Source organism: Apodemus sylvaticus, chromosome 1 (genome assembly GCF_947179515.1).
Source record: "Apodemus sylvaticus chromosome 1, mApoSyl1.1, whole genome shotgun sequence".
Taxonomy (NCBI): Eukaryota; Metazoa; Chordata; class Mammalia; order Rodentia; family Muridae; genus Apodemus; species Apodemus sylvaticus.
The window spans coordinates 201,442,751-201,511,765 of record NC_067472.1 but is presented as its reverse complement, the minus strand read 5'-3'; the positions used below and the strand labels follow the sequence as shown (position 1 = coordinate 201,511,765).

Genomic DNA, 69,015 nt, shown 5'->3' with positions numbered 1-69,015 from the left:
AAATGAGGTGACGTCATCAGGCTTGGCTGCACTGCCTATAGTCAGTACTCCTGTTATTGCCCAGCCCTTTACAGTATAGTCAATAAAGCTATTTCCTTATTAAAAACGTGTGGGCGTGGCTCAGTGGTAGAGCCCCTGCCTAGAATCCCCCAGTGAGGGGCTGGGGGCGTGGCTCAGTGGTAGAGCCCCCCCACCAAGAATCCCCCAGGGAGGGGTTGGGGGCGTGGCTCAGAGGTAGAGCCCCGCCTAGAATCTCCCAGTGAGGGGCTGGGGGTGTGGCTCAGTGGTAGAGCCCCGCCTAGAATCTCCCAGTGAGGGGCTGGGGGCGTGGCTCAGTGGTAGAGCCCCGCCTAGAATCCCCAGTGAGGGGCTGGGGGTGTGGCTCAGTGGTAGAGCTCCGCCTAGAATCTCCCAGTGAGGGGCTGGGGGTGTGGCTCAGTGGTAGAGCCCCGCCTAGAATCTCCCAGTGAGGGGCTGGGAGCATGGCTCAGTGGTAGAGCCCCGCCTAGAATCCCCCAGTGAGGGGCTGGGGGCGTGGCTCAGTGGTAGAGCCCCCCCACCAAGAATCCCCCAGGGAGGGGTTGGGGGCGTTGCTCAGTGGTAGAGCCCCGCTTAGAATCTCCCAGTGAGGGGCTGGGGGTGTGGCTCAGTGGTAGAGCCCCGCCTAGAATCTCCCAGTGAGGGGGCTGGGGGCGTGGCTCAGTGGTAGAGCCCCTCCTAGAATCCCCAGTGAGGGGCTGGGGGTGTGGCTCAGTGGTAGAGCTCCGCCTAGAATCCCCCAGGGAGGGGCTGGGGGAGTGGCTCAGTGGTAGAGCCTCCCCCCCCACCTAGAATCCCCCAGTGAGGGGCTGGGGGCGTGGCTCAGTGGTAGAGCCCCGCCTAGAATCCCCCAGTGAGGGGCTGGGGGCGTGGCTCAGTGTAGGAAGCAGAACTTTCTGGGTTCCATCCTAAAACAAAAAGAAAACTATCTTGGCTCCTCTGGTGCTGGGTATCTGCTCAGACTCAGGGCTGATAAACGCTCAAATGCGTCAGCTGTTTTGATGATCCCAGAAGCGCTTTTCTTTATTCCACATCCAAGAAAACACCCTGGAGAGGAGGCTGCAGAGCTGCAGCTCCCAGCGAGGCACTCACAGACAGCCCCAGAGAGGCGAGGCTTGGCTCATATTTACAGGGCTGCACGCCAGCACCACACCCCCAGATCTCTGAGCTGAGTAGCTGGGCGGCGGACAAAGCGAGTGTGGAACTCACCTCTGACACCTGGATGCGCTGGTAAGGCTCTGCCCGGCAGAGCTCAGTCAGGTCTGGGTTGTGGTTCTTTCCATCAGGGAAGAGGAAGCTGAGGGAAGAACAGAGTTGGGCTCTGAGGGGCTGGGCTCACAAGGACTCCTCGCTGGACCCACCTACCTCATCTACCTGGTGTGTGCGCATGCGTGCACAGGTGTATGCATGCATGTGTAGGTGCGTGTGTGAGTGCGTGCATGCGTGTGTTTGTGTGCGTATTAGGACCTGCCACGTGCCCACATTGGGACATCCCAGAGCAAGTGTACTCTCCAATCCCTGTGACAGAACTGTCCACTTGATCATTGTCTTAGTCAGGGTTTCTATTCCTGCACAAGCATCACAACCAAGAAGCAAGCTGGGGAGGAAAGGGTTTATTGAGCTTACACTTCCATGTTGCAGTTCATCAATAAATGAAGTCAGGACTGGAACTCAAGCAGGTCAGGAAGCAGGAGCTGATGCAGAGGCCATGGAGGGATGTTCCTTACTGGCTTGCTTCCCCTGGCTTGCTCAGCCTGCTCTCTTATAGAACCCAAGAGCACCAGCCCAGGGCTGGCACCACCCACAAGGGGCCCTCCCTGCTGATCACTAATTGAGAAAATGCCCACAAAACCTCCTCTGTCCTTCCAGGATTCCATGTTCTATTTTGTAGTGTTGATCTAGCCTGAGCATTCTAGACAAGTGCTCTACGACTGAGCCACGCCCCCAGTATGATCTGTACATTTTTTCTTTTCTTTTTCTTGCTGAACAAGAATCTCACAGTGTGGGCAGTGGTGGCGCACGCCTTTAATCCCAGCACTTGGGAGGCAGAGGCAGGTGGATTTCTGAGTTCAAGGCCAGGCTGGTCTACAGGGTGAGTTCCAGGACAGCCAGGGCTACACACAGAGAAACCCTGTCTTGAAAAACCAAACAACAACAACAACAACAAAACCCAAAAACAACAAAACAAAAAAACCAAACCAAAACAACGACAACAAAATCTCACAGTGTAGCTTAGAATGCAGATGTCAGGATCCTCCTGTACTCTGAATACTTACATACACACAGCACACATCTCACTCCTGCTCAAGACCAGTACATGTTCAAAACAAAGAACAAAAGACCAAACACATTCTAATAAAATAAATAGCATATGAAAAGGCACCTGGAGGTCAAGAAGGTGACAGGAGCTTGCCTGTTCTTTGAGAGTAACAGTTTTGTCTGTAATGACTTAAGGCTTTTGCTGTTTTGTAGAACAGAAGCCTTGTGAACAACAAGAAGCAACAGGTCTGTCCATCTGTCCCTCTCTGTCTCTATCTCACACCAGTCCTGCAGCTCATCGGTAGCATCTGCCTTAGCTGGGAAGTATCCGCAGCAGGGCAAACCACAAAAGACTTGGGCGAGCGAGAACCCTGGAGAGCGGCCGGCCCCTCCCCTCCCCACCGCGGGCAACTTCCCTCAGGAAACCGCCGGAGGCAGCTGAGGTTACAGGTGGAAAACCACCGGCTTGGCTGTTTCCCCGCCCCTGACCTGCCAATCGAGACCCTAGAGCGGACTCGGGCTCCAGCAGCACGGGCTGCGGAAGGAAGGGACCCAGCACCTCGCAGCCCTCCCTCCGCGCCGCTGCAGGCGTCCCCCGCCTGGAGAAGCCGGCCGCCCCCTGCTGGGAGGTCGTGGCGTTGCAGCTTGGTGTGCTGGCTGTGTCCTTCAAGCCCAACGCAAGATGCGTGCTCAATCTCCCCAAGGGGATCTCGCTGACTCCCTTTTCCTACCAGGCTGGGGACTCACGTGCCGTCCTTCTGTCCTTTGAGGAGCACCTGCAGCAGAGGTTTGTTGAGAGGAATGGTCTGTAGGATGCTTCCGTCGGAGCTCACGTACCCGATGGCCCACTGCCCTAGGCGGGTACAGCTGGGCCGGAAGATGTAGCTGTGGAAAGATGGGGTGGTCGCTGCTGTCCCTTCTTGGGGGCACCCAGCTGCCTGCCCTGTCGGGGATCCAGGGGATCCTTCCTCATCCTTTATGGAAGAGGGACTGCAGTGACAGACTGATAGGGCGTAAGGCTATAGCTAGAGGCCATTGCCCACCCACCATAGCAATGGGTCACATCTGAGAATGAGCCTAATGCAGGAAAAAAGTGTAAGCAAGTTACACCCAGGCATGGCCTCCGATGAAGGGGCTTGAAAGCCTGGGTCTGCCTGTGCCTGGATCCCACGCTCTGCCTCTCCCTTCCCCCTATACAGCTGACTGAGGGCTAGCCTAGGCTACGCGATACCTCATATACCTACAGTGACCCATCTAGACAAGGACGCTGCCCACTGAGCAGCACGGCTGGTATGAGACAGAGACACGGACAGAGACAGACAGACTGAGAGAGGCCCTCCCCTTTCTCTCCCTTCCCCTCCCTCCCCCAGCCTGAAGAAAATGGGTCCTCTGAGAGTAGCTGCTAGGCTGTCCCTGCCTTCCAGAGGCTGCCACACTGCAGCCCTGCAGAGACGGAGAAACCAGATTTCTTCCCTCAGCCTGTGTACTCTCAGTCTATTAAGGAGAGCCAACAGCCGGGCTGTGGTGGCTCATACCTGTAATTCCAGCACTTGGGAGGCAGAGGAAGGAGGATTTCTTAGTTCAAGGCCAGCCTGGTCTACAGAGTGAGTTCCAGGACAGCCAGGGCTACACAGAGAAACTCCAAATAAAACAAAAGCAAAGAAATAAACCTCGGCAAACCCCTTAGTGGAGTGGTGATATCTGTAGCCCCCAGCACTCAGGAATGTAAAGGGAGGATTATCAGGATTTCAAGGGTCATCCTTAGCTACATGGCAAGTTTGAGGCTAGCCTGGGCTAAATGAAGCAAGCCCTGTCTCAAAACAAAACCATTTAACAGGTTTACAGTGTAGCCTGTAACTTGTCAAGACGGGGCCGTATCTTGGGTAGGGCCTTCAGAACTCCTTTGTGGAGCAGACATTGCTTTATCTGCTGGGCTGTGGGATGACCAGGAGGCTCCAGGAGAGGAGGCAGGGGGACTGAGCATCTTCACTCAGAACGTTGTTTTGTTTTTTGTTTTTGTTTTCTGTTTTGTTTTTGAGACCGTGTCTCAGGTAGCCCAGGCTGGCCTTGACCGGTTCATCCTCCAGCCTTCACCTCCCGAGTGCTGGAATTACAGGAAAACACCACCGGCCTCCAGCTGCAGAGCTCCCGACGTCTGGGTTCCCAGGAACCTCCGATCTTGGCCTCTCAGAAGTTGACGGATGCCTCCCCCCCATTAGCCAGGGCTAGACCGCCTGTCCCGTGGAACCCGGCTTTGCTCACCTGCCCGGTTTGTCCCTGTAGGCCTGCAAGCGCGTTTGGACCTCATCGTAGGTGAGGAAGGCCATGTACCCAGGGTGGTTGACAGCCAGGAGTTGCCAGTTCCTCAGTAGGGTGGGCCATGGCTGGGAGGGACAGAGATGGTCACTAAGGGACCAAGGAAGCAGCCTCTGCCCTGGGACCTTCAGGGTTCACGAGTCCACCACCCTACCCACATCCGTGGTGGCCCTGAACGCTGTCTACACACACAGGAAACCACACACCCTTTCTTCCCCAAGACTCAGTGGCCCAGGCCCAGCCTCCTTCTTCGGATCCAGTGTACTCGGCCCCTCTCTCCTCCCTCAGACCCAGGGGTCCGGGCCCGAGCACCTTCCTCAGGTCCAGGGCCCAGCCTTGACCGCCCCTGACCTGGAAGAGTCTGGTGAAGATGTCAAACTCGAAGACCGATATGTGGCCGCTACAGGTGAGGTCCAAGGTGGACCGCAAGGCCTGCATGGTGGGACCTGGCTCCACGGGGTGGCAGGCGCACAGGAGGGACTGGAATTCAGCCCAGGGAAGCACGCACCTGGATGGGAAGGCGGTGTGGTTATAGCTACGCTGGAACGAGGCTCCAGAACAGGAAGCAGCTGCTCTCGTCCCCACTTCCGGTCCTTGGACAGGGCAGTTAAGGGACTTGGAGGCCACTTTCCCTTGGCGAAGGTCCACTCACCGAACGCCACAGTGCTCCCTCCAGAAGGTGTGCGCAGAGCCCTTGGTGAGCTGGTACAGGTGTCCGCAGTACTTCCCCGCAGGGAAGAGAGCGCTCAGCTCCGCGTGCATGTGACTGAAGATGAGGGCCAGCTTGGCCAGTTGTCGCCTGCGGGAGAAAGCTATGAGCACCACGCACGCACAGGGTACGGAGAGTCCCTGCAGGTGCCTCCAGATCGCCCTCTAACGAGTCAATGCACCAAGAGCCGCCCCGGCCCTGAGGCCTCTCTTCTCTGCACTTCCGTTGTTTCCTCATCTGTGAAGGAACTGTGGATGCTAAGGTCCAATCTGGCCTCCAGCCAGCATGGCACAGGCCCACAGCCTGCGGCTGGGGACGGCTCTCCTGCTGAGATGGCGGGGAGTAACCATCGAACGCCTACAACTGCCCTCCACACCAGTGGGTGTGTTCGCTGCCCTGAGTTTGTTGAGATCAGGATGTTGAAAGCAATAATGGAGCCGGGCAGTGGTGGTGCACGCCTGTAATCCCAGCACTTGGGAGGCAGAGGCAGGTGGATTTCTGAGTTCGAGGCCAGCCTGGTCTACACAGTGAGTTCCAGGACAGCCAGAGCTAAAAAAAAAAAAAAGCAATAATGGGGTTTCAGACACTTAACAACTATGAAAGTATTGGAAAATCACTAACAAATGTTTTTCCCAAGTTTCCTCAGTTCCTCACCCGTGAGGTGGAAATAAACATGTGAGTTCAGCTCCTGAATCACTGGAGAACAATGGCTATGAGTATAGAGAGGACACAGCTCAGGGAGTGGTTCAGCAGTAGAAGCCTTGCCTACAATCCCTCCCCGCCTCAGTGAGGGGGCTGGGGGCGTGGCTCAGTGGTAGAGCCCCGCCTAGAATCCCCCAGTGAGGGGCTGGGGGCGTGGCTCAGTGGTAGAGCCCCGCCTAGAATCCCCCAGTGAAGGACTGGGGGCGTGGCTCAGTGGTAGAGCACCTGCCTAGAATCCCCCAGTGAGGGGCTGGGGGCGTGGCTCAGTGGTAGAGCCCCGCCTAGAATCCCCCAGTGGGGGGCTGGGGGCGTGGCTCAATGGTAGAGCCCCATCTAGAATCCCCCAGTGAGGGGCTGGGGGCGTGGCTCAGTGGTAGAGCCCTGCCTAGAATCCCCCAGTGAGGGGCTGGGGGCGTGGCTCAGTGGTAGAGCCCTGCCTAGAATCCCCCAGTGAGGGGCTGGGGGCGTGGCTCAGTGGTAGAGCCCCGCCTAGAATCCCCCAGTGGGGGGCTGGGGGCGTGGCTCAATGGTAGAGCCCCACCTAGAATCCCCCAGTGAGGGGCTGGGGGCGTGGCTCAGTGGTAGAGCCCCACCTAGAATCCCCCAGTGAGGGGATGGGGGCGTGACTCAGTGGTAGAGCCCCGCCTAGAATCCCCCAGTGAGGGGCTGGGGGCGTGGCTCAATGGTAGAGCACCTGCCTACCATGCGTAGGGTCCTGGGTTCTATCCCCTTATTTTCAAAATCAAACAAAACCTGATTATTATAATGGGTTAGCACTCAGTGCATGCTGATTTTATTATATTTCTCATTTATACTAATAGCTTCTATGGCCAGGTCTGTAGGGCTCCTGACAGTTTCTTAGCAACCTCGCTTCCCAGAATGCAGAGCTGTGTAGCCCAATGAGTTTGCCATCTGCAAAGACTGGAAGGGACTTTCTTTCTTTCTCCTTCTTTTTTTTTGAGATGGTATCTCATTATGTAGTTTGAGTTGGCTTTTAAATTCTTTTTGTAGACCAGGCTGGCCTCAAACTAACAGAAATCGGTCTGCCTCTTCCTCCTAAGTACTGAGGTCAAAGGGCTCTGGCACTATAATCAGCCTAGAGTAGCAAACTGGTTCTTTTTTTTTTTTTTTTTTTTTTAAGACAGCTACAATTTTCCTCAATTAAGGTACCTGCTGCTATTTTTCTTGTAGCCCTGGCTGTCCTGGAATTCAGTCTGTAGACCAGGCTGTCTTTGAACTCAGAGATCCACCTGCCTGTAACCCCCCCCCCCCAATTGCTGGGACTAAAGGCATGCACTCAGCCTTCTCCTCCTCCTCCTCCTCCTCCTCCTCCTCCTCCTCCTCCTCCTCCTCCTCCTCCTCCTCCTCCTCCTCCAGATTTACTTTTGGGGCTGGAGAAATGTCTCAGTGGTTGCATAAAATAAAAATAAATATTTTAAAAATATTTACTTTTATTTTTAATTGTGTGTGCATGTGTATGCATGCGTGTGCCTGTGTGTGTCTGTGTGTATAGATATGTGCACATGTGTGGATTCCTTAGGAGGCCCGAAGAGGCGTCAGATCCCTCAGAGTTGGAGTTTTTGTGACTGTGAGCTAAGCCTTCCATCCTGAGGGCTGGGACCCTGGGTCCCCTGCTAGAGCAGTGAGCTCTCTGTACCGATAAGTCAGTGCCGAGACCCTTCAATACAGCTCCGGTGACCCCCAACCATAAAAATACTTCCTGTGCTACTTCATAACTGTTTGCTGCAGCCATGAGTCATAGTATAAATGCCTGTGAGCCTGGACAGGGTGGTCGGACGGCCAGGCTGAGAACCACTGCTCAGAGCCATGTTCCCAGCAGGGCTTTAGTTGTGGAACATGTGCCAGACTGTAATGAGGCAGGCTGAAAGAAAGCAACAGAAACTGTAACAGTTGTGGCTAGGGTTGGTTTGGCTGTTAAAAACACTGGCAACCGGTCTTCTGACTCTGGCCAGTGTACTTACTCACACACGGAGTGAGAGCTAATTCCGTGTAATAAAAAAGACACCTGTAGCAGAGCAGTGATGGTGCACGCCTTTAATCCCAGCACTCGAGAGGAAAGGGAAGGGGGATTCTGTAAGTTCTGGTCCAGCCTGGTCTACAGAAGGAATTCCAGGACAGCTAGAGCGACACAGAGAAATCCTATTTAAAAACAACCAACCAATCAACCAACCAAAGAAGTGAACCAGTTTATTACTCTGGGCTAATTGTGGCAGCAGAGGCCTTTGACCCCAGTACTCAGGAGGCAGAGGGAGGTGGAGCTCTGTGAGTTTGAGGCCAGCCTGGTCTACACAGTGAGTTTGAAGGCAGCTGGAACTACGTAAGAAAGAAAGGAAAGAAGAAAGAAGAGATATGCATTTTCATTACACACACACACATTCATATACATATGTACATATATATGTATATACATATATGCTTGTTCTGGGGTCCGGCTGCAGTTCTCCGGTGCAGCTGTCCCTCAGGCCAGAGGGCAGACAAGTCCAAGGTCCTTGGAACAGCCGTCCTTGATGGAACCCAGGCAGGTGGAGGGGATGGGAGTGGGGGCTGGCCTGTTTCTCAGGCTGGACAGGTGGGTCCACTCAGCCTGCCCCCCCAACAGGAAGTCTGCGCTCCCTACATTCCCAAGGTTATGTGTATCTAAGGCCTCTAGGAAAGACACATGCCCAGGTGCAAGCTGATCCACGAAAGGAAGAAAGGGGGTCTGGCAGCAAGGGTCCTTAAAGGAGGGAATAACTGGGAGCAGGGTTGGACCTGAACCGCTAGGTCTGATGGAGAAAAGGTCTTGATTCTTGGGTCTGATGGAAGAGGGTTGGAGCTTGGACCTCTGGGTCTGAGGGAGGAGGGCTGGGACCTGGACCCCTGGGTCTGAGGGAGGAGGGCTGGGGCTTGGACCCCTGGGTCTGAGAGAGGAGGGCTGGGACCTGGACCCCTCCCTGGGTCTGAGGGAGGAGGGCTGGGACCTGAACCCCTGGGTCTGAGGGAGGAGGGCTGGGACCTGGACCCCTGGGTCTGAGGGAGGAGGGCTGGGACCTGGACCCCTGGGTCTGAGGGAGGAGGGCTGGTGCCTGGATCCCTGGGTCTGAGGGAACAGGTGACTGGAGGCACAATCCGGAAATCACTAGTTGGTGACTTGTCTCTGAGGTAGGTTAGCGCTCACCTGAATCTGGAGCCCTCCCGGAAAACATCCTGGTTCGCGTCCTTTTTGCCCCGGGGTGGCAGGAGCTCGGCCACCTGCCTGCCTTTGGCCTCCAGATTGGTCAGGTAGATGATCAGAAAATCACCGGCGCCACCGGGACCCTCGGGGTCTCCGCTGGCCTCGCGCCGGGCCTTTGCCACCTCTCCCAGCAGCTGTGCGGTGCGGGGCAGGAGGTCCCGCAGCGACGGGGGCCCCATGGCCAGCCTGGGGTCCCTGCATTGCTCTTCCAGGCGCTGCAGCAACTTCACCGCCCGGTCAAGCGCGCGAGGCTCTCCCCACTGGCATCCTCGCGGGGCTGCCGCCGCAGCCATGGGTCCCTCGGGTGGCCTGGGACTGGGACGGAGGGGTGTGGCGGGGAAAGGTTCCAGGTTGGGGCGGGGACCAAGAGCAGGCAGGCAGGTCCCGGAGGACCTATAGCTGCAGCCTAAAGGAGCCGCCCGGAGAGTCTGACGGGGGAGGGAGGGAGGGCTGAAGCTCGACCGCGGAGTCCGAGGGAGGAGGGCTGGGACTGGACCCCTGGGTCTGAGGGAGGAGGGCTAGAGTCAGGATTTATTGGTGTTGAGAAAAGAGGTGGCTCCGGAGGGAGGGGCTTTGGGACAAGCCACCCTTTCCTGAACTGTGGCTGACCATGTCTGTCTGTCTTCATAGCGTGCTCAGAGAGCTGATCCTCTGAGAACAGGAAGTCAAGTCCCCGAGGGAAGGTACTAGAACCGCCGGAGTTCTGGCTCCCGTGCCAGGTCAGGGAAATTAAGTTGCAGTTTACGTACCCAGATTTTCAAGCGAGGCGAAAGGGGTGTGGCGGAAAGTGAACTTCAGGAATGCAGAGGGCTGCGGGAAGTGGCTGCCGGGCAGGTTTGCACCTCAACCTGCCAGACCTGTAGGTCCGCCCTGACCGTGCTGCAGGCAGCCACCAGAGGGCGCCGTGGACACGGGTCTCTCTGGCCCAGGGCCCCCAGCGAGCCAGCCGGGGCCCCAGCTGGCCGGTGCGACTCCTCCTCCGCCTGCCCGCCCGCCCTCCGTCCTTCCCTCCCTCCCTTCTCTCTCCCTCCCTCTCTCTCCCTGTTTGGCAAAAACTCCAGATCCAGAAGATCTGAAGCCTCTGTCCTCTGAAGGCACACACACACACACACACACACTCACACACACACACTCACACACACACAGGCACACACACACACACACACACACACACACACACACAGGCACACACACAAAACCTAACCAAAGGTTCATCTTTGGGGCTGGGTGGGGTGTGGCTCAGCTGGTGAATGTTTGTTCAGAGCATACAAAGCCCTGGGTTCCATCTCCAGCGCCGCAGAAATGAAACAGTGACCTGTGCTGTGCCCATCACGCGGGGTGTGGAGGCCCTGCAAAGTCTACTTCATCTTCCTATCAAGTTCGAAGGTTTGGTTTGGGCTGTGTGAGAACCTGCCTCATTCCCTCCCCAATAAAATGATGAAAATTAAAATACTATGTCTGGTATGATTCTATTCCTTTGAGATATACAGAATAGGTGACTTTAAAAACTAAAATATACGGGCTGGAGAGATGGCTCAGTGGTTAAGAGCACCGACTGCTCACATATAATCTTTAAAAAAATTAAAATATAGCCGGGCAGTGGTGACGCACTCCTTTAATCCCAGCACTCTGGGAGGCAGAGGCAGGCGGATTTCTGAGTTCTAGGCCAGCCTGGTCTACAGAGTGAGTTACAGGACAGCCAGGGCTACACAGAGAAACCCTGTCTCGAAAAAACCAAAAACAAACAAAAAATTAAAATATAATATGTATTATGTTTTAATTTGTTTTTTAAAAGATTTATTTATTTATTTATTATGTGTGAGTACACTGTTGCTGTCTTCAGACACACCAGAAGAAGGCATCGGATCCCATTACAGATGGTTGTGAGCCACCGTGTGGTTGCTGGGATTTGAACTCAGGACCTCTGGAAGTGCAGTCAGTGCTTTTAACTGCTGAGCCATCTCTCCAGCCCGAAGTTACATTTATTAAAACAAACAAAAACAAACAAAAACCCAGAAAACCTGGCAGTGGTGGTGCATACCTTTAGTCCCAGGCAAATCTCTGAGTTCAAGGCCAGCCTGGTCTACAGAGCAAGTTTCAGGATGGCCATGGCTACCCAGAGAAACCCTGTCTGACTTGAAGAAAAAACAAACAAACAAACAACTAAATCTGTTTAACTGATAACACAAAAACTGAACGTGAGTGGGATGTCCACAGGGAGTGTCTGTAAGGCCTAAGTCGGGTTTAGATTTCGCTCTCCTCAAAGTCACATCATTTCTTAGGGCCTTTCCTGTCAAGGTGTTGTTATTTTAAATTATTTTTGTATGCCTGTGTGTCTGCGTGGGGTTGTGTACTCCTGTGTTCAGGTGTCCGAGGGAGCTAGCAGAGTCCCAGCCGCCCCCACCCTCACCGGAGCTGGAGTTAGAGGCAGTTTTGAGCTCCTGATGTGAGTCCTGGGAATCGAACCCCAGTCCTCTGCAAACGCCCGGAGCATTCTCAACCGCAGGGCCTTCGCTGCAGCTCTCGCCTGCTTTCTTTTTGTTTGTTTGTTTGCCTGTTTGTTTTCAAGACAGGGTTTCTCTGTATAGCCCTGGCTGTCCTGGAACTCACTCTGTAGTTCCTTGAGGTTGGCCTCAAACTCAGAAATCTGCCTGCCTTTGCCTCCCAGAGTGCTGGGATTACAGGCGTGCGCCACCACCACCCAGGTTTTTCTTTTTTTTTCTTTTTAAATAATTTCTTTTGTATGTTGTGTGTTTTGAATGTATGTTTGTGTGCCACCTGCATGCAGTACCTGCGGATCTCCTGGGCCCGGAAGCGGTTGTGGACCACCGTGTGGGTGCTGAGAATTGAACCCGCGTCCTCCTGAGAGAAGCCAATGCTCTTAAGCACTGAGATCTCTCCCAAGCCTTTAATTTGTATGTAGTCCAGGACGGTCGGGGCCACATATGTCACTGTATGTAGCTCGGGCTGGCCTCACGCCTTCAGTGATGTCTTTCAGCCGTGAGGTGCTGAGGTGACAGGGGTGCGTCTCCCCGGGGCCCAGGTGACTGACAGAAGCTCTGAGAGGCTAAAGCACCAGCCCTGGATGCCCTGCAGGTTTACACCGCACAGGAGTTCATTGAACTCCTCCGGCCACTAGAGGGCGCACCGAGAACAACCTCCTGCCTCCGTCTTTGGGCTCCCAGGCCACACTGCCGTGGGTCTGACTGCTGTCCCCGAACTCCAACCTCAACAGAGTCGGAACCCAAACTCTTGCTGGCACCAACCCCCCCCAGTTCAGTTTTTCTTCCTATGCTTGTCCCAACCCCCCCACTGTTTTATGTTTTATTAATATGCTTTATGTTATTAATTACTTAATTATTCATTTCGACATAGGTTTTTTCCCTGTGTAGTCCTGGTTGTCCTGGAATCGCCTTGAAGACCAGGCTGGCCTTAAATTCCCAGACAGCCGCTTGCCTCTGCCTTCAGAGTGCTGGGATTAAAGGTGTGTGCCCCCCCCCCCCCCGACGTGATCTCCTCCCCACCCTGTTATGTAGTTCAGGTTACCCTCGCACTTTCCTTATAGCCAAGACTGGCCTTGATTTCCTTTCCTTTTTCTTTTGTTCCTTTTAAAAGGAAGATTTGTTTATTTTATTATAAGAGTACACATTGCAGCTGTCTTCAGACACCAGAAGAGGGCATCAGATCTCATTACAGATGGTTGTGAGCCACCATGTTGTTGCTGGGATTTGAACTCAGGACCTTTGGAAGAGCAGTCAGTGCTCTTAACCGCTGAGCCATCTCTCCAGCCACCTGGCCTTGATTTCTTTTCTTTTTTCTTTCTTTCTTTTTTTTTGGGGGGGGGGGTGTTTTTTTCAAGACAGGGTTTCTCTGTGTAGCCCTGGCTGTCCTGGAACTCACTCTGTAGACCAGGCTGGCCTCGAACTCAGAAATCCTCCTGCCTCTGCCTCCCAGAGTGATAGAATTACAACCGTGTGCCACTACCACCTGGCTCTGGCCTTGATTCCTTCATCCTCCTGCCTCCACCTTCACAGCGCTGGCATGCCGTGTCCACCTCCATGCTCCTGCCTCTCCTCCGTCTCTTGCCCTCTGTCATTCTGGAGCAGTAAGTCACACACTCACACCGGCTCTCCAGACTCGACTTAGATGAGTGCAGACTTTTTTAAAATCCTTGTTAAAAAAATACTAAGTTGCGTCCCTGTTATGGATGGGGCTGTGTGGACGATGTGGTGCAGGGGACTGGCGATTGCTGCCACGTCTGGCTTTTCCATGGCTTCTGGGTTCTGAACTCAGTTGACCTTACGACAAGTATCATTTCCCACGGAGCCATCGCCCTGGCCCTGATGTAGAAATTCTATAAACGGAACCTTCTTCTTTATTTTTTTTCCAATTTTTTGAATTTGGTTTTTTCGAGACAGGGTTTCTCTGTGTAGCCCTGGCTGTCCTGGAACTCACTCTGTAGACCAGACTGGCCTCGAACTCAGAAATCCACCTGCCTCTGCCTCCCAGAGTGCTGGGATTACAGGCGAGCGCCAACACAGCCCGGCTCCTTCTTCTTTATTTTATTGCAAAGAAAACACTACACCAGCTAGTGGTGGCGCACGCCTGTAATCCCAGCACTTGGGAGGCAGAGGCAGGCGGATCTCTGTGAGTTTGAGACCAGCCTGGTCTACAGAGAGAGTTTCAGGGCTCGCAGAGTCGGGGCTGTGCAGAGAAATCTCGTCTCAGAAACTCACAAACACCAACCAAGGACAACCAAACAAAGTAAAAGAGAACACACAAAAATAATGAAGACTCAACAATCTGTGCCTCAGATTCCTCCTTTCATTTTTTCTCTCCTTTTTGTCTGTCTGTCTGTCTAACGAGTGTGTGTGTGTGTGTGTGTGTGTGTGTGTGTGTGGTGTTGTGTGTGGAGGGGTGTATTGTTAGTGTGCGTACACCCCAGTGAGGAAGTCAGAGGACGTTTTCCGGAATGATTCTCCCTTTCGTGAGTCTTGGAGGAGTCGCCTGCCTCTGCTGCTGTTCCGAGTGCGGCCGCTAGGTGGTGCCGTCGAGCTTCCAGGAGATTCTTCTGACTTGGCCTCCCGCCCTGCATTAGTAACGTTTGGGATACTGATGCGCACGCCAGCGTCCAGTTAGATATTCCCCCCGCTCCATCCATGCATCCGTGCCACGGTGCACGTGCGGAGTCTTCGTTCTCAGTTCCCTCAGGCTCGGTGGCAGCACCTTTACTACCGCGCTCGCTGGCCCAGGATTCGGCTCTTTGTGGGTTGTCTAGGATTGGAGCTCCATGGTGAGGCTTGCGAGGCCGGGCCTTCAGCCCGCTGTCCTCTCCTCTTCTATGCACTCTTGCCCTGTAGCCCAGGCTAAGCTTGAGCACAAAATCCTCCTGTCTCAGCCTTCGGAGTGCTGGGGTTAGAGGTGTATGTTGACACACGTCTCTCTCTCTCTCTCTCTCTCTCTCTCTCTCTCTCTCTCTCTCTCTCTCTCTCTCTCACACACACACACACACACGTATGCAAAAATAAAATCTTTTTTTTTTTTCGAGACAGGGTTTCTCTGTGTAGCCCTGGCTGTCCTGGAACTCACTCTGTAGACCAGGCTGGCCTTGAACTCAGAAATCCACCTGCCTCTGCCTCCCAGAGTGCTGGGATTACAGGTGTGCACCACCACCACCCGGCAAAAATAAAATCTTTAAAATCCCATTAAATACATAGGAATACAAATACACAGGCAGTTAAACAAATGACATTTTAAAAAAGAGATTTATTATTTATTTATTTATTTATTTATTTATTTATTTATGTGTTTGTTTATTTAATATGAATACCCTGTCACTGTCAGAGAGGGTATTGGATCCTGTTACAGATGGTTGTGAGCCACCATGTGATTGCTGGCAATTGAACTCAGAAGTTCTAGAAGAGCAGTCAGCGCTCTTAACCGCTGAGCCATCTCTCCAGTCCCCACTGACATTTTTTTTTTTAATTTGTTTTTTTTTGAGACAGGGTTTCTCTGTGTAGCCCTGGCTGTCCTGGAACTCACTCTGTAGACCAGGCTAGCCTCGAACTCAGAAATCCACCTGCCTCTGCCTCCCAAGTGCTGGGATTACAGGTGTGTGCCACCATCGCCTGGCGACATTTTTTTTAACAACGCCCGGTGGCCCCGAGGAAGGGCTGAACCCATGACTTCGGATGCGGTCACAGCCTGCTGAGACCATCACCAATACTCAGTGCTAGAGACCCCCACGTAGGCCCTGCCCCCTTCCTCCCTCTGGCTTTGCCTGTCTCCGGGGACGTGGAGGGACACATGCCCAGCCTCAAGGTCAGAGGCCAGGGAGGGGATTTCCACTCGTGGAGAAGCCAGATCCTTTGTTTTAGGGAACTAGCTTGCTAAGGTCAGCCATTGAACCCCAGTTTCTCATCACCCACAGTCTGTAGAGGCTTCCAGTTTGCAGGGCCACGCCTGTGCTGACTCTGAGTCTCGGGGCACAGATAGTAAAGTCCAGGTCCGGGTGTTTGAAGTCCCCTAGGCCATGTTGGAAGAGTCATGGACAGAGCTCTGGTCAGGTGTGACAGGCCTGCTGTCTTCACTCTTGTGAAATTAGGAGGGGGGTTCTCATGTAGCCCAGCCTGGTCTTGAGCTCAAAGTATAGGCAACAAGTCACTGTGATCCTCCTGCCTCCGCCTCCAGGGTGCCGGGATGCGGTGGTGTGTGATACCATGATGGTCTTTTGTGGTGCTGGGGACCAAACTCAAGTCACGAGCCTCTGCCCTCATGTTTTCCTTTAGAAACAGAAGTTGAGAGTTTTACCTGGGTGTGTCCTTCCAAGATAAAACTAAGTTTCTTTTGTAAAGAAAAAGGCACTTGTCCCCAAGCCCGGTGCCCTAACTTTAATCCCAGGACCACGCAGTGGGAGGAGACAGCCGTCAGCTGCATGCGCGGCCCGCTGACCCTCGCGTGTCAGCAAGCCCGAGCTCTACATTTCCCTGCATGCTTAGGTGTTTGTTAGGTGTGGCTGTGAGAGTAAATTCAGGCCGAGGTACACTGTGCATGGGTTGTAGCTTTGAAGAACCAGAACTTAGACTTCGGGGCGTCCTGGTTTTTGTTGTTTGTGTTTACACTTATTTATTTTTAAGTTTTTGTGTCTATTGGTTCAGTGTGTGTGTGTGTGTGTGTGTGTGTGAGGTCCTGAGGAGTGAACCTGGGCTTCAGGCTTGGGAGTGAGTGTCTTTATCCTCCAAGCCATCGGCCAGCCTAGCGCTGCTTTAGTTTTGATTGAGTTGATTTTCCTGCCTCTGCCTCCTAGAACCTGGGCAAATGGGGATACACCATCATACCGGCATTGCCTCCCTCCCTCCCTCCCTCCCTCCCTCCCTCCCTCCCTCCCTCCCATCCTTCCCTTTTCCGTGTGTGTGTGTGTGTGTGTGTGTGTGTGTGGCTTGCGGGGCAGGGGTTGGAGTTCTGTCACAGGGCTGTCTCTGTGTAGCCCTAGCTAACCTGCAACTTGCTCTGTTAGACCAGGCTGGCCTCAAACTCAGAGATTCTCCTGCCTCTGCCTCCTGAGTGCTGGGATAAAAGGCGTGTGCCATCACATCGGGCCTTCTGTCTGTCCTCTTAAGTTTTACTTCATGTTTATCTTGTCTTCATGAATTTCTGTGCATCGCATGCAGTGCCCATGGAGACCAGAAGAGGGCATCGGGTCCTCAGGACCTGGACTTAGACAGTTGAGCACCGCTACGTGGGCGCTGGGAACTGGGAACGGAAGCAGGACCCGAGTCTTCTTGGAGGGCGGCAAGGGCTCTCAAACCCTTGAATCACGTCTGCAGCTCCAGTCTCTCCGCGCAGGGTCTCCCCAATGCAGCCCAGGCTGGCTTCCGCTCGCCGTCCTCCTCCCGCCGTTCTCAGAGCAATGAGATTATGGGCGTGAGCCAGCAAACCCGGCTAAACCTACTGTTTGGGGCTCAGTTGTTGTGCTGTCACAACCCTGGGATTAAAGCTGCAGTGGCCACGGCAGCACACTCTTGTGATCGTAGGGCTTGCCAGGTGGGAAAGAGACCCCGTCTCAGCTCCTGCCCCCAGCCCCATAAATCTCAGCTATGACCTTATGTGAGACTCCAGCTTCTCATTCCCCCTTAGTTCAAAGACTAGATGGAACAGGAGACCCCATCAAAGCCAGCCCTCAGCCAGTACCGCGGCCCCGCCTGTAATCCCGACACTCAGCAGGACTGTGAGTTCAAAGCCACTCTGGGTTACATTGAGAGTCTCAAGAAAAGGGAGGAGGAGGTGGAGGAGGAGGGAGAGAGGGAGAGAGAGACAGACAGACACACACACACACACACACACACACACACACAGAGAGAGAGAGAGAGAGAGAGAGAGAGAGAGAGAGAGAGAGAGAGAGGTCTACATGATTCTAGGGTGGGCAGGCACACAGCATTACAAAGACAGAGGTTGGAGGACCACCCCTCTTCTTTTCAGGATGAATCCTCCCTAGAGCTTTGGAGGGAGCACCACCCTGTGACAGACTTCAGAACTTTTTGCCCTCCAGGGCAGAGAACAAATTTTTGTTTGTCTTCTTTTCATTTCTCTCTCTCTTCCCCTTTTTAACATTTTTTGATTGTTTTGGTCTTTCTGACAAGGTCTTATTATGCAGGGCTAGGGTGCCTTGGAGTTCCCCGTGTAGCTGAGGCTCGCCTCCAACTTGTGTTTCTCCTGCTTCAGCACCTGGGGTGCAGAGAGCAGGCTCTCCTTTTTTTCCAATTTCAGGGCACCTCGTCTGTCTTACGTGCTCCCAGTCAGACGGCTGCTGGGACATTGCAGGGCCAGAGACGTTGGCACACGGACTAAGTCCTCGCCACACACACCCTGTCACCAGGCTAGGGCCTGGGCACTGCATCCTATCACCCTGAGCCACCCACAAGCCCACGCGTCTCTCAGATTACGTGTCTCTCAAATATCCAAAGCTTTGGTCAAGCATGGCGTCTCATCCTGTGATATCAGCATTCAGGAGGCAGAGGCAGGAGGATGGACGGCAGTTCAGGGCAGCCTGGGCTACATAGCGAGATGCCTCCCTATTCTGCAACAACACCAAGAACTTCAGAATGCTGGCTCATGCCTTTAATTTCAGCACTTGTGAGGCAGAGATAGGAGCATCTCTGTGAGTTCAAGGCCAGCCTGGGCTACATGTGAATTCCAGCCTGGGCTACATTGTTAGGCCTTGTCTTATCCACCCAAAACAACAGTGGAGCTGGAGACAGGTCAGTGGTTGAGAACTCTTAGTGCTTTTGTTAGGATCCATACAGGTTTGGTTCCCAGCACCCACAGCAAGCATCCCACAGCCAGCTGTAACCCCAGTTTTAGAGGATCTCACGGCCTCTGGCCTCACATGGCTCATATAAACTCACACTCACACACATAAAAATAGTGTGGGGCTGGAGAGATGGCTCACCGACTGCTCTTCCAAAGGTTCTGAGTTCAAATCCCAGCAGCCACACGGTGGCTCATAACTATCTGTAATGAGATCTGATGCCCTCTTCTGGTGTCGCTGAAGACACCTACAGTGTACTTACATGTAATAAATCTTCTTTAAAAAAATAGTGTGTGGCCATATGTCTGCAAGTCTATAGTCCTGGGACTTTGGAGTTGGAGGGTCAAGAGTTCATCCTCATCCTTGGTCACATAGTGAGTTTGAGGCTAGCCTGTGCTACATGAGACTCTGTATGACATATAATTATATATAAAATTATAAGTATATATTAGATATACTTATATAAGTATATTATAATTGTATATTATTATATTACAAAATATATTATATAATATACATAGTCCCTCAGAAACATCCACAGCCAGAACATTCTGGATCCTACAGCATCCCTGAGGAAGATGTCACCATGTCCCACCAACTCACATCACCACCAGAGCCATTACCAGACCTAGACTCCCCCCCCCAGCAGAATGTGGTCCAGTCACTCAGTGGCAGGCGGCCGGCAAGCACAGGTGTGGGTGTGGGTGGGTGTGGGTGGTTGTGGGTGGGTGGGTGTGGGTGTGTGGGTGGGTGGGTCGGGGAGCCACATCTGGTTACAACAGATCCAAAGCAGGGATATGATACAAAAATAGTTTATTATAAAAGAAATCTGACCCAAACCTAATAATTTACATCGTGATCAATGCCCTCCCAGACCCCTCTGTCCCTCCGGGTCCCTCGGGGTGGAGGCTGGCAGAGAAGGGGCTGTTCTTTGGTTCCGCCGCTCAAAGAATCTAGTATCTAGTGGATTCCGGACAGGGAACCTGGGTGCCTGAGATTAAGTGGGGCTGAGAGCCCTGGGCGAGGGGCGCGAGGGGCGCGAGGGGCGCGGTTGGGAGGGTCTGTGCTCAGTAGTATGTGCATGTGTCTTCGTGCAAAACCTGGTCCCGAGGATTGGGCAGGGGAAGCAGAGCAAGGGCCTCACAGTTTCCGGAAGAGTGGTCCCCACAGGGCAGAGAGCCCTCCTCATGAGTCCGGGTCTGCCCCCCTCCATCTCAGCTGCTTCCCGGAGCTGGGGAAGGGGGTACGGGCCGGCCAGGGCCTCGCAGGACTCCTGGGAAGGGCAGGAAGGCAGGTGTAGTTGTTGTGGGAAGGAAAAGGCTTTGGGGAGTCACTGGGAAGCCAGGAACATCCTTGGAGGGAGACAGCGAGGGTGAGGAGCTTGGTGAGGACTGGAGACCTGTGGAGGGAGACCAGGGTCAGCTCCGGGAGAAGCCGGCTCAGCCGCTCCAGGGTCCCGCATGCTCCCAGTTGAAGACCTCACCGTTGGAGCTGAGGCGACTGCTGCTCTCGGGAGAGTTGGTGGCACTTTGGTCTGGGGATGGCTCAGGCTGTGACCCTGAAGCGGCCCGAGAGGCCTTCCCCCTTAAGATATCAATGACCTGTGGGAAAATGGAGGTCATCCCAAGGCCACTGCAACCTTTATTCTTTCTTTCTTTCCCTCTCTCCCCTCTCTTGACCAAAGCGTCCAGGTGAGGATGTGCGGGCACTTCCTTTGCTCTGTGACTCAGTTTCCCCTCACAGCCTCCCTTCCGGGCACTTTTGTTACCTTGCCGGCCTAAGCTCACGACCCTCCCCAGGCCTGCGCACCTCCGGGGCCAGGCCCTGCGCTCTCACCCTGCGGCTGCGCGCCACCATGAGGGGTGTGTCATTGTGACAGTTCTTGAGGCCGCTGTCCGCACCGCTGCGCACCAGCGTGCGCACCAGAGGCAAAAGCCCGCGGCCGGACGCAGAATGCAGAGCCGAGCTGCCAGAGTACATCTGCGCGTTCACGTTGGCGCCATGCTGTGGGACAGGAAATCCGCGTCAAGAACCACGTGGGCCAGGGGCCTCCCTTGGCCTGGGGTCAGCTCGGTGAAGGGGACCCCGGCAGGTGATCACAACTGGGGCTCACTCAGGCAGCCAGAACCTGAACCGATTCTGGACATGGGGCGGTGTCAAAAATGGCACAGGTCAGTAATCTTAGCACTTGGAGAGTGGATGCACGAAGACCAGGAGTTCTTCAAGGTTAACCTGAGCTAAAAAGTGTGTTCAAATCCAGCCTTGGCTACATGGGACTCCAAGGAGAGAAGCTAGGAGTATGCGCCTCTCTCCACGCCTCCGTCTCCAGGAGAGACTGTGGCCCAGTTATGCAAGGGAGGAAAGGGCTGGTGGCACCGATGGCAGACGGAATTAGTGCAGAAGGACAGAGGACGGGGTGAAAGGCAGAGGCAGGGTGGTATGCATCCCAGGGCAAAGCCTAGGCTGGCATGGCAACGGGGGAGGAATGGGCAAACTGGCAGCCCAGGAAGTGAATAAAAGATTAAAAACCAGCCACGTGTGCTGATAAATGACTCATTGGGTAAAGGGCCCCACTGTCAAGACTGACCTCGGCTCCACCCCCAGGGCGCACATGCTGGAAGGAGGGGACTTCTGATCCCCACACACTGTCCTCTGACCGCCACAATATAGCCAACCAAATCTGATTGGTTATAAAATGGGCCAGGTATGGAGACACACCCCTTTAATCCCAGCACTCGGGAAGCAGAGTTAGGAAGATCCCTGGTCTATATAATGAGTTATGGGACAGCCAGGGCTATGTAGTGGGACTCTATCTCAAAAAGAAAACAAAACACCCCTCCCCAAATTAAAAAATAGTCTTGAGGGATAAAGAAATGACTCATTAGTTAAGAGCGCTGGCTGCTCTTCCAGAGGAACAGCTTTAAATCCCAGCACTAGCATGGCAGCCTACAAGTAAGGACACTGGAGGGGCCCGGTGCAGACTTACGTGCAGACAAAACACGTACAATCAAAAAAGAAAGCTGGGCGGTGGTGGCGCACGCCTTTAATCCCAGCACTTGGGAGGCAGAGGCAGGCGGATGTCTGAATTAAAGACCAGCCTGGTCTACAGAGTGAGTTGAACTGCACGCTAGCCAGCTCTGTACAGTAGGACCCTTCCTCAGTAAACAAACTTGACTTTGCAAATGAGATGCTGAAGAGAAGAATCGGAGTCAGGGGCAGAACAGCAACCAGGGTCTGAACTGGAAAATGGCGTCCATGCCCGGGATGGAAGCGACAGCTGGACTGGCGCCAGACCTGGACGAAGCCAAAGACGGTACTAACCAGCAGCAGGAGCTGTACCATGTTCAGGCTGTTGTTCTCCACAGCGTGGATGAGTGGGGAGCGGCCGCTCTTGATATCCTGCGAGAGGACAGGTGTCTCAGCCTCTCCCGAAGGCTCTGAGCATCCCTCCCTTTGGTCTAGCCTCCAAAGGGCCTTAAATAGGTGAACTTTTCTGCCACCCTGGCGCCCTCCTGAGCCACACCTCCGCGCGCCAGACCACGCCCCTCGCCGCCTGCCTCGCTGGCTCACCACTGCATCGATGTCTGCGCCACGCTCCAGGAGCAGCAGAACGGCCTCCTGGCACCCGGTGTTCACGGCCACGTGCAGGGCAGTGAGCCCTGGAAGGAGAGGAAGCCACAGTCAGTCAAGGCCCGGCTTGGGCTTGGGTGGTGTCAACCTCATCTTGTTCCCTCTGGGGACTCACCTTCGTAATTACGAGCCTCCAGGTCCACAGAGCCCGGGGTTGCGTTGTCCAGCAGGGCCTGCAGGCAGCTGGGGCTGCGGTGCTCGCACGCCAGGTGGACCGCAGTCTGGCCGTGGCGATCCAGGGCCATGGGGCTGGCTCCGGCTGTCACCAAGAGCTGGACTATGTCTGGCAATGTGGTGATCACAGCCAGGTGGAGCGGGGTCTGGGAGGCAGGGATGTGAGGGGTCACAGTGAGGCTGTGCTCTCACCTCAGGCTTAGAGTCAGAGACCCTTGCGTCTTCCTCAGAATCCAAAAGTCTAACTTCAATAAAGCTTTTTTTGGGGTGTGTGTGTTGGGAGATAGAATGTCAGGTAACCCACGGTGACGTCAGGCTTGCTATGTAGATAAGGATGGATGACCCCGAATTCCTGAGACCACGGGAGTGAGCTGCCACGCTAGGTTTTGTTTTTGTTTTTTGGATTTTTTTTTTTTTTCGAGACAGGGTTTCTCTGTGTAGCCCTGGCTGTCCTGGAACTCACTCTGTAGACCAGGCTGGCCTCGAATTCAGAAATCCTCCTGCCTCTGCCTCCCAAGTGCTGGGATTACAGGCGTGCGCCACCACCGCCCGGCTTTTTGTTTTGTTTTTAAGCATTTATTGACATTATATGCGTGTGTGAGTATGTGTGCGCCATAGCGCACTTGTGGAGGTCAGGGGAGAGTTTGTAGTGAGTTTCACACTCAGGTCACCAAGCTTGGCCGCAAGCACCTTTGCCTGTTGAGCCATCTTGCTGCCCCCACAGCTGTTTTTTGGACACTGCTTTGCTGTAGTACAGCTCAGGCAAACTCTCCACCGCTCACACCCAGCTCACGTGCAGTCTCCCAAAGGCTGGCTGACAGCCATGTGCCACCATGCCCAGCTCCATGCCCTCTGGGCCCAGCATGGGGACGCTGGCTGCCCCTGCGTCTGTCCTCGGAGGGACCCCTCCTTCCCAGGCACGGGAGCCCTGAAGCCGCAGCTCCCGGCTGCAGCCCCTCACCTGCCGGAGGTTGTTGTGGACGTCCAGTTCCCGGCTCCCGAGCTTGAAAAGGCTGAGGATTCGGTAGACGGCCGCCATGTTATTCTGGACCACAGCGATGTGGAGAGGCCTGAGGGGACGAGGGGACAGTCGCTGGGGTGAGGGGCTGGGCAGTGGACCGTTGAAAGTGCTGGCTGGGATGCTTTCATTCATTTTAAATGGGGACAGCCCAAGTTGGCTTTCTTGGACATTAATTACAGCCCCCACTCCTGCCTCCCTGCCCTTTAGCTTCTGTCTGCCCTGTTAGACTGTCACGTCAAAGCCGGAGGAACATTTTCAGACACACCTTCCCCTGCAAACTGCTCACTTGATCACAGGCCCCGGGTGAATTAGTCAAAAATTCGGATAGTGTTTGGTTTCAGTGGTGCTAGGAACAAAACCCTTTTATTATTGGTTAAGCAGGCTCTCCTGAGCCACGCCCCAGCCCCTCCCTGGGGGATTCTAGGCAGGGGCTCCACCACTGAGCCACGCCCCCAGCCCCTCACTGGGGGATTCTAGGCAAGGGCTCTACCACTGAGCCACGCCCCCAGCCCCCTTACTGGGGGATTCTAGGCGGGGCTCTACCACTGAGCCACGCCCCCAGCCCCTCCCTGGGGGATTCTAGGCAGGGGCTCTACCACTGAGCCACACCCCCAGCCCCTCACTGGGGGATTCTAGGCAGGGGCTCTACCACTGAGCAACGCCCCCAGCCCCCTCACTGGGGGGACTCTAGGGAGGGGCTCTACCACTGAGCCACGCCCCAGTTTTCACAGGATTTTTTTTTTTCTGACAGGATTTTACTATATAATGCAGGCTGTCCTTGATCTCACTAAATATCCCAGGTTGTCCTCAACTTCATGGTAATCCCGTTTCCTGAATGCTAGGGTTACAGGCTTGAGATATCACACATGTGAGTAGATGTGAATCTACCTATGTAGATCAGAGAGGCCTCAAATTGACAATCCTCCTGCCTCAGCCTCCGAAGGCTAAGTCATCTTGTCCTCCACACTCTCTCTTCCTTCTGCTCTGGACACACTGGCCTCCATGGTCTAAGACACACCAGCCACACTTGCTTCCTGGGGTCCTTGCGCAGGCTCTTCAGTGCCTGGACCAGGTTCCCCAGGTATCTACAGGGCTTACCACCCTCACCCTGCCTCTGCCGAGTACTACGGCAGACCCACGCGCCTTTTCCTCTCCTCTACCATAGTTGCTTCCAAGTTGCTCTGTGCCTCGTTGTGGAGTTTTCAATCATTTTCTGCCTGAATCTCTCCATCAAAATAATGTTGCCCTACTGGGCAGGATGCATTCCCTGTTCAGAGCCTCGGAGGCGCTGACAGAGAACAGATGTACTGTGACTGTGTCCTGACTAAAGGCATCTGTCCCGTTGGCCACTCTGGGTGCGTCGTGACTATCCTGGGGCCATAGCTTTCTTCTCTGTGAAGCGAGGCGTGTGAACTCACCGTGAGGTCTCTGCCTCATCAGGCTCAGCCTCCTAGGGCTGTCGGTGGACTACAACGGAGGAAAGGCCAGGTATGGCGGGTCGCATGTTTGTTTGTTTTTCAAAACAGGATTTCTCTGGGTAGACCTGGCTGGCCTTGAACTCACAGACATCCACCTGCCTCTGCCTGGGTTTAAAAGCATGTGCCACCATGCCCAGTTCTCAGGAGGCAGAGGCAGGAGGATCTCTGTGTTTGAGACTGCCCTGGCCTACCGAGTGAGCTCCAACCTAGCCTGGGCTGCAGAGAGAGACCTACCTCAGGAGGGTAGGCTGTGGGTCCTGGCTCTGGAGCTGGGTGCAGCACTATACCACGTCCTTAGAGTGAAGGACCCACCGGCCCCCAGCTCCTCCAGGCTCCCTTTCACACAGTCTGACAGTGATCTCCACTGGAGGGAGCTACTCACCCAAATTCACGCCCTGTGGGGATGGGAGCATCCGCCACAAGGGTGCCCAGAGAGAGCCATTACTCCAGCCTCCCAACCCCCTATCTAGGAAGGCCAGCTTAGCGCAACCATTTTCTGTGGGACCCCCGAGGCCATCTTCAGACACCTCAGCACCCTCTCCACTGAAGCCCTGCTCATTTCCCAAGCACCCCAGACTAGAATGACCATTCCCAGTTGAGAGCAAACAGAAGGATTGCATCTGTACGTGGAGCCGGGGGAGACAGACAAGGAGCACACCCTTGCTTTACGCATATGCACGTGCTGATGAGCGCTGTGTCCTGTGTGTGTGTGCGCGCGCGCACGCATCCACTGTCCTCCCTCACGCCCCCCCCCCCACCTCAGTTCTAAATTTGTATTTATTTTTCCGCTAAAACCAGATCTCAGTACGACCGAAAGCATGGAGCTCACTCCATAGCCCAGGCTGGCCTCGAACTCAGAGATCCACCTGCCTCTGCCACCCGAGGGCTGGGATTAAAGGCGTGCGCCACTATACCTAGCTTTGTTTCTTTGCTAGTCAGGCTTGCGCACAGACCAACCCCTCCGTAGTGTTCTCACTATTTTCTCTCTTCTCTTTTTCCACGGTGTGCGGCATGCGTGTGTCTTTGTGAGTCTGTGTGCACACGTCTTTACGCTTGTGTGAGCCCACACTTGAGCTCACAGATGTGTTGACGTCAGAAACTATCCTCCGTCACTTCCACCTTCTTTTCTGAGGCGGGGCTCTCATTTCACGGAGCCCACTGATTGGCTAGTGCGTGTCCCGGCTCTGGCCTTTCCCTTCCAGCAGCGGAGAGATTTTATCTGCAGCCTTTCACTGCCGGCGCTCTGGCTGCCAGAGCTCCCACACCCCGGAGCGACTTGGCGAAGGCTGCCCAAGCCTCTGCATTTACTCTTGTAGTTAGCATCTCTCGACGATGCGTAACGACCCGCCAAACACCCACCCATTAAACCATCAACCCCATCCCTGCATGATCTTCATTTACAAATCCAATCACAGTGGCTGTCCATCCGAAAGGAGGATGTGGAGTTTGGGGCTAGCTTGGGCTACATAGTGAAATTCCATCAACAAAATAGTGCTTCTGCAGCAGGGTGCTGATAACATCTTTAATCCCAGAATTTGGGAGGCAGAGGCAGGTGGATCTCCGAGTCCAAGGCCAGCCTGGTCCCAGGACAGCCAGAGAAACCTAGTCTCAAAAAATACAACAGTCTTTAGATTCAGTACAATGATGGAGCACCTGTCATTCTAGGCGTGGCTCAGCGGTAGAGCCCCTGCCTAGAATCCCCCAGTGAGGGGCTGGGGGCGGGGCTCAGTGGTAGAGCCCCTGCCTAGAATCCCCCAGTGAGGGGCTGGGGGCAGGGCTCAGTGGTAGAGCCCCTGCCTAGAATCCCCCAGTGAGGGGCTGGGGGCGTGGCTCAGTGGTAGAGCCCCGCCTAGAGTCCCCCAATGAGGGGCTGGGGGCGGGGCTCAGTGGTAGAGCCCCGCCTAGAATCCCCCAGTGAGGGTATGGGGGCGTGGCTCAGTGGTAGAGCCCCGCCTAGAATCCCCCCAATGAGGGGCTGGGGGCGGGGCTCAGTGGTAGTGCCCCTGTGCAAATCTAGGCTAGAAAATGCAAGGCTCTAGGTTTCATACTAATCAACACACACACACACACACACACACACACATATACACACGTGCGCGTGCGTACATTAATGGAGCACCTACTTTCTCACCTATTAGCTGCCTCTTACTAAACAGATCCTTGACGAGGCAGACAGGTACAGTGAGCATTCAGAATCCACAGATCACCTCCCCACACTATTCTGAGGAAGGGCGGAAATGTCGCGGTCCAATAAGCTTGGGTGAGGGGGTGGGTGGGTCATACCGCCAGAAATGCAAACGGTGCTCCCTAGCGAAGGCCCGGGGCAAAGTACCTCCTGCTGGAGTTTGGTTTCCCTTCCTACAATAGCGCCAAAGGCCGGGAAGGAATACAGTGGGCGAATCCCTAAGTCTAGATCCCGAGAGCAGATTGAAATAGAAAATGCTGGGGGAGGGGCGGGCCCGAGTCCCTCCCGCTTTGGCTTCGCTGCAGAGGGATGCCGCATCTCCGGAGAAGCGCCGCCCGCTTGGCTCCCTCCCGGCGCGGGCGGGGTTAAGCGAGGGCAGAGGGAGCGAATGATTTCAGAGAAACCGTCCAGGCTTCAGTTCCCATAAACGCGCGGGCCGCAGGGGGTGGGGCGGGGCTGGAGGAAGTGGGGACGGGAGGGGCGGCCCAGCCCTCGGACTTCCAGTAACAGGTCTGCGGGGCGGGGCTGGGCTTCCTGCTCCCAGGGGAGGGAAGCCTGGCCAGTCGGGGATCTACCCGGTCACCCCCAGGCATCCAAACTTCCATTCTTCCAATGAGGGAGAAGGGAGGCAGAAGCCCAAGTCCTCAGGCCTGGGGCGGCTTCACTGGGTCCAGAATTCAACTGGTTTCTGGTCCCCCTACCCTGGCATCCACACCAAGGGCTTTTGAAATCTCATTAAGACCTTGTCAACAAGGACCCCAAGTGGCCCCCTCTCCCATATCCCTTGGAGGACGCAGGAATACAACGCTCCAATATTTATTCCAGGCTTTGGCGGCTTCACATCGTTACAGAGCGTCAGGGCTGTGTGTAAAGTTTGCTTGCTCTCTGGAGCATGGAGGCTGTTAAGTGAGGGCGGAGACCCCTGAGCCACCAACCCAGCCCCGGTTTGACCTGCTATTCTGTTTTGAAGTTCTGTACTTTTCTTTAAAATGCATGGAACCGCTCCTGTCTTGATTTAAGACAGGGTCTCCACCTTCCAGCCTCAGTTTCCTAGTGCTGCGATTACAGGTACACGCACCCCAGCTCTTTCCCAAATCCCCTTGAAGATGGATGGATCCCATTCTCCGGCCCGGAGACCTTAAGGCATATACTCCGCCCCCTTTGCAGAAAGATTTGCAGTTAACTATTCCTGACCTCTTGGGGGTTCCAGATGGCCTTAACTCTTGAGCTCAGGATAGCCTTCCTCCTGAACTCGCTTGGAGTATTACAAGCGGGAGCCACACCATGCCGACTCTTTGAGTCTTGCTGCCCTCCAAGAAGTCAAGGATCGACCAGCATCTCTGGGATCTAGACTTGAGGTCCCCTGCCCAGTCCCCCTCCCCTCCCCTCCCCTCCCCTCCCCTCCCCTCCTCCAGCCTGTGTGAAGTTGGGGCCAGGCCAGTCGCCCATTCCGGTAAGCCCCAGCGGAAGGGGTTAAGGTTGGAAGGAGCACCGGGAGGGAGGGGCAGGCTGCAGGGAGAGGAGGATGCTGACGTGGGGGGAGGCTGAGCAGCTGGGCTGCGGTCGCGTTGTGCGGGAAGGGATTTCCCCGAGGAGGCAGCTGAGGCAGAAGTGTTTGCGTTGGGGGGGAGGGAGGAGGGGCTGGGACTGGAGGCTGCACTCTGCTTACCAGACCACAGACAGCTCAGCCCTGAGGACAGAGACAAATTAAACCATCTCAGCTTGTAGCCCCCGGGGTGGGAGGCAGCCCGGGTGGATTGAGTTCTTAAAGGACACTTTCCCTGCTTGAAATCCCGCGGTAGCCTACAGCCTCTCCAGGGCAGCTCTGTTCAAACAGTACCCACTCAAGTATTGAGCGCTTACTGTTTGCCCAGCCCTGTTCTGTGTACCTTGTGTATACAGGGTTGTGAAAGGCCTGTGACCAGGCCAGGTTTCCAAACAGAAACCAAGGCTCCACAACAGTCAAGCTGGCCATTGAGCCTTTTTCTACACAAATGGCCCTACTGATTCTGGCTAGGGTTTCCAGACCCCCAAAGCAATTCTCACACGAGGGGTTCTTTAGAAATCATTTCAGCCAAATGCTAATTCCAGCATGCAGGAGACTGAGGCAGGAGGATTGCTATGAGTTGTAAGTTGGCCTGGGCTACAGAGTGAGAGCCTGTCTCAATTTAAATGAAGAAGCTGGTCGTGGTGGTCCAGGTTTGTGATCTGTAGATCACTGGGAGACAGAAGCTGGATCAAGGCTGTCCTAGGCTAGGAAGTGTGTGCCAGGCCAGCCTGGACTACATGTGTCCTTTACGCAACAAAACAAAGCATTTAAAAAAAAAATCTCTTCCTAAAAGGTGCATACTTATGATTCCTGTTTTTACCAGAGAGGGAAACTGAGGCACAGTGGAGGGAGAAACAGGCAGCTGGGCTTCACACCCTCATTGACTGAGCTGCAGCCTCCACTGCACGGAATGAATGGTCCTCCTATGCCCCTCCCAGATCGTAACCCTCCCCTGGCTTAGCAGACACCCAAGCCATAAATCAGAGAATTGGGAAATCCACCATGACTGTGGAGGGATGACGTGGACCAGAGCAGAAATTATCCAAGATTGGAGGGGGGGCGAAGTCACGGAGAGTGGAGCGACCCTGTGTGCGGGTCTGGCCTGTTTGTGAATGTGTGTTCTGACCCTGAGAGCCCGCCCACCAAACAGAACAGCGATGCTAAACAACACCACTCTGCAGGTGGTTTCTGCAGGGCTGGGGTGGACTCTGGGCCTCCAGCCTGCGTGCTAGTCAATCAAGCACTCTCAACTATGCTGCGTGCCCAGACCCCCCTTCTGTCCTCTCTAGTCCAGGCTGGCTCTGAGCTCCCGAATTCTCCAGCCACTACCAGTAGGCAATGCTCACCTTTGATTCCAGGGCTCAGGAGGTGGATTAAGGCACTTCTATGTGAGTTTGAGGCTAGCCTGGGCTAGCCTCACTGAGTCCCAAACAAGTTGGGGCCACATAGTGAGATCTTGACTTAAAAATGGGATAGGGGCTAGAAAGCTGGCTCAGCAGGTAAAAGCTCCGGCGGCTCGTCCGGAGGGCACACAGAAGCCTGTAGCCACCTCTAGCTCCATTTCCGGGGGGTCCCATGGCTTCTTCTGGCTTAGCCAGGCACCAGGTGTACACACAGTGCACAGAAGTTCACAGGGACAAAACACCCGTATAAATACACAACAGTAAAAGAAGTGAAAACAAAGATGTATAGTTCTCATATTTGGATTATGATAAAAATTCTGACAGGGTGGGGGTGTGGCTTCCTGTGAGAGCAAGCGTGGAGTGCGCACAAGCTTCAGTCTCCCACCCCCCACAACCAAAAAGGAAAAAGTCACTGTTCCCCAACCCAACGCAGTTTTAGCCCATTGTCTGTACAAGGGTCAGAGACAGAGAACTGCCCAGATAGAGACAGAGACAGCGTCAGAGACAGAGGACTGTCCGCTGCTCAGCGCTGGCGCTGTGGCGGCTGCAGAGGAGGCGGCGGCGGCGGTGGCAGAGCCTGTATCTCCCCCCACCCCGTGGGCACCCACGCCCTGTCACTTACGTGTCTCCATCCTCATCCACCCGGGTGGCCACGGCAATGTCAGCTGAAAGGGGGTGCTCCACGGGGCACATCATGGAGTAGGGGTGAGCAGGCAGGTTCAACAGCGGAAAGTGGGGGGCCGTAGTCGGGGCAGCGTAAAGGGGCATCAGAGGTCCTGGCAGAGCGAGGCAGAGGACCCGGGTGAAGCCAAGCCCGCCGGCCTATGCAGGGCTCTCTCCAGGATCCTCCCAGATCCCCATGCCCACCCCTATGTAGCCCAGGCTGACCTTGAACGTCAAATGCAGCTGAGGATAACCTCAAACCCCTGACTCCTGCGCCTGCACCCCCCCAGCGCCAGGCTTATAAGACCTGGATCGCTCCACCTACTCTTAGATTTTTTTTCTTTAAATAAAAAAGATTTATTTTCAAAGTGTCTGTATGTGTGTGTGTCTGTGTGTGTTTCTGTGTACCACATTTGTGCATGTGCCCACGGAGGCCACTAGAGGGTGACAGATCCTCTTAAACTGGGGTTAACAGGAGTGGTAAGTCCTCACAGCACAGGCGCTGGGAGCTGATCAAGCCCGCAGTAAGAAGGGTGACGTTCAGTGGCTGAGCCATCTCACCTGGCCTCAGAGCCCTTTTCTTTTAAAGATCTGTTTTCAGCCATTACTTTTAAAGGCTGTGTTCTTTTTTGTTTTTAATGCATATGAATGTTTTGCCTGAGTGTGTCCCGCATGCCCGCCTGACCCCCTCAGAGGCCAGAAGAGGGCGTCCGATCCCCAGACCGGTGGGCTGTCAGCTGTGGATGCTGGGGACGGTCTCGGGCCCTCTGCTCTGCAAGAGCCCCAAGTGCCCTTAACCACTGAACCATCTCTTCTGCCCCACCCCTCCTTTGAAACACTGTGTCACTATGGAGCCTAGACTCAAGGAGATCCTCCTGCCTCAGCTTCCCAAGTGCTGGGATTACAGGCATGCAGCACCAGTTTGACTATCCAGGTTCTGTTAGCTCCTCAAACCTGGCCCTCAAGTCTCAAGACAATGTTCTTGTTCGTGTCCCTCCTTCCTCCTCCTGCACCCTCCATCCCTACCCCGTCCTCATCCCTACCCCGTCCTCATCCCTACGCCATCCTCATCCCTACCCCGTCCTCATCCCTACCCCGTCCTCATCCCTACCCCGTCCTCATCCCTACCCCGTCCTCATCCCTACCCCGTCCTCATCCCTACCCCGTCCTCATCCCTACCCCGTCCTCATCCCTACGCCGTCCTCATCCCTACCCCGTCCTCATCCCTACCCCGTCCTCATCCCTACCCCGTCCTCATCCCTACCCCGTCCTCATCCCTACCCCCATCCTCATCCCTTACCCCGTCCTCATCCCTTACCCCGTCCTCATCCCTTACCCCGTCCTCATCCCTAACCCCCATCCTCACCCCTAACCCCCATCCTCACCCCTAACCCCCATCCTCACCCCTAACCCCCATCCTCATCCCTACCCCCATCCTCACCCCTAACCCCCATCCTCACCCCTAACCCCCATCCTCACCCCTAACCCCCATCCTCACCCCTAACCCCCATCCTCACCCCTAACCCCCATCCTCACCCCTATTCCTTCCTAAATCACGTCTCTTCTCTCACAAATGTCTGCCCTCCATCTATAGAAAGGATCCTTAAGGGCAGAGAGAGCCCTTGATGGGCTCTGGGGAGTTGGGACAGTCAGAAAACTTGTCCCTAGAACCGTTTTGAATGACACTGTTGGGAAGGACCATTGCACAGATGGGAAAGTGAAGCCCTTCTGTTACTCTGCCTGAAGCATGATGGGTAGAAGTCAGAGCACCTGTGGGGCCTAGAGAAGCTCAGCAGCTCTGGGGTATTTAGCAGATAGAAATGTAGCTACTGCAGGGGGATGGCCCTTCCTGGATATAAAGTTGAGGAGAAGGGTATCTGGTTTCCTGCTGTCTGACTAGCTTCAAGGTTCCCTTTCCGAAGTCCCACCTTTCCCGGTCCCTGAATTCCTCTCCTTGGACCTAAATCCCTTGTCCCTCAAGGACCCTCAGTCCCCAAGCCTGCCCCCGGGGCCACCTGGCCCAGGGACACTGTGAGTGCGCACCACTGGCCTGCAGAAGGCTGGCTGTTTGCTGACTCCTCCGCCTCTGCAATATCGGGGTTCTTGGGGTTCTTCATGCCATCATTTAGAGTTGTGGCCCGAACTCGGGAGTGTGCAGATCCTCCACCCGCTGGAACCTGGGCCCCAGGTGTCACCGACCACATCGACCTCCTCGGACCCAGGGCCGTTTCCACTCATGTCCCACATCTGCTGACCAGAACCCCAGTTTCCGAGGCCCGAGTGACAATTATTCATAGTCCTGAACATCTCCCAGCCTGGTGTTCTGCATCTCTGGAGCGTCTTGGGGCCCCATATCTGCGACCCTGGACACTGTCTTCTGACCCCCACCCCCAAGGTGCCCCTTGGGCACCCGCCTGGGTGAGCCCCTGGGCACCATCGTGCCTGAGCTCCAGGGCTGCTCGACCTCTTTGCTGTCTCTGGGACACCAGCTTCCACCCTGGAGTCCCGGCCACCAGGAACCCCATCTTTTTGTGTCCTGTGTCCTGTGTGTTCTGCCGACCTTAGGTGGCCCCCGCCCTGCCCTGACTCTCATGGGGGGCCACTCACCCTGGTAGTAAAGGGCCTCCGGCCTGGCCACGCAGTGTGGGGGCCCAGGGACAGCCGGGATGTCGCAGCTGCTGCGCAGGGCGTCCAGGGGTCCAGCGGGGGCTGCGCGTGGCTGCGGGCTCTGGGGACGCGGGGCGCAGCGGGCGCTTGCGGAGAGGCAGCGCGGCGCCAGGGGTGCCCTTGGGCCGGGTGCGCAGGTCCACGGGCCCCTCGTCCATGGCCCCCGCGGGGCATCGGGGCATCGGGCCGCCCGGAGACGCCGGGGCGTGCGGCGAGCTCGGCACGGGAAGGCGGTCTCGCCGGGCTGCGGGACTTCCCCTGCCGCCGACTGAACTGAAGGGACTTTTGTCAGTCGGGGCGGCGCCCGCCTCCCGCCTCCCCGCCCCCGGGCCCCCGGGGCCACCCGTCCGCCCCAGGGGTTTCCTGGACCCGCGACTCGGAGGCGGAGCTCCTGGTCCCCACCCGCCTCTCTGTTCATTGTGCCTCTGGCTCGGTCTGGGTCTGAGTCCTTGAGATTCCCACACCTTCTGTCTCTCGTTTTGTTAGACTAGAGTGTATGTTGCCCAGGCTAGTCTTGAACTCATTATGTAGCAGAGGGTGGTCTTGTGATTCTCCTGTTTCGACCTCCTGAGTGCTGAAATGACACTGTACTACTGTGCCTTGATCTATCTATCTATCTATCTATCTATCTATCTATCTATCTATCTATTCAACCTTCCTTCCTTCCTTCCTTCCTTCCTTCCTTCCTTCCTTCCTTCCTTCCTTCCTTCCTTCCTTCCTTCCTTCCTTCCTTCCTCCACAAGGGGTCGTGTAGCCCAGGCTAGCCTTAAACTTGTTGTGTAGCAGAGGGTGACCTTGAACTCCCAATCCTCCCTCTTCTACCTTCTCTCCTGGAACACCATCACCAGCAAACGCTTCTGTAGGCTGGGGGGTGGGGGGCTCCGGCGTGCTGGGGATCCAGGCTTCTCAGCCCCCGCCCAAGCCCCCCATCTCCGAATCTCTTGGCTGTGCCTGGCTATGAGAGTCTACACTCGCGAGCACCTTCCCCTGCCACCGGGTCTATCTTTCCTTTAGTGCTTCTGAGTCTCTCAGCCGTCTTCCTTGGTCCCAAGCCTGAAGTTCTTAGAGGCCACAGGGTTGCTGGGGCATGGGTCTGAATCTTGAGTCCCACTTCCTCCTGGGTGACCTTGGCCTGCACTTCTCCCTCAGAGCGAGCGAGCGTTTCCTTCGGCCGCGCTGGAGCCCAGGAGCGCGTGCACTCTCAAGTGCTCCCAGCCCTCTCGGCTTTCCACTGTAAGACTAAGTTCCCCGGGCTGGCCTTGTCTGTCTGTAGCCCTGGATGGCTTTGAACTTGCAATCTTCCTGCCTGTCTCTTGAGGCGAGATGTCAGGCCAGCACCATCAGGGTGAGCTCAGACTCATCCTTTGTGCGGGAGAAAAGCCCAGCCCAGGGCAGGTACTAGTTCTTGGCTGAAGCCCAGAAAGTAGCCACCCTCTGCCTTCCTCATGCCTCCTGATTCGCAGGGCGCAGGGTAGCTGGGGGGCAGGAGAGCTTCGGATGTGTGTCCCTGCCAGGTCCCTGCACCCAGCCAGAGGCCTCAGAGAACGAAGCGCCAATGAATCCCAGATGCAGAGAGAGGGAAGAGACTTGGAGACAGATTCTGAGCGATCCAAGGGTAGATAGGGAGAGCTAAGAGGTGGGACCAGCAGGCCTGACTTAGGACTCAAGGCCAGACACTTGTGGGGGGCTGGGGGTGCAGGTTGACTCCTTCAGCGTTCCCCACTTCCCCTCCCACCCCATGGAGGAGCTGGCTGGTGGGGAACAGGCCGGGCTGGTTGGGGCCCTGACTCAAACGCGCTGGAGCTGGGGAGGCGGGGCTGAGGCTCCTCCTCCTCCGGGTCCGCCCCGGGGCGGGGCAGCAGCTCGGGGCTTTCCCGGACATCCCGGGAGGTGGAGCGCACACTGGGGTTGAGTCCAGGTCACTGAGTCACAGGGAGGCGGAGGGGGGCCGGGGCGGCTTTGTAGACTTAGAGAGGCAGGGGAGGAGACGCCCCACCGCAAACCTGCCCAGAGGATTCTTGGGGTCCTCTGGTTCTTTCTCTGGGTGTTCATGTGTCTCTACAAACTTGGCCCCTGGCTCATTGTTTTTCCAGACAAGGAGAGTCTCTTTAGCCCAGGCTGGCCACGAACTAGGTAGGGGCAGTCTTCCTGCCTTGGCCTCGGGGCTGGGATTACAGGTGTAAGCCACCACCTCCATTTTTCTGACCCCTTTTGTCCCTGTGCCCTCCGCGGTGTTTCTCTGGGACCACGTATGTGGGTGTGGAGTCTGTGAAGGGACTTTGGTCGACTGGGGCCGCACCCAGGTGTATGGTTAACCTGGTTTGTGGGATTCGAATTGCCAGGCGACCTTACCACTTCCGATTGCCTTCTGTCTCTCTCTCTGGTGGCCCCATCCCCACCCCGCCCCTGGGTGTGCCATTTGAAGAGATCTGTGTTCAAATCTCACCTCCAAGTCACCTGGGGAGCTGCGTTTGCCTGTAGCTCGAGGCACTCAGGAGCCGAGGAAAGAGTGTATAGAAAGGTTGCGGCCAGCCTGGGCTACAGAGTGAGTTGAAGGCTAACTGGGGAACTTTCGGAGACTCTATTTCAATGTAAAAGTCAAAAACAGAAATGCAGCCAGGGTGTGGTGGTGCATGCTTAGTATTCCAGCACTATGGAGGTAAAGGCTAGGACAAAGTCTAGCCTTGGCTACTTACAGAGAAAGTTTGAGGCCAGCCTGGGCTACATGATCCCAAAAATGAAGACATGGTCAGTGAGGTGCCTTATCAGAGAAATGTGCTAGTCACCAAGCGAGATGACGCGGGCTCAGTACTGGGCTAGAGGGGACAACTGACTCCCACAAGGTGTCCTTTGTCCTCCACATGTCCTGCCTCGGACGCACACACAAACATACACTAAGTAGAAGTCCTATACACCTGACACGCTAGTGCTGGGGTACAGCTCAGTGTGCTCTCCTGTCACACCAGACCCCTGGTTCCTGTCCCTAGTGTCCCCAGTGACCTTCTCCATGAGCTCAGAGTAGTCAACCTTCTCTCCCGAGACTCAGTTTGTTCTGGAGAGCAGGCAATGCCACCTCTGCCTGCCAGCACGGGACGGGTGCAGCCAGGGCAGGGAAGAAGGAGTCAGCATCCGGTGGCCCTCAAAGCCAAAGGAAAGGTGGAGAGGTCTGACCACAGTTCAGAGAGGAAAGCTGAGGCCGGGGCAGGGCTCAGGGGTGACTCTCACACTGCCTGCCACCTTGGGACAGGCAGGGCAGTGGCTTGGCCCTTCCGAGACTAGAGCAGGTGGTACAAAGGTTTGTATGCCAGACTCAGAAGTGTGAGAGGTGCTGGGAGAGGTGTAGAGGGTCGCCCATGTGAGAATGGAGTGGGGACAGAAGGGCCTGGGAGAAGGATCTATGGGGGAAAAGACGGGGCCTAAGGGAGGAGGTGAGGGTCTGAGGGAGGAGGTGAGGGTCTGAGGGAGGAGGTAAGGATTTAAGAGAAGAGATGAGAGGGTCTAAGGGAGGAGGAGCTAAAAGACTAAGGGAGGAGGTGAGGGTCTGAGGGAGGAGGTGAGGGTCTGAGGGAGGAGGTGAAGGTCTGAGGGAGGAGGTGAGGGTCTGAGGGAGGAGGTGAGGGAGGAGCTCTATTTGGAAGGGAATCTTCAGTCAAAGTCTTGAGGGAGGAGATCAGAGGAAGCACGCCCTAGGTCGTATTCCCCCTTGCTTGCTAACTTACTGTGTGTGCCCGCGGTGCGCAAGCGCAGAGGGCGGCCGCGGGAGTGAGTGCTCTCCTCCCAGCACTGGGGCTCAGAGATCGAACTCAGCCAGGCTTGGCAGCAAGCACCTCTCTCCCCACTGAGCCACCCGACTGCCTAAAGAAACAGCTCTGAGGCTCCCCTTAGGGAGGTGGAAGGCGCTGCGCCTGGGGACCCGCGGCGGGAGCGGAGGGAGGCAGGCCTGGAATGAGCCCCGCCCTGCAGCTGTCTCTGGTTTCCCAGAAAGTTTAGCTGCCTAGGAAAGTCCCAGATCCCACAGCAGCCTCCCCTCCAGTGTCGGGAACGGAGGATGTGGAACCAGGATGGCCTCCCCCCTGTTTCTCCCCTGGCTTTTTGAACCCCAGGCGGGGAGGACTAGGGTCTCCCCTCTAGGGTGCTTTAACTTTCGGGGCCCCCACCCACTGGCAGGGGCAGTCCCTGGATGAGTCCCAAAAACTTCCCAGGGAGGGCTGGGAAGTCCTGCTTGTTGTCTAACCACTTTCCCTCATACAAACAACCTAGCTCTTTGTTTCTGTTCTAATCTTTCCCTGCCGTCTCCCGCATCGGGGAAAGAAGCCCGGTCCACTCACAGTACACAAGAGAGCAGAGGTGGGGCGGAGGGGAGGCTGCGTGGAGGCCCCGCTCCTCTCACCCACGTCAATGTGTTCATCCCTCTTTGCTTCGGAGGTCTGGGTGCAGATCCTACCGACTGTGCTTGTTTTGGGCTAGCGAGATAAAGGTAGCTGTCCTCCATCTCGGTCTGTAGACCAGGCTGGCCTTGAACTCAGAGCTCTGCCTGCCTCGGCCTCCTGAGTGCTGACGTCAGAGGCGTGCGCCACCGCAGACTGGCCCACACCTTGAGTTTTAAATGTGTTTTTTCCACAGTTGAGCTCAGGTTTTGCGCTTGGTGGGGCTAGCGGTTTGCTGACTGCATTTTTTCCCATCTATTGCCTCCCCCTGTCTGTCTGTCTGTCTGTCTGTCTGTCTGTCTGTCTGAGGCAGGGTCTTGCTTCAAGGTGTCCTCCCCTCAGCCTCCTGGGTGGACTTTTATTTGTTTTTCGGTTTTTAGATTTATTCATTTTCCGTATGTGCATGAACGCTTCTCCTACACGTGTGTCTCTGCGCCCTGCACATGCCTGGTGCACGCCGAGGCCAGACGAGGGCACCAGATCCCCGGAGCTGCAGTTAGAGATGGTTGCGAGCACCTGTGGGTGCCGGGAATCGAACCCGGGTCCTCTGAAAGAGCAGCCGGTGCCTTTAGCTACTGAGCCAGCTCTCCAGCTCCATCGTTGTTGTTCTGATGGAAGCTGCTCTATAGTTGAAGTTGGAACTCACTATGTAGTCCAGGCTGGACCCAAACTATGCCTCAGTTTCCTAACTGCTGTGATTACTGGTGTATCTTGTCCTGCCTGGCCACTCTGCTAGCCTTGCTTCTCACCCGAGCACCCAGGCTCCCTTTTATGTCCGTAAATGAGACAGAAGGCCCAGCTCATTCTAGTCAAGTTCTCACAGGGTCAGCCTACTTAATCTCTGCCACACCCTGTGAAGAAATTCATCTAATATTTCTGGGCTAATGCCACTTGGGCTGCAGCTCTGTTGGTAGAGTACTTTCCCAGCATGCACTGGGTCCCATCCCAGCACCACAACAACCCATCATGGTGACACGGGCCTGTAACCCCAACAGCTGGGAGGTGGAGGCAGCAGATCAGAAGTTCAAGGCCATCCTCAGGTGCTTTGTGAAGTTTCGGGCTAGCCTGGACTACATGTGAGGCTGTCTAGAGATGGGGTGAAATGCAGTAGATTTTCAGTTGCAGTTGCTTCCCCAGCTCACACCACAAGGAACTGAAAGGACTCAGGTTTTAAGCAGGGTTTCCTGTGGCTCCAGTAATGTCTCCAACCTCCTGAGCTGATCAAGTAGCCGTTGGGTTACTTGAAGCCAGAAAGTTCAAACTAGCCCTGTCTGCCCCTACTCCTTGGGAGGGAATGGTTCAGATGGAGAAACTGAGGCACGGAATGTAAGGGTGTGGGCTTGGGGACGCCTACAGAGATCTGGCAGCATAGCCCACACCTGTGACTTGGGGCAGGGAGGGGTTAGCAGGGCGACAGAGATGCCCATTGCAGCAAGAGGGAATGGAGTTAGATTTCAGCCACATAACAAGCGAGACCCTAGAGCAGCGGTCTCAACGTTCGTAACCCTGCAAGCCTTTAATACAGCTCCTCATGTTGGACTGACCTCCCAACCATAAAATTATCTCATTGCTACTTCATAACTATAATTTTTCTACTGATATGAATTGTAATATAAATATCTGATCTGCAAGATATCTGGTATGCGACCCCTATGAAAGGGTCGTCCAGCCCCAGCCCTAGCCCAGGGGTTGCAACCGACAGCTTGACAAAGACCTGGCCTAGAAGAAGAGATCACAAGGAGCCTCCCCGCCCCCCCATGCTCCTGGCTGGACACCCGCCCTGGTCCAGTGCTGGCTCTCTTCCCCCAGGACGCCCTGCCCCCAGGGGTGAGAGCAGGCCAGCTTCCTGGAGCGAGATCTGAACCTCTTGGCTCCGCCCCGGGGCCTTGGCAGCTGCCTGAGTCCCCGGCACTGGGCAGCATCAACTCATCTGGGGCTCGGCCAAGGCTTAATCTTCCTTCTCTCTCCTCTGGCTGGGTCTGCACGCAGGAGCTGAGTCAGGGCATTGCAACATCTGGTTTGTTCTCTCTTAGTCCTGGGAGAGTGACACCCGTGTGCCCCTCCCCGACATGTTGATCAGGCCAGAGAGACAGGGTCAGAATATGGGAAGCTTGGTGCCTGCCCTTGGCGGGTGACTGGGGGTCTTGGAAGGTTGGGTACAGGTCAGAAGGATTCAGGGGTTGGCAGTCAGGTGATGTGACGATTGTGGCCACCGGGTCCTCATCTGTGAATGAGACACTGTCACATTCGGTTGAGCCGGGCATAGCGCTGGACACCTGCTTCCTCAGCATTGCGGCTGAGGTAAGAGGCTCATGGGTTGGAGGTCAGCTTTGGCCACTTAGTAAGAGCATGTCTGAAAAACAGCAAAGCAAAGCAAAACAAAACAACAGCAGACCTGCTAGCTGTGTGCCTGGTAAGTGGCTGGCCCTCTATGAGTTTCAGCTCCGTCACTTCTAAAGCGGGGCAAAATGTGCGCCTTATCAGGTGGTTATGAGGGTCAAGATGGCTTAGCCCCTCTCGGGACAGTCCTGGCACAGTATAAATTCCAGGAAGAAGTGCCAGGTCGCCCCGGAACACTCCCATTATCCCGGTACTTAGAAGGCAAAGTGTTGGGACTAAAGTGTGTGCTGCCACCACCCTGCTAGTTACGTGTGTGTGTGTGTGTGTGTGTGTGTATCCACATGTTGCAGTACTTATGTGGAATGGAGAAGATGGATTTTGGGACTCAGTTCTTTCCATGAGGGTCCTGGGGATTGAACTCAGGTCTTTGGCTTTGACGGCAACACCCTTTCTTGCTGGGCCGAGCTCTGGTGCTGTGCCTCATCGGTCTTGCTTATCCGGCTCCCCGGAAGTACCAGACTCCAGGAAAACAGAAGCTCCCACACGACCTTTGGAAACAGGGCCCAGCCTTCCAGGCGTCTGATCTATCTGGGCCCAGTCTCCTCCCCCAGTGATCTCATACTGTTGTGACGACATTGAGAATTACATGTGACATCTGGGAGACTCGGTGACTGGGCACTTAAGCCTCTGGCATGGCTGTGCCTGGCACAGTGGCGCCTCTGGAGAGCATCTCCATCCTGCCGTGGGCGGATCCAGGGCTCTGGGCAGTGTGGCCTCCGCAGCACCCTGCCTCACCACCCCCCTCCCCCAGCTTGTCTGCTCCTTCTTCCTGGGTAGGGCATGATGAGATTGGCTGTGGAAACCCCCTAGGAGCCTGGCACGCTCCGCTTTCGGGGACAGTCATTAGCCAGCTGGTGTGATGGCATCTGTGGGTGACAGGTAGACAGCACTGTGCCCCCAGGGAGACAGGAGATGGGTTGAGCAAGGGCAGTCCTTGCTGGAATCAAGGTGTGCTCCCAGAGAAGGTTCCTGCTTCTAGGATTCGCCTCAACGGTGGGAGGGCAAGCCCCGACTCTGGCTTATTCTGCGGGAGAAGAGGGAGACAGGGCAAGAAAGAAGGTTCTGAGCGCCGGGCTCGCTTAGTGGCGTGCTGGCTAGCGCACACGAATCCCTGGGTTCCAGCTTAAGAGCCACATAAAGCAGGCATGGTGGCTGTGCCTTAATCCCAGCACTTAGCTCTCAGGCAGCAAGATCGGGAGTTCAACGTCACCCTTGGCCACTTAGCGAGTTCAAGACCAGCAGAAGAGCCAGTAAGATGGCTCTGGATAAGGCGCTCGCTATCACACCTGAGACCTGAGTTTGACCCCTAACACCCACATGGTGGAAGGAAAGAAAGGATTCCCTCAAATGGTCCTCTGACTTCCACACTCAAGAGGCATGAATTACACACAAGCGCGTGCACACACACACACACACACACACGACACCACACATATACACCACACTCACACTCACATTCACACACACACACACACACACACACACACGACACCACACATATACACCACACACACACTCACATTCACACACACACATACATATGACACCATGCACACCACAGTACACCACGCACACTCACACACTCAAATTCACACACACAAACACTGAAACGCTCACACACATACATTACACTACAAGCACACACATTCACACCACACACACCATACCAGATCACACACACACACTCACATTCACACACCTTCACACATTCACACACACTCACACATGGTTACAAGCATACATACTTTCATATACTCACATAATACACAGTCATACAGTTACTCACACACTCACACACATACACACATACACACACACTGACACACATACACACTCATACCACACAATACACATTCACACATACTTACATACTCACACACATACACATTCACACCATACCACATGCATACATACACACAATGCACATGCATACATACACACAGTTAAAAAAGTCTCTCTTTTTTTTGAGACAGGGTTTCTCTGTGTAGCCCTGGCTGCCCTGGGACTCGCACTGTAGACCAGGCTGGCCTCAAATTCTGAGATTCGCCTGTTTCAAAGTGTGCACCACTACGCCTGACAAAAAAAAACCTGAATCTTTATGAAAAGAGCAAGCCGGTCCTGGCCCACTGGGGACACAGGACTGTCCGTCATTCTTGCTCGCAGGAGGTTGAGGGGCGTGGCTGGAAGTCGGAGGCCAGCCCAGGCCTCATGGCAAGAGCGTGTCCTCTAAAAAGAACTAGAGAGAGCCAGGCCTGGTGGTGACACCTGTAATCCTAGATCTTGGGAGGCAAGGTAGGAATACATAGAGGGGGAGAGAGAGAGAGAGAGAGAGAGAGAGAGAGAGACAGAGACAGAGAGAAAGAGAGAGACAGAGACAGAGAGAGACAGAGAGAGGAGAGACAGAGACAGAGAGAAAGGAGAGAGGAGAGGAGAGACAGAGACAAAGAGAGAGACAGAGACAGAGACAGAGAGGGGGGGGTGAGAGGGAGAGGGAGAGGTTTTCCGCGCGGGAACAGAGCGAGCGAGCACGCCCCCCAGAGGTCAGCCTGGGTCTTGCCTCCTTCGTCAGACTAGACTTCACAGGGCTGCAGGGCTTGACTCCTCCTTCGGAGCCGAGAGCGCATGTCCAAGTTTTATCCCCAGAATGGGGCAAGGACACCATTGGATTTCTGATCCTCCTGCCTCCGTATCCCCTGCGGCTGGGATAACAGGCTCGGTCAGTTTATCTTCGTTGTGTGGCGGGAACCGTGGGCCCATGGCGCCGAGCGAGCTCGACCGACTGTCCGCTGCCCAGTGGTGACTTCTGAAGCCTGGATTCAAGGAAACGTGTCTGCCATCAGTCTAGCCATTCATGGAGTGAGGCAAGGCTCCGCCATTAGACTAGGAGACCTCTTTCCTGCCTTTCGTCTAGATTTACTTTTATTCCATGAGCGTTTTTGTTTTTTGTTTTTGTTGTTTTTTGCCTGGATGTGTCTATGGATGCATACCATATGTGTGCAAAACCCTTGGAGGCCTGCACAGGGCGCCAGATCACCTGGAACTGAAACTGGCTGGGTGGTCATGAGCGGCCAAGTGGTGGGTGCCGGGAACCAAACCGGGGTCCTCTGCAGAGCAACAGGTGCTTCTAACTGTTGAGTCATCTCTCCAGTCCTGAGGAGACACCTCTTTAAAGTTGGGTTTTAAATAACATTTATTTATTTGGGGTGTACATGTATCTGTGGAGGTCAGAGGACAAACTTTGGGGGGTCCATTGTCTTCTTTCACTGTGAGATGCCCAAGGTCCCTAAAAGGCCCCTGGGAGACTTTACGGGAAGAGAGACAGCCCTCTCTGACCTTCAGCTCCCTCACTTATAAAGTGGGGTATAATGTATACCTTATGAGATAGCTGTGAGGGTTAAGAGGGCTCAGCCCCTCTCAGGACAGGCCTGGGACAGTAGGAGTTCCAGAAAAAAGGGTCAGGTTGTAGTGGAAACTCCTGTTACCCCAGCAATTGGCAGGCAGGGAAGAAGCTACACAGGGAGACATAACAAAATGGGAAAACAAGCAAATAAAACCCAAAAAGCCCAAAAGGCATGTAGCTGAGCAGTAGTGCCCCTGCCTAGAATCCCCCAGTGAGGGGCTGGGGCGTGACTCAGTGGTAGAGCCCCTGCCTAGAATCCCCAGTGAGGGGCTGGGGCGTGACTCAGTGGTAGAGCCCCTGCCTAGAATCCCCAGTGAGGGGCTGGGGGCGTGACTCAGTGGTAGAGCCCCTGCCTAGAATCCCCCAGTGAGGGGCTGGGGCGTGGCTCAGTGGTAGAGCCCCTGCCTAGAATCCCCCAATGAGGGGCTGGGGGCGTGGCTCAGTGGTAGAGCCCCTGCCTAGAATCCCCCAGTGAGGGGCTGGGGCGTGGCTCAGTGGTAGAGCCCCTGCCTAGAATCCCCCAATGAGGGGCTGGGGGCGTGGCTCAGTGGTAGAGCCCCTGCCTAGAATCCCCCAGTGAGGGGCTGGGGCGTGGCTCAGTGGTAGAGCCCCGCCTAGAATCCCCCAGTGAGGGGCTGGGGCGTGGCTCAGTGGTAGAGCCCCTGCCTAGAATCCTCCAGTGTGGGGGCTGGGGGCGTGTCTCAGTGGTAGAGCCCCGCCTAGAATCCCACAGTGAGGGGCTGGGGGCGGGGCTCAGTGGTAGAGCCCCTGCCTAGAATCCCCCAGTGAGGGGCTGGGGGCGTGGCTCAGTGGTAGAGCCCTGCCTAGAATCCCCCAGTGAGGGGCTGGGGGCGGGGCTCAGTGGTAGAGCCCCCCAGGAGTGGACTGTCGCTGGGCATGTCACCTACATTCCAGGCAGGCCCCCTCCCAGGATGAGTTGACCCACAGAAATGGACCCCATGTTTATGCATTTTCTTACCTACTGATCTTTGTTTTTTGTTTTTTGTTTTTGGATTTTTTGTTTCGAGAGGAGGGGGATGAAGTCGGGTAGGTAGGAAGGGGGCAGGATCTGAGAGAGATAAGGAGAGAGGAAATATGAACAAAATTATTTATTAAAGATTATTTATTTATTATTTGTGAGTACACTCTAGCTGTCTTCAGACACTCCAGAAGAGGGCCTCAGATCTCATTCCGGATGGTCGTGAGCCACCATGTGGTTGCTGGGATTTGAACTCAGGATCTTCGAAGAGCAGTCAGTGCTCTTAACCCCTGAGCCATCTCTCCAGCCCTGCTCTGCCTTACTACTACCTAGGCCAGGATAGCCTTGAACTTTGGATTGTTCCGATTGCTGATGTGACCACTGTATTTGATATAGTTTATCTGTCTGTCTGTCTCCATCCACCCATCCATCCATCCAGACATCCAGATATGGTCTTACTATGCAGCTCTGGAACTCAGTATGTGAACAGGCTGGCCTTGAACTCACAGATCTGCCTGCCTCTGCCTCCTAAGGGCTGTATGTAAAGGTGTGAGCCGCTGGGCTTAGGCAGTCCAGACTGCCTTTAAACTCCCTCCCTATGCAGGATCATCCAGAGCTATGAGCCTCCTGTCTCTGCTACCCAGCTGCTGGGATCACGGGTGTGGCCACCGTGCTGTGTGAATTAAGGCCATCTATGGTCACCTGACCCTCGTTTCATTCCACGGTCTGCAGAGTTTATGATACATGCATAGACCTTTGCCTGTATGTGTCCACGTGTGTTACATTCCTGCACCACCCACAGAAGCCAGAAAAGGATGATGGGTCCCTTGGAGCTGGAGTACTACAGGGCTGTGAGTCTCTGTGTGGGGACTGGGAACGGAACCTGGGTCCTCTGCAAGAGCATCCCGTGCTCTTAACCGCTGAGCCATCCCTCCAGGCCCGTAGGGCCCTGTCTCCCATCATTAGTTTCAGTATAACCCTTTTTCACTTACACAGACATACTAATATTTATTAACATGCTAATTAATTAATTCACAAGGTGATGGGCTTTTGGTTTGTTTTAACTTCCTGACATTTGACCAGGCTCGAGTTTGTTTCCTGGAGTCCACACTTCTTCTTCTTCTTCTTCTTCTTCTTCTTCTTCTTCTTCTTCTTCTTCTTCTTCTTCTTCTTCTTCTTCTTCTTCCTCTTCCTCTTCCTCTTCCTCTTCCTCTTCCTCTTCCTCCTCCTCCTCTTCTTCTTTTTCTTTTTTTTTTTTTTTTTTCGAGACAGGGTTTCTCTGTGTAGCCCTGGCTGTCCTGGAACTCACTCTGTAGACCAGGCTGGCCTTGAACTCACAAATCTGCCTGCTTCTGCCTCCCGAGTGCTGGGATTACAGGCGTGCGCCACCACTGCCCGGCTATAAAAGCTTTTTATTTTATTTGTGTGTCCCTGAAAATGCATGATCGATGGCCTTCATGTGGAGGTCAGAAGACAACGTGCGGAGTTGGTCTCTTCCTCCATGTGGGTCCTGGAGGTTGGACCCAGGTCGTCACTATTTCCACCTGAGCCATCTTGCTGGCTGCTAACAGGTATTCCTCTACTTACCCACAGTGAACTTACTGGACCCCGAGCTGTCAAGCTAAGGCTTATCTGCCAGTGTTCTCACAGGGTGGAGTCAGCCTCTGCTTTGATCTTCAGTGTCTGCTGGGACTTCTGATTGCTTCACATCCTTGCTAGCTCTGGATCCTTCAGATCTGTGAGTCACCTTAGTATTAGTGTATGAGTATGTGTGTCAGAATTTTCCCACAGGTGTAGGTACATTTCCTAGATCACTGAGGGCACAGAACACCTTTTCCAGTAGGTCCAGTTAAACAAAAGCCAATGGGAAGTCTGGCAATGAGAAGTAAATTTAGGGATTCTAGGCGGGGCTCTACCACTGAGCCACGCCCCCAGCCCCTCCCTGGGGGATTCTAGGTGGGGCTCTACCACTGAGCCACGCCCCCAGCCCCTCACTGGGGGATTCTAGGCAGGGGCTCTACCACTGAGCCACGCCCCCAAGCCCTCACTGGGGGATTCTAGGCGGGGCTCTACCACTGAGCCACGCCCCCAAGCCCTCACTGGGGGATTCTAGGCAGGCAGGGGCTCTGCTGTTGAGCCACGTCCCCAGCCCCTCACTGGGGATTCTAGGCAGAGGCTCTACTGCTGAGCCATGCTTCCCAAGTGACCCATGCCTGCCTATACAAACACAGCGCTTTATGCTCCCTGCATTCAGAAATTCATGTATTTGTCTTCATCCTGTTTTGTTCTAAGTAGGAAATGCACTGGAGCAAAATCCAGAGCTCCCACCCTGAGTCCCCCCTATCTAAGTATCTGAAGTTAGGTTTCAATCCCATAAAGAAAACAGAGACCCAGAATGACGGAATCCATGTAACTAAACGTCTTGGATTCTAGAATTCTTCGTTTTAAGATCGTCATGTGCAGGCCTGAAGAAGTGGCTCATTGGTTGAAAGTGAGGACGGCTTTCTCATGGGGCCAGAGGTGGGTTCTGAGCACCCAGTTCGCAAAGTTCACAACTATCTGTAACTCCAGCTCTGGGGGACCCAATTCTTTCTTCTGGCCTCTGATGATACCTGGCTCACATGCACCAATCCACACACAGATATACAAGCACGCACACCTGGCTTGACCAGGTGTGGAGGTACAGGCCTGTCATTTTGGTGACCCCAGAGGCTGAGACAGGAGTATTAAAAGATCAAGGCCTGCTCAGGCTACAGAGCAAGATCCTATTCTAAGTCAGAAACTGTTAATGAAGAGAGACCCTGCCTAGAATCCTCCCGCGAGGGGGCTGGGTTCTGACATCTTGCTTAGTATACTCTAATATGGAATAAAACAGAAAAAAAAAAAAAACTCAAAAAGGTAGGAATGATCCAGATTTCTTGTGTGTGAGCATGAGACACATCATGATCTTGAGCTTGGGGAAACAAAGAAACTTCATAGGTCTGGCCTCCGAGGTGGAGGTGGGACCTGAGATGTGAGCACACGGGCTGGACTTCTGGTCGACCTTCCTCTTGTGCCCTCGCCACTCCTGCTTCCACTTTCCTCCCGGTGTCCTCCCTATTCCTGGCCTCACACTCTTGGCTCCTGCCTGCCTGGGCTTCGCTGCCCACATGGAAGGATTCAAAGATAGCTGCCTTTGCCCAGAGAGACAGCCCGAGAAAGTACTTTCTCCCATCTGCACTGTAGCATCAGACCTACCTCTGTGTAGACTCTTGGCTGAGGCCTTTCCTCATGGCTAACCCATTCACACCCCTTCCCCTCTGCCTCAAAACCAGAGCCTATGGCTCTGTGGTAGTGTCTGCCTAGCATGCACAGAGCCCCGGATCCCACCTTAGCACTCCATCAACGGCTGTGGCGGTGACCGCCTTTCATCCCAGCAGTCCTGAAGCAGGAGTTCAAGCTCATCGTCTCCTACACATGCAGTTTGAGACCAGCCTGAGCTACAAGAAGAGATTCTCAAACAAAGCCAAGTGGTCAGGGCAGTGGTGGCGCACGCCTTTAATCCCAGCCTTCAGGAGGCAGAGGCAGGTGAATCTCTGAGTTTGAGGCCAGCTTGGTCTACAGAGTAAGTTCCAGAGCAGCCAGGGCTACACAGAGAAACCCTGTGTCAAAATGAATAAATAAACACATAAATAAATAAAACCAAGCAAGAAAGAGCCAAACATAATAGCTATCTCCCACCCCAAAATCAAACAAAAAGAGAAAACAACAGAAAGCAAACAAAAACTCCAGGACAGAGAAATAAAATAAAATGGCGGAAGTGTAGACTACGGCTGTCAGACTCTTAGGCAAACCTCCTTAAGCCCTTGAGTAAGACTAAGCAGGTAAAGATGCCCTGCTGCCGCCGCCTCCGCAGCCGCGGCCGAGGACCTGCCGTCAGTCCTGGAACGCCTGCTAGAAGCGGGGATGGACTCCTGGCAGCTATCTTTTGACATCACATGCACTTTATGTCCTCTAGCCATCTCCACCCATTAAATAAATGTTAAATAAAAGTCCCAAGCAGCAACGCATATTGATCCTCCTGTTCTGTTTTGTTTTTTTATGACAGGGTTTCTCTGTGTAACCTTGGCTGTCCCGGAACTCATTAAAAACCAGGCTGACCTTGAACTCACAGAGATCCACCTGTCTCCTGAGTGCTTGGATTAAAGGCATATACCACCGTGCTCGGCTTACAGAATAATGCTAATGCCACCCAGTGTGACCCAGGATAGCTCTTCACTTTCCTGGGTCACCAAAGAAGAGCAAGGAAGCAGCTGGAGCCGGGCAGAGCCAGGCACAGGTGCAGGAGCAGGCCACGCCCCTGCCTCACAGAAATGGGTGGCAGCTGCTCTGGGTTTTGTGGCCAGTTTCTCCCTAAAACCTCACAAGGCTCTTGCGTTTGGTTTGGACATATGTCCTGGACAGATCTGCAGGGACACTTGAGGCATCTGTGCTGCTGTCCCCCTCCTCTCCTTCACCACGGTTCTGAGGAGAGGGGGATCGTCAACCCGTCGGCTCTGTGGCTGGGACTCAGAACAGAGTGTTCGTGTGAGGCTCCGGATTCCAGTCCCTGGGAATCAAAACCTGTTAGAAGGACAAGCAAAAATAAACAAAAGTGAACTTGAGCTGTGCACAGTGCAGAAGGCACAGCAGAGATCCCAGCACTTGGGGTGGGGTGGGGGCAGAAGAATCAGCAACCCAAAGCTAGCCTGGGCTACATAATGAGTCTGAGTCCAGCCAAAAAAAACAAAAAACAAAAAACAAAAAAACAAAACAAACAAACAAACAAAAAAACCAGGCCTGGCGCTAGAGTCCCTTGGTAGAGTGCTCACCTAGACGTTGTAACCATGGGGTTCAGTCCCCTGCACCCCAAGAAACAGTGTGGTGGTACTCACAGGAGGGTCACAGGTTTGAGGTTATCTTTGGTGACTTAGTAGGTTTGAGGCTAGCATGGACTACATGGATCTCTGTCTCTAAAAATAATAATAAAATAAAGGAAAACCAAGCAAACTAAACTAAAAAAAACATACAACATGACAAAACAGAAATGCAGTGGATCACACCTTTAATCCCAGCACTTGAGATCTCTAGGAGTTGGAGACTAGCCTGGTCTACATAGAGAGTTCCAGGACAGCCTGGGCCACACAGAGAAGCCCTTTATTGAAAAAGAGGAAGATTAAAAAGGGAAGGCTAAAGGGTAATGGGAAGAGAAAGAAAGAAGCCCCTCTGGGCCCCTGTGTCCCCTCATGTCCCCTTGTATCTTTGGACTTGTTTCCTGTTTCTTCCTGGCTTCAGCTGTCCTCAAACTCGCTCTGTAGACCAGGCTGGCCTTGAACTCACAGAGATCCGCCTGCCTCTGCCTCCCGAGTGCTGGGAACAATCGCTTCTGCCAACACGCGTGGCTTCTGTGTTATGTTTTGAGATTCTTTCTATAGCTAGCGCTGTTTCTGCTTACTGGCAGTGACGTCAGTAAGCCGTAGGGATGCGTCCTGCTGCGCCTGCGCCAGCGCTGGTCTAACACGTGCGCTCTGCCACGCCCTGCTTTAAATAAAAAGACTAAGCCAGGCTGTGGCGGGAGGCAGAGGCAGGCGGGTCTCTGAGGCCAGCCTGATCTATAGAGAGAGTTCCAGGACAGCTAGGGCACGGAGGTTTTGAAAAAAAAGAACAGAAAAAATAAAGATATAAAAAGAAAAGAAAAAAATCCTGAGACTTAGGAGGAGGTAAAATTCTGTGCAGGGGAGGCGGAGGGCAAGCCGTCTCTTCTCCACAGGGAGTCTTAGCCATCATCAAACCAGCTGGGGAAACTGAGGCAAGGAGCAGTGGGCTGGCTGGTTCAGGATCCCACAGAGAGCTCGCGGGACTCAGTACCCACAGCAAAGTCTCGCTCTCTTGCACCCTGGAGCTCAGTGCTGGAGGAAACTGAGGCTGGGGCAGGGGGTAAGGCGCATGTTCAAGGCCACAGAACCAGTTACGCGAACAGTCCTGGAGCCGAGGCTGCCTCCTAGGGATGGGTGTGAGCCCTCCGGCAGCAGGGGAGTCCCCGCAGGACGCAGGACGTGGGGCTTGTCTCCCTTCCTGTCCGCCAGGAGCCGCAGGCTCGGCTTTGGACTTTAACCCTTGGCTGGGGCTGGGGCTGGGGCTGGCGCCGGGAAGGGCAGGCAAGTGGCCCAGAGGCCGGCGGGGCAGAAATTCCCCTGGTCCTTGTGCCAGGGGAGTTACCCAGGGCTTGGGGCCGGGAGGCAGGTGCAGGCAGGGGGGGTCAACGGGGCACAGAGGCGCCTGCAGCTTCATCTGCAGCTCGCTGGGGTGGCAGGGCTTCGCTTCCCCGTGCCTCACTTTCCCGCCTTATAAAACAGGCGTGCTTCCTACCCTGCATGGGAGAAAACACCACCCCTAACCATATTGTCCCCCCTCCTCCGCTATCCCCAGCCCAGGAGAGTTTCACAGGAGTATGGGCGGGTCTGGTGGTGACACCGTGGGCTTCCTATAGTCTGAGTGGGGAGAAAGGTGCCCCAAGCCAAAGGGAACGCATCAGGAATCCCTGCCCTCTAACAGGGCAGCATGGGCACGCGACTGGGGGGCCGCAGGGCCCTGATCAGGCTCGGCGGGCGGCTCACTGGCGCCACCTGGAGGCTGCTGCGAGCCTATTTCCTGAGACCTCGGTACACATTCTAATGGCTTCGCTGAAGCTCATCGAGGGGGCTCACTTCCGAGGCACAAACCTACTGTTTTTCTCTCCTGTGTTCACTTTTCTGTGGCTTCCAGTGCCTTAGGGAGGCGTTCCCAATGGGCCACAGGGATGGACGGCCTCTCAGAGCAAGGATCCCAAGCTTCCGAGGAACTATGGGTAAACCGTGTCTCACCGAGAAGCTACTGCAGTCTTTGCAGAGGCTGTGCCCTCTGCCTGGAATATCCTTTGTTGTTGTTTTTTCCTTCTCGTTTCTTCTGCACTTCTTCCTTTTTCCAGAACCCTCTCTGACTCCCCAGGTCAAGGTCACGATCCAGTGGGGCCATGGTAGTCACCGCTCTCTCTCCACACGGCTCCACTCGGGGAAGTGTTTAGGGAATGAGTGAGTGGCTACGTGCTGTGCTGACTGTTTGCACTTAGACCAGGAAAGCAATGGCTGTGGTTACAAGGCCTCAGGCCTCTGCTTATACCAGGCCTTTGGATGCACTGTTTCATCTCTAGGGAACACTTAGGCTGATCCACCCCATACTTAGAGAGCCTTAGAGAAATGTACCCCTCCTCCAAGAAGACCTCCTCTGACTATTCTCAGTCCTACCTGCACTCCCCTCTCTGTGGGCCATGATTGTCTGGGGGACAGGTTTGTCTTCCTAGCATAAACCAGGTTCTGTATATCTGTGGCCTTTGCCTCGAAGCATACAGCAAAGAACAATTCAGAGACTCGGGTCTGAGTCCAGACTCTGCCTTCTGCAGAAGGGCCTTATCGACCCGTTTCTCACATGAACGTCTTGGCGTGCTGGGAGGGGCGTAGGAAGGTGAAGTCCTGATGTTCCCAGCTGGCCACATGCTGGGTGACTGTGGGCGACCTCCTTCCTCTTTTGGGGACCCGTCTGGCTGGATGAATGGGTAGTAGAGGGTATATCAGCACACTCATCCTTCTGGGACATTCTGGGAGACCGCACGGGGCTTCCCGAGGTGGGAGGGAAGGGCTAGGCAGAGGGAAGAGGTGTCTGCTGGGTTAGGGGAAACCCAGCCTTTCCCATCGTAAACGAAGGACAGGGGAACAAACAAGGCAGCTCTGCTGGGCGGGAGGGGAAGTCGGAGAGAAAAACGAGGCTTCTTCATAAAGGGGTGAAAAACCACAGCCCACTCGACACCCACTTCCCTCCGGAGCCCCTGTGTCTCAGGGTCCAGAGGATGTGTATCGCACTCTATTCTCTGGTCCCCCTCACCTGCCTTTCTGCTTTGTGTGACAGTTGCTGCGCCCCAAAGCTTGACTTGCCCCTGCCTCCTTTCTCCCCTTCCGGTGAAGCCAGTTTTCACAGGCAGCTGCAGGGAGCGGGTGGCGTCCAAGTCGGGGCTGCTCCATTCTCTGCCCAGAGCTCTCCACAGTTCCACCTTCCTCAGGCGCCTGGCCAAATGCCCCGACTCCCACCGCTCGTCCACCTCCTCTTGTTTTCTTCCCTAGGTCACACCGGCTGTGACCCCCACCCGGCTGCCTCCGAGCTGTGGCACAAGCAGCGCCCTCTGCTGCCGGTAATGCGCTTCCTTGCGGCCTTACCTCTGATCTTAGGGGTCACAGGTCAGAGAAACACTGGCAGCTTCCAGGAATGCAACGAGAGGCAGAATTCCGTCTCTGGAGCCCCAGAGGACAGCTCAGGGAACATCTTAGTTTTAGCTTTAGGGGACATAGCTTATGACACCAAATTGTGGTTATATGTTACAGCTGCAGCAGGAAACTTATGCACACCTAATTCTGTTTATCTTTGTTGTTGTTGTTACTGTTATTATTGTTATTAGTGTGTCTGTACACATGCAATGTGTGCTGCTTTGTATGCCAAAACACCCGTATAGAGGTCAGAGGAAAACGGCCAGGATTCACTTCTCTTCTTCTTTCAGGTTTGGGTCTAGGGACTGGACTCAGGTCCTTTGACTTTTGCTGTAAATACTTTTGTCAGCTGAGCCAGGCCAATTTAATTTTTTTTTCCATTTTACTGAAGTGCTGGAAGAGATTGAACCCAAGGACTCATAGTTCTAGGCAGGGGCTCTACCAGTGAGCCACATTCCCAGCCCCTCACTGGGGGATTCTAGGCGGGGCTCTACCACTGAGTCACGCCCCACCCTCTAAGGCATATTTTGAATGTCCTTGGCTGGGAGACTGCTTCTCATCTCCTGTCTAAATTCCATACCCTGTGTTTCTTTGTTCACAGCTTTCAGGATATCGCTTTAATGACTTGTCTACAGACTTTCCTATTTGGGCTGCTGAGGCTGCTCTGTTGCCCTGTTCGATACACACCCCTAAACCTTACCTGGCTCCTACACAGACTGCATGGCTAACTGCAGGTCCGAGGTGCTCACTCACTCACTCACTGGCCTGTTTACCAAGTGTCCGTTGAGCACCAGTTGTTTGCCTGGCGCTGTCCTTGAGGGTGGGTGACACGGGTGGGGACAGAGTGTTTCTCACTCCCATGTGCTCCAGCCCCTTAAAGAGACTGCACAGAGACACAGCCCACAAGAGCATCCTTAAGGTTAAGTGGGGTCATACAAGAGGGTCTCTACTGGGCGGTGCATTTCCGCCTTGGGAAGAACGCTGAAGCTGGGTGCTCCCGGGAACACCTGCCTGCTAGTAATCAGGAGGCGCCTCCCAGTCAGCGTGGGCTGCCCAGCAAAACCCTGCCCCCAAAGCACAAAACGGACCCACAGGAATTCACAAAAGGCCGATTGAAGAGAGAAGAAACCTTAGCTCTAGAGGGTTTGATTGTCTCCTACGAGGAATGCTGACCCCACCTCTAAAACATTCTCTCTGTCTCTCTGTCTGTGTGTGTGTGTGTGTGTGTGTGTGTGGTGGGGGTTGTACAAGAGCTCCCACCCGTGGTTAGCTGCTGTGCTGCCCTCTAGAGGCGAGGGTCCCTCTCTGGGCACTGCGGCTTCTATGGGATGCATGGCTGAGACACCTTTCTTGGCTCTCAAAAGGTGAACAGTGGCAGCCTGGCGCCAGGCCCTTCCCCCTCCCATCGAGGCCACGCCCCTTCCCTCGAGGCCCCTCCCCCCCCCCCCCCCGGCCTCCTCCTTGTCCTATTCCTCCCCACCTTGGCGCTACAGTCTGTAGAGAAAAAAACGGGGTCAGACTTCCTTCCTTTTCCTGGCTGGGCTCCACAGGCAACTGGGCCATTGTGTGTGTGGCCTCAAGGTCGTTCTCTGTCCAGCCCAAGTCCATCTACGGCAGATGCTTGAGAAAGGTCATCTCGGGACGGGGCTGAAGGAGCTAGAGATGTCTTGGAGGTGGTTTCCATTTCTCTCTCTCTCTCTCTCTCTGTCTCTCTCGGTGTCTGTGTGTGTCTCTGTGTGTGTCTCCTCTCTCTCTTTCTCTCTCTCTGTGTGTTTCTCATCCCTCTGTCTCCTCTCTGTCTCTCTGTCTGCCTGTCTGTCTGTCTCTCTCTCTCTCAATCTGAAGGCTCCAAGTGCTACCTGCAGTTGGTGGCCTCAATGGTGGTGGAGAACCAGTGGCCTGTCTAGGTATCCTACTTCTTAATTTAAAATTGGGACAAATTGCTTCTCCCCCTCTCTGCTTGGTTTCTCCCTCCCTCCCTCCCTCCCTCCCTCCCTCCCTCCCTCCCTCCCTCCCTCTCTCCCTTCCTTCTTCCTTCCTTCCTTCCTTTTGTAAAAGATCTAGGCGTGTATTTTATGTATGTGACTGCTCTATCTGTATATAGATAGCTGCAGGCCAGAAGAGGGCATCAGATGCCAAGACAGGTGCGTGTCAGTCACCACATGGTTGCTGAGACTTGAACTCAGGACCTCTGGAAGAGCAGATGGTGCTCTTAACCATTGAGCCATCTCTCCAGGCCCCTGTGCTTGGTTTCTTTGTGTTGCTTTGTTCTGTAGAGTTTCACACAGCCTCTCACTATGTTGCCCTGGCTTGGGTCTTGATCGATACATAGCTAAGACCGATCTTGAGCTTCTGGCCCCGCCCCGCCCCCGCCCGCCTTCACCTCCCTCCAGAGAGTTGGGATTACAGGGATGCCACCTCCTTGGGTTCACGTGGTGTTGGGGATCAAACCCAGGGCTTCATGCACGGCAGGCGAGCATCCCACCAACACGGAAAATTTCCAACTGCTCTTGTTTCTCTTGAGACAGGTTTTTGCTGTGGCCTCAATTTTAAAGCAATCCCCCTGCCTCAGTATCTTGAGAGTTGGGATTGCCCCATCTCATCTAGCTGTGTTGTGTGTGTGTGTGTGTGTGTGTGTGTGTGTGTAGGTTTTTTGAGACGCGGTGTCTTTGGCTGCCTGACCTCCTGGAACTAGCTCTGTAGATCAGGCTGGCCTCCAGCTCACAGAGGCTGATGTGTGTAGACATTTAAGAGCTTTGGGAACTGGAGTCCCCTCCAAAGCGAAGCTGGAAGGGAGAGCCAAAAACTTCATCCGTGTCTCGGGTTCCAGATGCTGCTGGAAGTGACATTGCAGTTCCAAGAACTTACACTGGCTTACGGCTACCATTTTCTTGGAAGGCAGAATAAATTATTTTCATGACATAGCTGTTAAATATCACACAAAATGAGAAAGACCCACATAAGTGGGAAGATGCATTTGCAGAAAGCACATATTGTTGTTGTTTCCCCAACTACTGGGGATGGAACCCAGGGACTCATCATCCTAACCAACACACCCCCGGGCCAGTCTCTGGGGGATTCTAGGTGGGGGAGGGGGGCTCTCCCACTGAGCCACGCCCCCAGCCCCTCACGGGGGCGGGGATTCTAGGCAGGGGCTCTACCCCAGCCACATCCTTTGCCCTTCACTGAGGAATTGTAATGGCTCTAACACTATAGCTTTAGGTAAATGCGTTTGTTTTCTGTCTGTCTGTGGCTAAAAGCAAATACCTTGTTCCGGGTCATGAACGTCATTGGCAACCCTCGGAGTAGGTTTCTTTCTGCATTTTTATAGCTTCTTCTGTCTTAGGAGGTAAATACTATGATGGTGTGCATGTTACAGATGAAGGAATGCAAAGAGCCCATTTCCCCAGCGTGCTGAGGTTTAGTATTTGCCTGTTCAGAAACACAACCTGTGCCCTCTCCTGGCAGCCTTGGGAACTACAATAGCTGGAGTAAAGTTTACAGCACTCCCAAAACTTGGTTTCCTTGCTTGTGAAATTCAGAACTGGCAGTAACTGTGCATAACAGAAGTTATAGGAACTGATGAGGTAAAAGGAAAAAAGTAACCTGGCTATGTGGCACAAACCCAGAATCCCAGCACTAGAGGGGATATAGGTGGGAGGTCAAAAGTTCTATGCCGATTTGGTCTACATGGTAAGAACCTGCCTACAAAAACAAAGAGAATGGGCTGGGTTGCAGGCGTGGCTCAGTGGTAGAGCCCCCGCCTAGAATCCCCAGTGAGGGGCTGGGGGCGTGGCTCAGTGGGAGAGCCCCGCCTAGAATCCCCAGTGAGGGGCTGGGGGCGTGGCTCAGTGGTAGAGCCCCGCCTAGAATCCCCCAGTGAGGGGGCTGGGGGCGTGGCTCAGTGGGAGAGCCCCGCCTAGAATCCCCCAGTGAGGGGCTGGGGGCGTGGCTCAGTGGGAGAGCCCCGCCTAGAACCCCCCAGTGAGGGGCTGGGGGCGTGGCTCAGTGGTAGAGAACTTTTCTAGTCTTAACAAGGTCCTAGGTTCATTCCTCAGCAATGAAAAATAAAACTACCCACATTATTATCATCATTCTCTTGCCGGAGCTAAGTGCCTGCACCGCAGAACCTGGCTACAAGAAGTGCCACTATCTCGTGATGACTGTCGTTTCTGTCATGGTCTGTAAATGAAGGGGTCTTAAGTTGGCTTGAGATGGTGCCTAGAGCCGCCCAGAGGGACGGGTGGCTCGGTGGTGGGACACCCGAGTTTCCCTGTGCTGAGGTCTCCCCTCTCCCCGTCCTGCTGGCCTAATTAAGCATCCACCCCCTCACGCAAAGCTCCATCCACAGCCTCAGGTGGCACCTCAGGTTCCCCAGGCTTTCTGGGGTCTGGCCGTGGCTCTTCTGCAGTGGCTGCGTGTGAAAGAGGCCATTTCGTCCAGCTGGGGGGGGGGACGGGGGGCAGAATCCTCAACCCATCAGAGCAGAGGCTGCCAGCCTCCCACTTGGTACTATTCTCTCTGACCCGTCTTTTTGTTTGTTTGTTTATGTTTTTGTTTTGTTTGTTCTGTTTTGTTTTCGAGACAGGGTTTCTCTGTGTAGCCCCGGCTGTCCTGGAACTCACTCTGTAGACCAGGCTGGCCTCGAACTCAGAAATCCGCCTGCCTCTGCCTCCCGAGTGCTGGGATTACAGGCGTGCGCCACCACTGCCCAGCTCTCTCTGACCAGTCTTGACGTCATACGGAGGAACCCCCAGACCCGAGGGAAAGACTACTCCCCAAAGTCCCTTGCAACCAGGAGAAAAACCCGACAGCCATCCGGGCACTTGAGGTGACTGAGAAACTGAAAGCCCTGCTGTGCTGAGGAACATAAAAGTCTGTTGCTAACGACATTGTGCAGAGTCCACTCTACTCTCAACAATGGACGTCTGAGCATTTTAAACGGTGTGTGAGCCTAATCTCCGACCCATACAAGCTACTTTTACAAACTCTCTTTAGTTTCTCTACAGCTTTTAAAATTTTCTGAGACACTGTCTCACGTAAGCCAGGCTAGTCTTAAACTGCGTTGTGTAGACTGCGCTATGCCTTGAACTCCTAATCTTCCTGCCTCCAACTCTGCTGGCCTTACGGGCTCGCACCACCGTGTTCATTCGCGTTCTTGATGTAATGGACGAGGTCCACTGTGCGGGGAGTAACCCTGCCTTAGAGGAGGGCGAGGGCGGGAGTTAGCCAGCGAGGCGTCTTTGCCTACTCCACACTTAGCCACTGGGAACAGGGTACACTTCCGTGTGAACTGCACACCTATGCAAAGGCGCCAGGCCCAGCCCTGGAGCAGAGGGGATGTGGGTCAAGCATCCCTAGGTGCGCATGCGCCCGGCCCAGGCATGCTCTGCGCTGGGTACCAATGCAAAGGGACACTGGCAGCGGCGGAAGGAGAGGCTGACAACCACGTGCGTTCATTGGGACATTTATGGACTGGGCAGCTCTCCCACAGCTCGGTGCTAAGTCTAGATGGAGGCAGGATGGCGGGACCACGGCCCGCACCCGTGCTGCAGGTGAGCGTCCTGGGCTCAGGGGCGGACGCGGGGAGATGCTTCAAGGGCGTGGTTCTCTCCAGGTCCCAGCGGCCTGCGCTGCAGCTGAAGAGGCTGCGGTGGCTACTCCAGGGCTGTGCAGGAGAACCGGGGCGGGGACGAGGAGGTTGTCAGTCAGTAGGAGGACCCTCCCGCGGCCCCGCCCACCGCGTCTCCCGCGGGCCCCACCCTCCCCGCTCAGCCTGTGCCATGATCTGGGGTCTGGTGCTGCATGAAGAAAGACTGGTCCTCAGGCTGGACTGTGACAAAGGAGGCTGAAAAGGAATTCCCGGGCGCACAGGCTTAGGGGTGCGCCTGTGAGAACCCAGACATCTGCTGGCTGGGTCCGGACTGGTCCTGGCTCCGGAAATTTGACTTCTGAGTGTCTAGTCTGACACTCCAGACTCTTCCTGCCCTAGTAACAAGGTCTTGAAGATCTCGGGGAATTCCTAGTCTGATGGAAGAGACACGGCCTTTGACTCTAGGAGAAACCAATCTGATGGAGAAGACATGACCTTGGACTCTGGGTGATACCAGTTTCATGGAGAAGACATAGCTTTGCACTATAAGAGCATGGTTCCTGACTGGGAGCTCCTAGCCTGATGGAGGAGACAAATCCCAGTCTGATGGAGGAGACATGGCCCTGACTCTGGGAGCCCCCAGTCTGATGGGGGAAACCTGGTTCCTGACTCTGGGAACTCCCAGTCTGATGGAGGAGACATGGTTCCTGATCCTGGGAGCTCTTAAGCTGTTAGAGGAGGCATGGTCCCTGATTCTGGGAGCTCCCAGTCTGATGGAGGAGGCATGGTTTCTGACTTTGAGAGCCCCCAATCTGATGGAGGAGACATGGTCCCTTATTCTGGGAGCTCCCGGTCTGATGGAGGAGACACAATTTTCAGTCTGATGAGAGATTCATGATTCTCTTCTGTGGTAGCCCCCAGCTTGATGGGGGGGAGGTGATTGCCAAGAGAGAACTCTGTTTGATGGAGGAGACACACCTAGCAGCCTGCATCCTAGTGCACATTCAGGTTGGGAGAGCTCAGGGTGGAAAGTTCTTGCCCTCATGCCTTGTTTCACAGGGGAGGAAAACACCTGCATTCACCCCACCTCCCCACCCACCTAAGGAGAACGATGCCCACCCTCACATGACACCCCTCTTTACGGCTCTGTGCCCATCCATGTGGAGTATACCTTGGTGGACGTCATCGTTTGAGAGGCAGGGCAAGCGCCCACATGGGGGCACTGAGGTCAGATGGAAGAGGCACATGCCTGTGTCCCACAGGCATGCGAGGAGGAGAAGGCCATCCCCCCATCCCACGCTGCTCACTCACGGGCCACCTGTAGCTCCACCTCCAGAGTGTCGGTCTTGCCCTGCAGTGTGACTGTCTTGAGCGTGTAGCGTCCGGCATCCGTGAGGTTCAGCTTTTGCACCAGCAGGGAACAATTAGCAAAGCCCACCTCCCGGCCTGTGTGCGCCGGGCCGGCGATCCAGTTCCCCGACGGCAGCTGGCTGAGCAGTCGGTTGGGTTCTGAGGCGGGGCCACGGTACCAGGCATAGACTAGCAGGTCCTTGGGGTAGCCCTGGACAGTCAGGGTCACGTCCTGGCCCTCCACTGGCTTAGTTGGCACAGGGACAATCATCATGGCTACAGCTGCCGCTGGGAAGAGAACACCACCGTCAGCCCCGAGTGTGCTGTGGAGTCCTCCCCCTCCCTTGGCCAGCTCCCCCACTGATGGTGCTCCCCCGGAGGTGCTGGGGAGGAGACAGAGGATGAAGGCGATTTCTAGGGTGATCACATAGACTCTCTTTCTCAGTGGTACTTGCCAGAAAGACATCTCCCCTGTTTAGATTTCAGCCTTGGATGATGGTGCAGGTCCTATGTAATTAATTGGAAGACCCCACAGGGTCTGGCCATGTCTCCTCTATCAGGATAGAAAATAAACTCTGGGGTCCATGCCTCCCCTATCAGACTGGAAATCCTAGAATATGGGGCTGTGTCTCCCCCATCAGAACGTCTGCTCCCACACTGTGTCTTTTCTGTGAGAGCAGCAGACCCAAGAATATGGGGGTGACCATGTCTCCTCCATCAGATTGGAAGACTCTAGGAGAGATGAAGCTGTGCATCCTATATCACATGGAAAATTCTCACAAGGTGTGGATTGCCTCCTCCATCAGATTGGGAAATTTTAGATTTTTTTTTTTTTCAATCAAGTTTGGGACCCAAGAAGCTGGAAAGACTATCCCACTGGTTTAAGAGTCCCTAGAAGGTGGGGGCTTTTGTCTCCTCCATCAGACTGAGAAATTGTGGATTATTGGGTGTGGAACATTTTGATCAAGTTGGAGACCCCCAAAGTTGGAAATAACTGTCTCTATTTTATAGAAAAATATCGTAGAAACTGGGGAGATTGTACTCCCCCATCAGATTTGACAGGTTCCCAACGTGGGACTTGTGTCTCCTCCATCAGACTAGGAAATTTAAAGTAGTTGTCATGTCTCCTAATGACCTGTAAATTCTTCCAGGCTGTGGCTCCTCCCTTTGGCTAGAGTGTTTTGTGTCTCCCACACCAGTGCCTGGGAGCCCAGAGATGAGGCATTGCCTCTTCTCTTTGACTGGCAGCTTCCCTGATCCCTCTGAGGTCAGAGAAAGACCATGCCTCCTCCATCAGCTCAGCGTGTTTCCCAGGTGGGGTAAGAGCCAATCTCAGTACCTGCCACAGAATTTCTGGCAACTTGCGGGGAAGCCGTTCTGGGAGTGTTACATTAGGTACACCCTGCACCTACCTGGACACCCCCCACGTGGGCCCTGAGGTCGCCTGGTCCACCCTGTTCCAGCCAAGGTCCCTCCCAGGGTAAGACAGGAGGCGCACTTACCTTTGTGACAGCCATCTTTGCTCTGCGTGAAAGAGGGTCCAGCCCCACCCTCTGCATGAGACCCAGCCTGTTAGTGGAGGAAGAAGGGAGGGAGGAGGGGCGGACGAGCCCCACTGTCCCCAGGGGACAATGGCCATTTGAGAAGACACCCAGGTAGGATTAATGAGACGTTTTGTTTTGTTTTGTTTTGTTTTGAGACAAGGCCCCCTGTGGCCCAGGCTGACTTTGAACTGCCTGTGTGACTAAGGATGGCCTTGAACTCCTGGTCCTTTTGCCTTCACCTCTCAAATGCTGTGACTGTCGGTGAGCAGATCCTCCTCTGCCTTGACGTTCAAAGTCACTATCCTGGGGCGAGAGCTCTGTTCCCGCGGGTCCCTCAATGCCCACCTCCCATGCGTGGTATAGACGCGTGAAGACAGACAGACAGACAGACAGACACACACACACACACACACACACACACACACACACACACACACACACACCAGAGAGAGAGAGAGAGAGAGAGAGAGAGAGAGAGAGAGAGAGAGAGAGAGAGAGGGCGCACTCGCGAATGGGCGCTCGCGCATGCGCACACCTGTCTAGACGACCAGCAGTCTGGTTGGCAGCAGCACAGGCTCGCCTGCCGTGGCTTGGGAGGGCTCAGTGCCCTTTTACTAACGCGGTAACTCCACGGATGGGCAGGGACCCCGGTGTCCCACTCTACCCCTCCACACGTCTAACCTCAAGGCAGAGGCTCTGAGTCGCCATTGCTTTGCCTGCCTCTTTTCGGCCCTAGAGAAGCCGATCTGATCCACCACCTTGTCACAACTGGCCAATGAGTGTGCAGGGAATCCAGTTATCTTCTGGGGAGCGGCGGCCCGATGAGCAGAGGCCGGCGGGGCCCCTCTAGAGAGCAGGCGGCTGTCCTGTCGGGCTGGGGCGCACTCACCAGACAGCTTGACCACCACCGAGGCCGAGCCGGACAGCAGCGTCTTGGCGTTCCTGGCGATGCACGTGTATGTGCCCTCGTGGGCTGCGCTCATGCTGCTGATGTTGAGGTGGTCCTGGCCGTTCTTCAGGGCCTTCCCATTGAAGGCCCACACGTACTCCGGCTCAGGGCAGGACCGGGACGCACACCACAGGGTGAGGGACGTGTTGAAGTCCACTTTAATAGTGCAGCCCGTGCGCGTCGTAGAGTCTTGGAGGATAGCCACTCGTTCCGGGCCGACTGTAGGGCGGGAGGGAGAGACACAGGAGGGGCAGGGGTGGGGTGGGAGGGGATGGAGCCATGCACCTCGGGCCTATGAGTTTGGGTCCCTGGGGCTGGCAGGGCTGAGTAGAGAGGAGAAAGAACTTGAGTCTTTCCCAATCACATCTTGGCTTCTAACACTCAGCAATCTTGAGACTCCCATCCCCTCCCATGAGGTTTGGTTTTGTTTTTTGTTTTCTTTTGTTTTTATCTGTAAAAAAAGAATGTGTGGAGCTTGGTGGTGATGGCACACGCTTTTAGTCCCAGCACTTGGGAGGCAGAGAGGCAGGCGGATTTCTGAGTTCAAGGCCAGCCTGGTCTACAGAGTGAGTTCCAGGACAGCCAGGGCTACACAGAGAAACCCTGTCTTGAAAAAACCAAATCCAAAAAGCCAAAACCAAAACCAACCAAAGAGAATCCATGCTTCTAGGTTCTAGGCTTCTCAGGCCCTAGAAATCTGTGCGTCGAACGTTCTAGACTCTCAGATGTTAGAATTTGACTCCAGAGCTCTACTAGGGTTTCTGGGCTTTGTAGTCTAGACTCTGAAGCCTTGTCTCTGGTTCTAGAGTTTCCAGCACCTGGAATCCTCTGCTTGTAGGGTTCTAGAATTTTGCTTTCTGTCCATCAGCCTTATTTTTGAAATTATTACTATTATTACTATTATCTATCTATCTATCTATCTATCTATCTATCTATCTATTTACTTATGAGAAAGAGCCTCATTGTGTAGCCCTGGCTGACCATGAACTCATAGCAACTCTCCTGCCTCTGCCTCCTGGGTTAAAGGGCTGCCCCACCACTGCCGGGCAACGCGGTCATTCTGTATTCTCAGGATTTGCTGACCCAGGAAGGACTGTGCCTTCTGTGATGAGCTTTTGTGATGTCCCCGCCGAGCCCTGAGTTCCAATGACAGTTAACTCCGCCCCCTTCTCAGAGCCAAGCACCCGTGTGTCCGTGTGTCCGTGTTAGCCGTTTCTTTAGGCATCTGTCCTTCCTCCTGTTTTCAGACAGGCCTTCATGTAGCCCAGGCTGACGCTGAGCTTCCTAAGCAGCTGACGAGGACGGATCTCTGGACCCTGCCTCCACTGCCCCGGGGCTCGGATTACTGCTGTACACTCACGTAAGCGTGTTTGTGGCGCTGTGGATGGAGTTTGGTGCATGCCAGACATATGCCGTGGACTGGTCTTAATAATGATCTTCCCTCCATCCCGGGATACCGGGGGTGTCAGGCGTGGGGGTGTCAGGCGTGGGGGTGTCAGGCGTGAGGGTGTCAGGCGTGGGGGTGTCAGGCGTGGGGGTGTCAGGCGTGGGGTGTCAGGCATGGGGGTGTCAGGCGTGGGGGTGTCAGGCGTGAGGGTGTCAGGCGTGGGGGTGTCAGGCATGGGGGTGTCAGGCGTGGGGTGTCAGGCGTGGGGGTGTCAGGCGTGGGGTGTCAGGCGTGGGGGTGTCAGGCGTGGGGATGTCAGGCATGAGGGTGTCAGGCGTGGGGGTGTCAGGCGTGGAGGTGTCAGGCGTGGGGTGTCAGGCGTGGGGTGTCAGGCGTGGGGTGTCAGGCGCCTGCATCGACCTGGCTTTAGCAGCCAGAACCTGCACTCATAAAGTGGCAGGTATATTTTAAGGAAGGCCCCGGCTCCCTCCCCAGCCTGCTTGCTGACTTGCTGTGTGACTGTGGACTCCTTCTCGTGTGACCTCAGTTTCCCCATCTGTGAGAGATGGACGCCAGGTGCCTTGGAAAACTCACAGTATACCGTCAAGTTCAGCGGCTCGCTGCGGCTGACGCTGACGGGGTTCCACACCTCGCACTGGTAGGCGCCTGCCTCCTCCCTGCGGACGCCATGCCGGGTCAGCATCCTGCCGTCAGGGGACAGGCCCAAGCGGACAGCGACGGGCAGAGCGCCACCATTGAAGAACCAGCGGACCTCAGCGGGGCTGGGGCTGCTGCAGATGAGCCGAAGGGTGTCCCTACGCTCCACCAGCGCAGTGTCGTTGGCCATGACCGTGGGAGGGGCCAGGATCTCTAAGGGCGGAGTGAGAGACAGAGCGGGGGAGGGGCACCTCCTGTCCCCGGGGCAAGAAGTACCACGCCAAGCCGCACTTCTGCACCCCGGGGCCGTAGTGGCAAAGAAGGGCTTTGCAAGAGATATCAGCCTGGAAGCCAGAATGGGGAAGGTGAGCATTTTGTGTTGATTTAGGCACCCCACACACACACCCTACTTTAAAAGCATTTTTAAGGGCTGCCAAGATGGCTCAGTGGGTAAAAGCGCTTGCCACCAAACCTGATGACCTGAGTTCGATCCCTGGGTTCCACAGAGAAAGAAAGAACTGACTCTCCAAAGTTGTTCTCTGACCTCCACGTGTATGCTGTCACACACACACACACACACACACACACACACACACACACACACACACACTAAATGATATTTTGAAAAATGTTTTTTTTTTCTCTCTTGCTCCTCAAAGGAGGGGTGAGGATGAGGAGAAGTGGGAAGTCCCGGATGTCAGAGGGGGGCTCACCATAGACCTGCATGTGTCCGTAGCCCACCTCCGTCTGAAACTGCCTGTTAAGGGTCTGCAGGATGTAGGTGCCTGTGTGCCCAGGTAAGGCACCGTGGATATCGAGGCCGCCGTCAGGACGGACGGCTTCCCGCCCTGTGTGGGCGGGTCCGGGGGTCTCATCGCCAGTGCTGATGATGTAGCTGGCCACCAGGAAGGTCAGGCTGAGCGTAGGCCCTGCGTACCAATTGTAGGCAAGCAGCTCCCCCGACAGCCCGCGGACGACCAGCGTGACATTGTCCCCCTCTGCAGGCTGGGCAGGCTCAGGGGTGATGGAGATCTCAGCCCCAGTGGTCAGGATCCAGGCTGAGAAAGAACAGAAGGGGCAGAATTGACTTGTCACCTCATTTGACAGGAGGTGACAGGCTCAGAGGGTGACATCCCTAGTGTGTACAAGGCCAGACCAAAGCAAAATTTGTGCCTCTAAACCCACACTTCTGCTGGGATAGAACCTAGAGCCTTACCCATGCTAGGCACGCCCCAGCCCCTCACTGGGGGATTCTAGGCGGGGCTCTACCACTGAGCCACACCCCACCCCCTCACTGGGGGATTCTAGGTGGGGCTCTACCACTGAGCCATGCCCCAGCCCTTCCCTGGGGGATTCTAGGCGGGGCTCTACCACTGAGCCACGCCCCCAGCCCTTCCCTGGGGGATTCTAGGCGGGGCTCTACCACTGAGCCACACCCCAGCCCCTCACTGGGGGATTCTAGGCAGAGACTCCACCCCCAATCCTGCCACCTGGCCTGCCGCCTTACCTAGCCACTGCTCTGCAGAGCAAGGTGGGACACAGAAAGTTTTCTATGGGAGGCACCAGGCTGAGACTCAGACAGGCCACTCTTCTCATGTAGTCAGCTGAGTCCGTGAGCTTGTGCAAACATCAGGGCCTGCCCAGGGCTTTCATCCCCCAGCCTGGGGTGCTCCTCCTCCATGCCCACGGAGCCCCACATAGAGAGTAGCGATCTGTGGAGTCCCTCCCTCTCTTTCTCTTTCCTTTCTGCCCTTTCCTTAGTCCCCGTCTCTGTCTATGGCCCCAGATAGTCCATGCTGGCTTCAAGTTTGACACACGCCTAGAGTAACCTTGAATTCTGATTTCTCTGCCTACACCTCTCGAGTGGGGAGACTCCGGGCACACAGCACCACGCCCGGTTTATGCGGTGATGCGGATCCAATCCAGTGCTTCACCCATGTTAGGGGACACCCGGAAGTCCGAGCTACATCCTGAGCCCTACTCTGCCGTGTCTGCCTGACACCTCGGCACTGGCGTTTCTCACACGAGACACACTGCAGGCTTGGCCTGGCCTTCCGTCCCTTCCCAGGAGAGAGAATGCGGAGGGCAGTGCGGGCTCTGGGCATCCTCTCTAGGAAGCTGGGACACAAGCGAACCCACAGTGCCTGGGGCGGTGCCAGCAAGGAGCGAGGACTCGAGGCCGGGAAACAGTGGTTGCTTATCAGCCCTGCTCCTGGGGACCTCTGGCCGATCCTGTCATCCAGGCCGGTTACACACAGCTAAGTAACCTGCGGCTGAGCAGCATAAACCAGGCATGGTGGTCACATTCGGGAAGCTGAGTCACAATGATTGTCTCAAGTTGAGGCCAACCTGGGCTATATAATGAGATCCTGTCTCAACACCACCACCATTACCACCACCACCACCTCCGTAGTGCTGGGTATGTTGGCACAGGCCTTTAATCCCAGCACTCAGGAGGCAGAAGCAGGCAGATCTCAGTGAGTTTGATGCCAGCCTGGTCTACAGAGAGAGTTCCAGGTTAGCCAGGTCAACAGTGAGGCATAAAGGTGCTTGGGCTATAGCTCATTCTGAAGAGTGCCTCGAAACTATGGGTTCAGGCCCAGCACCCCAAAAACTTGACATGACGACATACCTGAAATCCCAGCACTAGAGAGGAGGAGCCAGGAGGATCAGATGTTCAAGGCCATCTTCAACTACAAAGTAAGTTCGAGGCCCACCTGGGCTCTAGGAGACCTTACCTCAAAGATACCCACACCAAGGCATAAACAGGAGTCTGCACGGCTGACACAGTCAGCTCTGGTGGCTTGCTCTGCTCCAAAGCCTCCCTGCTGACATCTTTTGGTGGCAGTCTCCAGCCTGCCCTACAGGCCTCCTCTCAAGAGCAAACCACTCAGAGGGAAGCAGAGTTGCTCTCCCTGTATTGCATGCCCGGAGAAGGCTCACACCTCTGTCCTGGGCAGGGAGTGGGCTGAGAGGGTGGGGGACCCCTCCTCGCTCACCACTGAGGAGGAAGCAGCTGTGCCAGGCCAGTGGCGTCTCCATCCCAGGCTGATGGTGGTGGTGATGGTGTCCGGTCACTCAGAGGCCCTTCCTGGTCGAGGCTCGGCTCAGTCTGCCCTGGACCTGGGATCGGTCGGCGATTTGGAACCGGGGCGGATCACCGGAATTTGGAGGGATCGAGTCACAGGAGATCTGGGGCCCTGTTTGGGCACTAGGGTGGGTGTGGCAGGCACCGGCCAGGGGCCACGACCTGGCCAGGTCTCCTGGGGCAGCTGCCTAATCCACTTTGTGCCAAAGGCCCAGATTTGGTACTGAGAGGAGAACCAGGTCGCCGGGGAGGAGGGAGGAGGGAGAAGGGAGGCCGGAAAGCTCTGAGGCAGCTCTTGACCCCCATGCCAGTGGTCCCCCTGCTGCAGAGTGGGGTCACCGAGGGGTAGGTGTTGGAGACTTCAGTTCCTCCATCCCTCAGTACTGCCAGGGAGTGGGTAGTGTCACCACAGTGGATGGCACAACTTTGTGGGTGGGTATCTTCAACACCTGCATTCACTTGGGAGGTTGAGGCAAAAGAATCCTGATTTCAAAGTCATCCCCAGCTAGGTAATGATTAGGGGACCAGCCTGGGCTACATGAGACCCTGTCTCAAAAAATGGAGAGGAAGCAAAACACTCTGATTTCTGTTTGCTTGTTTGTTTTGTTTTGTTTTTGAAATAGGGTTCCAAGCAGCCCAGGCTAGACTTGAACTTATTGTGTAGCCAAGGATAACCTTGAATACCCGATCTTCCCACATCTATCTCCTGAGTGTTGAAATGATAGGCGTTTGCCACCACGCCTGGCTTGTGCTGTGCTGGGGAAGGAACCCAGGGCCCCGAGGGTGCACAGTAAGTGCCCTGCTGTCTGGGCGAGGCTCTGCCCTCCCTTCCCTTTTCTCTCCTATTCCCATCCCTTCTTTGTATTATCATTACTGCGTGAGGTGGGTGGCACGTGCCACTCTCGCACGAGGGGGCCAGAGGACGCCTCCTCGCCTCCATCTGTGGCTTCTGGGGACCAAACTCAGGTCATCGGGCTCCGCAGGAAGTGCCTTTACCTGCTGAGCCACCTCACTGATATTTCTTCCCTTTTTCAAAAACCAATTATTTTTATTTCTTAATTATGCGTAGTTGTATGTCGTGTGTGGCTCTCGGCAAGAACGCGCAGGTGCCCGTGAAGGCCAGAGGTGTCTGGTCCTCTGCGGCAACAGCTGGCTGTGAGCCTCCCACCTCATCTGGGGCCCTGCTTGGGCACTAGGGTGGGTGTGGCCGGCACCGGCCAGGGGCCATGACCTGGCCAGGTAGGGTGCTGGGAACTGAACTCTGACCCTTAGCTTTTTTGACACAAGGCCTTTCTACATGGCCTCGATGACCCATAGCCCAGTAGCCCAGAGATGCCTTGAGCTCGGAAGCCTCCCGCCTGAGCTTCTGAGGGCTGGAATGACAGATGTGAACCACAGCATCTGGCTCAGAAAAAAAAATTCTTTTTTTTGGACAGGGTTGCTCTATAGCCCTGGCCGTCCTAGAACTCACTCTGTAGACCAAGCTGGGCTGGGCCTCCCAGAGCTTACCCTGCCTGTACCTCTGGAGTACTGGGATTAAAGGCGTGGCCACCACACCCATCCTTTTTTTATTTATCCCATTTTATTAATTA

The 69,015-nt window shown here is 54.9% G+C and overlaps 3 protein-coding genes and 1 long non-coding RNA gene across 5 annotated transcripts in view; 1 reads left to right on the top strand and 3 right to left on the bottom strand.

Annotated features, from left to right (window-relative positions):
• Cblc (Cbl proto-oncogene C) overlaps window positions 1–9,661 on the bottom strand; it is a 17,906-nt gene extending 8,245 nt beyond the window's left edge. For both annotated transcript variants that reach the window (XR_007975460.1, XM_052171308.1), the window contains exons 1-6: window positions 9,204–9,661; window positions 5,267–5,413; window positions 4,966–5,122; window positions 4,561–4,682; window positions 3,046–3,183; window positions 1,249–1,336 (exon numbers count right to left, since the gene is read on the bottom strand). Coding sequence is in view for 1 of the 2 variants with exons in the window: in XM_052171308.1 (XP_052027268.1) it covers window positions 1,249–1,336; window positions 3,046–3,183; window positions 4,561–4,682; window positions 4,966–5,122; window positions 5,267–5,413; window positions 9,204–9,553 (1,002 nt within the window). In the remaining variant the exon portion in view is untranslated. The remainder of the gene's footprint in view (window positions 1–1,248; window positions 1,337–3,045; window positions 3,184–4,560; window positions 4,683–4,965; window positions 5,123–5,266; window positions 5,414–9,203) is intronic.
• A 9,702-nt stretch (window positions 9,662–19,363) lies between these two features.
• On the bottom strand, window positions 19,364–33,610 carry Bcl3 (BCL3 transcription coactivator). The gene is given in 10 exon segments (XM_052171287.1): window positions 19,364–19,966; window positions 20,051–20,168; window positions 20,404–20,571; window positions 21,889–21,966; window positions 22,138–22,226; window positions 22,313–22,517; window positions 23,333–23,441; window positions 30,630–30,783; window positions 33,278–33,377; window positions 33,379–33,610. Coding segments are annotated over 10 exon segments (1,347 nt in total). The 5' UTR covers window positions 33,520–33,610; the 3' UTR covers window positions 19,364–19,781.
• Window positions 33,611–39,834: 6,224 nt separating this feature from the next.
• On the top strand, window positions 39,835–49,186 carry LOC127675254 (uncharacterized). Its single transcript, XR_007975459.1, has 3 exons — window positions 39,835–40,177; window positions 46,137–46,281; window positions 48,631–49,186. It is a non-coding gene; the product is annotated as an uncharacterized LOC127675254 (long non-coding RNA).
• A 9,120-nt stretch (window positions 49,187–58,306) lies between these two features.
• On the bottom strand, window positions 58,307–65,555 carry Ceacam16 (CEA cell adhesion molecule 16, tectorial membrane component). The gene is made up of 6 exons (XM_052166586.1): window positions 65,552–65,555; window positions 65,049–65,393; window positions 64,273–64,548; window positions 62,232–62,510; window positions 59,760–60,086; window positions 58,307–58,523 (listed from the first exon to the last, which is right to left on the bottom strand). Exons 1-6 carry the CDS (start codon window positions 65,553–65,555, stop codon window positions 58,513–58,515), a joined length of 1,242 nt encoding a protein of 413 aa, XP_052022546.1. The 3' UTR covers window positions 58,307–58,512.
• Between the last annotated feature and the right edge of the window lie 3,460 nt (window positions 65,556–69,015).

Bases quoted from the DNA above. Each gene is read 5' to 3' on its own strand.
- Ceacam16 (XM_052166586.1), bottom strand. The intron at 64,549-65,048 runs GTGAGCCCCCCT...CTCCGCCCTTAG, and splicing joins CGGACACATGCAGGTCTATG to AGATCCTGGCCCCTCCCACG. The intron at 60,087-62,231 runs GTGAGTGCGCCC...TTCTCTTCCCAG, and splicing joins GGTGGTGGTCAAGCTGTCTG to CGGCAGCTGTAGCCATGATG.